The sequence below is a fragment of the Aethina tumida genome, chromosome 6 (assembly GCF_024364675.1).
Source record: "Aethina tumida isolate Nest 87 chromosome 6, icAetTumi1.1, whole genome shotgun sequence".
NCBI lineage: Eukaryota > Metazoa > Arthropoda > Insecta > Coleoptera > Nitidulidae > Aethina > Aethina tumida.
Genome location: NC_065440.1, coordinates 9,758,872 through 9,830,960, shown reverse-complemented (window position 1 = coordinate 9,830,960; position 72,089 = coordinate 9,758,872). Strand labels below are relative to the sequence as shown.

The 72,089-nt window shown below is 28.0% G+C and overlaps 5 protein-coding genes across 35 annotated transcripts; all 5 read left to right on the top strand.

Moving 5' to 3' along the window:
* Positions 1–5,028: 5,028 nt before the first annotated feature.
* LOC109606645 (tyrosine-protein kinase SRK3) lies at positions 5,029–8,811 on the top strand. Of its 2 annotated transcripts, none has more exons than XM_020023177.2 (8): positions 5,029–5,102; positions 6,050–6,102; positions 6,169–6,328; positions 6,377–6,441; positions 6,494–6,795; positions 6,845–7,042; positions 8,299–8,459; positions 8,514–8,811. In XM_020023177.2, the coding sequence occupies exons 1-8, from the start codon at positions 5,086–5,088 to the stop codon at positions 8,638–8,640; spliced, it is 1,083 nt and encodes a 360-aa protein (XP_019878736.2). In that variant the 5' UTR covers positions 5,029–5,085; the 3' UTR covers positions 8,641–8,811. The 2 variants fall into 2 exon arrangements, with proteins under 2 accessions (XP_019878736.2, XP_019878737.2); XM_020023178.2 differs by lacking the exon at positions 5,029–5,102 and adding an exon at positions 5,264–5,300.
* Positions 8,812–11,246: 2,435 nt separating this feature from the next.
* LOC109606646 (uncharacterized) lies at positions 11,247–19,361 on the top strand. Its single transcript, XM_049968678.1, has 6 exons — positions 11,247–11,377; positions 17,841–18,083; positions 18,188–18,223; positions 18,422–18,934; positions 18,988–19,008; positions 19,110–19,361. Exons 2-6 carry the CDS (start codon positions 17,843–17,845, stop codon positions 19,205–19,207), a joined length of 909 nt encoding a protein of 302 aa, XP_049824635.1. The 5' UTR covers positions 11,247–11,377; positions 17,841–17,842; the 3' UTR covers positions 19,208–19,361.
* Positions 19,362–28,791: 9,430 nt separating this feature from the next.
* On the top strand, positions 28,792–38,187 carry LOC109604303 (neuroblast differentiation-associated protein AHNAK). 26 transcript variants are annotated; one of them, XM_049969034.1, is made up of 17 exons: positions 28,792–28,921; positions 29,807–30,010; positions 31,293–31,379; positions 31,870–31,956; positions 33,020–33,106; positions 33,597–33,683; positions 34,161–34,247; positions 34,732–34,818; positions 35,309–35,395; positions 35,882–35,968; positions 36,455–36,541; positions 36,597–36,662; positions 36,778–36,876; positions 37,013–37,126; positions 37,552–37,839; positions 37,892–37,912; positions 37,995–38,187. In XM_049969034.1, exons 1-17 carry the CDS (start codon positions 28,915–28,917, stop codon positions 38,084–38,086), a joined length of 1,674 nt encoding a protein of 557 aa, XP_049824991.1. In that variant the 5' UTR covers positions 28,792–28,914; the 3' UTR covers positions 38,087–38,187. The 26 variants fall into 26 exon arrangements, with proteins under 26 accessions (XP_049824991.1, XP_049824990.1, XP_049824997.1 ...); XM_049969033.1 differs by having other exon boundaries at positions 37,892–37,915; XM_049969040.1 differs by lacking the exon at positions 31,293–31,379 and having other exon boundaries at positions 37,892–37,915.
* Positions 38,188–40,951: 2,764 nt separating this feature from the next.
* Positions 40,952–47,777, top strand: LOC109604301 (uncharacterized). Of its 5 annotated transcripts, none has more exons than XM_049969063.1 (8): positions 40,952–41,183; positions 41,657–41,800; positions 42,018–42,113; positions 42,258–42,368; positions 42,811–42,939; positions 47,031–47,348; positions 47,402–47,422; positions 47,532–47,777. In XM_049969063.1, the coding sequence occupies exons 1-8, from the start codon at positions 41,177–41,179 to the stop codon at positions 47,594–47,596; spliced, it is 891 nt and encodes a 296-aa protein (XP_049825020.1). In that variant the 5' UTR covers positions 40,952–41,176; the 3' UTR covers positions 47,597–47,777. The 5 variants fall into 5 exon arrangements, with proteins under 5 accessions (XP_049825020.1, XP_049825018.1, XP_049825017.1 ...); XM_049969061.1 differs by having other exon boundaries at positions 41,570–41,800; positions 42,814–42,939; XM_049969060.1 differs by having other exon boundaries at positions 41,570–41,800.
* A 3,212-nt stretch (positions 47,778–50,989) lies between these two features.
* Positions 50,990–54,868, top strand: LOC109604300 (uncharacterized). Its single transcript, XM_020020826.2, has 5 exons — positions 50,990–51,051; positions 51,224–51,295; positions 54,119–54,529; positions 54,586–54,606; positions 54,696–54,868. The coding sequence occupies exons 1-5, from the start codon at positions 50,994–50,996 to the stop codon at positions 54,776–54,778; spliced, it is 645 nt and encodes a 214-aa protein (XP_019876385.2). The 5' UTR covers positions 50,990–50,993; the 3' UTR covers positions 54,779–54,868.
* The last annotated feature ends 17,221 nt before the right edge of the window (positions 54,869–72,089 follow it).

The window sequence follows — 72,089 nt, the reverse complement described above, 5'->3', positions numbered from 1 at the left end:
TCGGTATAAAAATTGGAGGAGGAAGAAATATCCTTGTAGAAAAAGTTGAAGAGGGTGGGATGTGGATTGTAGACTTGCTAAGCGAAACAGTCGGTTACGACACTAACCACCAAGTCAATCAGACCGATAGGAGCCTAAAACTTAGCAACTTTGTTGAGAGAACTGAAAAGGCTGATGGGTTTGAGCCATACAGGACAGTAAGGAATGTTGACGTTAATAAGAAAGTAAAGAAAGAACTTTTAGTTGTCAGAATGAATGAACATCGACTGAATTTATTTAAATTTTGCTGTTGTAGACTTAAGAAGATGAATCATTGAAGGATAGTAAAGTAGATTTTTTTTTTAATCTATGGTGAACTCAAATCTCGACGTAAGAAGTATTAAAATATTAAGAAGAGGTATTTCAATAGGGTTAAAAGTTTGAATTCACTTAGGAGGTCATACTATACTAATATCATTTGAAGGGGCTCATCCGTAATCTACAATTTGTAAGACGACTTTCCCTATCTTGTTCAGATTCATTTTCACGTTGCAATCTTTGGCTTTTGGCCTTTCTCATGTTTTTAGAGAAATTTGACTTTCTTTTAGGCATAACTAAATATTAGAAAAAAAAACAACTATCTACGTTACTAACTAAATAAAATAACCTATAAATAATTTATCAATTTCTATGTAAATCTGAATATTGAATACAAATGTAATTATTTATAATTATTACTTTAAGGTGAAAAAGGAAAGCAGTAAAAATGCAACAAAATATTTTGAATTAAGATAAGATAAGAACGGATCGGTGGAATTATAAAAGATACCTATCAATCAAATCAAACTATCGATCAATCGTTGGTGGGAGAAGTGGTGGGAGGCGCCCGACGTGACGGCCCAGTGGTGGCATGCGCGTGAGCTGCGCGTGGTACTGGACAGTACTTAAACATTGCAACATTAATTTATTTGGTAAAGTTGCAGAATCCGTTACTCTAAGGAATATTTTTAGCGCATGCGTCAACTTGATTTGAAATCGTCTGTTTCGGAGATTTTAGACAGCATAGTTGCCAGATTTCATTTTTTACGAAATATGTAGAGAAATGATTTTTAGAAAAATATATATGTAATTTATTGTTTTTCATGTATGTTAGCTTACGTCATCACCTTCACCGATGGACCGATGCGACGTGCTGACATCTATTTAGACTAGTTTTGTTTTATAAGCAAATCTGAAGTATTTGTTTACATTTAATATTCGGGGCAGTTCTTAAGAAAGAACCAGGCAGTCAAGCTTTAGATGTCGAGGGTTAAAGTACGTTTGTTGTAATAAAGCGTATTATTGTGAATTTAGTGTTTTAATCAAACTAAAAAGACAGATTAACAGTCGCTAATCTATCATCAGAAGTGGGATATCTTCTCGTGAATTATTTCCGGATGAAAGGACCTAAAAAAAAGTAAATTTTTTTGTGTGTTTCTTTGTGAACGAAAGACAATAGTGAAAAACGCAAACGCGCAGTGAGTCCGAACGTTGTGAACAGAAAGGCATCTGAGAAAGACATTATTATTCGTTATTATTCAAAATGCAGCAAGAAAGTAACAACAGATTCCAAAAACAAAACATGGAAATTTTATCGACAATGGCCAACTACTTAAGCAATATTGAAGATGGCTGCGCAGAAGGTTTAAGTGTGGCTGCAGCGAAGTTTCGACTTGTAAGATTTAGAAATTGCATTTGAGCAACATGACTTGAATTTGTCAGGAATGGACGAGTGGGTTACGAAAGAAATAAAAGAACAACCGAATGCCGTTTGATCCCATAAACTCTCCATCAGATTATCAGAGCGCCATCGTTAAAGCCCTTGGACCACTTAAAGACGATATTGCGTTTGTTTATGTTGATGATGTTTTGTACCCTTCTCGACCCATTCAAGAATGTCTTAAGAACTTAAGAAAGGACATTGACGCCTTTAAATATACAAAAATGTAACTTTTTCCAAACATCTGTGAAATATTTAGGTGTGATCGAAAAAGGACTGGCTGGATATTTTGGACATCTTGTGAAAAACTTTGCAACTTTAACAGCACCGATATCTGCACTGTTACGTGAGGGAAAATCTTTTGAATGGACATGTAAATGTGAAAATGTACGATTGACTTCTTATCCGATTTTCAACATTTTTGATCTGGAATTGTCAACCGAACTAAATACAGAAGCAAGTTCGTTAGGATTAGATGTCGCTGTTAGCTGTCGAATAGAGGAAAGTTGAAACCAAAGTATCACGGACCCTTTGAGGTAACGCACTGTTTACCTAATGAGAGGTACGCACTCCGAAGGATTGGCAGCCGAGGTAGAACTACAATAGCAGCGCATGAACAGTTACGAACCTGGCCAGATACAGAAATTCTATAAGGTATGATGGATATAGATTTATTTAATAAGATTGATGTGTGAATGTGTGTAAAGGTCCCTGCTTAGTAGGCTGTTTAAGGTCCCTGTGTATCAGGCTATATGTGAAGGTCCCTGCTTAGTAGGCTATGATTAAGGTCCCTGCTCGGCAGGCTATTTTTAAGGTCCCTGCTCTGCAGGCTTAGATTGTTGTGTCCTGGGTCTGTGAGACAAGCGGGTAATAGACCTGGTAGTGGTTGAACCGCCTCTGAGCTCCTGGCTAGAATATGGTATCTTTTGATAGCACTTGAGAGTCATGGGGGTAACAGACCTGTTGATGGTTGAGCCGCCTCTGAGCTTCTAGTGATTGTTAACTGTGCTACATAACAGTCTATTTTGTTAAATGAAATAAGGTTTAGACTTAGTTCTTAGAATATATTTTGAGCTTGTACTGCTGTTATAATGTTTACAGATTACCGGTGTCAGGTGAATCTTTGCAAAACTGCGGAAGGTGCGAGGACGCCCCACATGTCAGGAAGGCCGTGTTAGCTTACGTCATCACCTTCACCGATGGACCGATGCAACGTGCTCACATCTATTTAGACTAGTTTTGTTTTATAAGCAAATCTGAAGTATTTATTTACATTTAATATTCGGGGCAGTTCTTAAGAAAGAACCAGGCAGTCAAGCTTTAGATGTCGAGGGTTAAAGTACGTTTGTTGTAATAAAGCGTATCATTGTGAACTTAGTGTTTTAATCAAACTAAAAAGACAGATTAACAGTCGCTAATCTATCATGTATGACTTATATTATTTATGTGGTTGAATTTAAAAAGAGATAAAATTCGGCAAATCACTTTATTAATTAGTATATTCATTTTTTATTTACTCTATATTTCTTTGGTAGTTTAACTATCTAATTAAAAGTTCTTTATTAAATAATTAGGTAAATTTACAAAGATAAATTAGGTAAATTTACAACATTAATATAAAATTAACAAAAAAGATATATTTATATATTTTATAATAAAAAACAAAATCAATTAAAACAAAAAAATCTATTCCACTGGATATTGCTCCCTAATACAATTTAAAATGCTCATAAATATATTATGATTTTTAAATTTATTTCTCCATATGAATTCGTGGAGGTACGATGGAAACAGATCTTCCGTGGAACAGTCATGGTCTATGTAACTCGAAAAAAATTGTTCAATGCAAATATAGTATAAATTTATTAATGAATTGGAATAAATTAAAAAATAATAAAAATTAAAAACATTTTTAATTAAATACAATACAATTATCTATATAGTAAAATATATTAATTAATTAACGACCCATATCAATAAATTAAGATTGTACAAAAAATAAATAAATGCAGCACACAAATAATCTATAAAGTAAGATAACTTAAAATATGACTGCTAACAAATTAAAAATAATCTTACTAAAGGAATAAAAGTATAATATTTTAAAAATGAGAAAGATCTATAAAGTAAAATATATTAAATGAGCATACCAATAAATTAAGAAAGTAATTAGCAGAAGAATAGGAATAATATATTATTTTTAAAAACGCCATGAGAATATAATCTGTAAAGTATAATATTTTAATAATGAGCAATAATCATCAAGTTAGAAGAAATAATATACTTACCAAAAAAATAAAAAGTATAATACATACACAACAACACAACAATAATTCAACCATAAAAAATGATTCGAATATTTTGACCGTTGCAAACCGACAACACTGCACTTCAAAATGTTCAAGAGGCGCGAAATCAGCGCCTCACGACGCATGCGCTAGATAATGTTCCTTAGAGTAACGGATTCTGCAACTTTACCATTTATTTTCCTAAAATAAAAGAATGTTTCTAAAATAAAAGTAGCCTAAGTTACGCCTTATTACATCAGCTACCTGCCAATAAAAGTCCCGTCAAAATCGGTCCAGCCATTTCAGAGATTAGCCGAAACAAACAGACAGACAGAGAGACAAAAATTGTAAAAAATGTTATTTTGATGTATGTCCGTATTTATATTCATATGCATGTAGTAAAAAACGGTTATTTCACTATTATAAACAGACACGCCAATTTTATTAATATATATATAGATGTGTAGATGTCCAATGATCGAAAACTCGGTACTACAAAACATAAAACTACAATCGATGGTGCTTTTACGCGATACTCATATAAATTTGAATCAAACATTTTCATTCAATTATTTTAGTTACCATAAGCCTATTATATAATTTTTAGAACCAAATGAAATAATTGAAAGTACCTCTTGAAACGCCGATAGATACATAGTTTGTTGATCTAGTAACCGAGGTTACCAGCCAAATAAACAACTTTTTTCTTTTGTCTGAATTTATTAACAAAAGAAGAACCCGGGAAATTTGAATCATCTCGGCAACAGTGTTCCACTCCAGTACTATCAACATCGACTATTCAAAGAAGAGTTATTCCAAACAAATTTAAACTAGGAATAACTCTCTCAGTAATAGTTTTGATTAAAAACTTAAGTCAAATCAACAATAATCAAACCGACTTGATTTAGTTACCACATGAAATCTCCAAGGTAACGCCACTGATCGTGTCTAGTGGGCGGGTCCACTGTGAAATCCCCACCTACTTCACTTGTTTTTTAGGTGGCAGTTGGTAAGGTATATTCGAGAAGTGCGTTAACTGGCGGAACGTTTGGCATCCAAATGAAGCAACAATACATGTAAGTTCATTTTAATTTTAAAATATTAACATTTTCATGGGGTTTCTCTTATTGGGGGAGGCACCATAGCACACGTGTGTTCATGTATTACTTACAATGTATGAAACTTGGCGGTTAACAGGGGACAGTCGTTTTCAGTACTTCAAGATAGATTCAATGATTATCCAACTTGAATTCGTGGATCCAAATGCTGTTGAGGTTACAATTTAAAATACTTTTTGCGGTCTAAGCTATCACGAGGCAGTGAGGCGATAGAGTTTGGTATATTTTTTTGACTATATAATTCCCTCTTAGATTTTTTTGAGCATCCCAATTTATTTTCAGTTGCTTTAATGTTATCCCTTTCAGAATCCTTTTTTCGAGTAGAAAAACAGACAAATTGTCAATTCTCTTATTAATATACATATATACGAGGTAAAGTATGGAAGCATCTCCATTAATGAATCTTCTCCCACAGTGATACAGAAGTGTTGAATCTGAGGATTGTCCTCAACCTTTTTGTTTCGTCACTGAATATGTTTTAAAACCATTAAGCCTTCCATAATCTTTCGACAAAAAATATATTTCTTTGTTTAATTTTAATTATTCCAACAGTTTTTGAGATATTTCAGTTTTAATGTTTGAAGAAAGTCCGTGATTCCCAATACAAAATCAAGTAGGTAAAAAAAATAATAAAAAAATTAAATTGTCAGGGAAATTCGAAGCACCTCGGCAACAGTGTTTTACTCCAGTAATACCAACATCGATTATTACAAGAAAAATTATTCCAAATAAATTAGACTAGAAATAATTCTCAGTAATAGTTTTGATTAAAAACATACGTGAACATAATCATCGAACTGAAATCCCCCTCCCAAGGGACGCCACTGATCGTGTCTGGTGCACTGGTCCACTGTGAAATCCCCACTTCACATATTTTTCGAGTGACAGTTGGTATTGTGTTTCAGAAAAGTTCACTTGCTGGCGGAAGATTTGACGTTCACGTTAAACAGCGATACATGTAAGTACATTTTAATTTTAAAACATGTTTTCATATGTTGGGAGAGTACTTGTATCTCTTTTTTAGTGGATACTGAAACCATGGAACCACGTCGTTGCTATTGTGTAATGAAGAAGCTCCTGCGTCTCATGAATGAAGACCCGGAGTTATGTCACAAGATATATCCCAAACAGGGTAGTGGTGGTTCAGAGGAACAATCCGGGTCAACTGACGCCAACACTCAGACGTACGTTAATTATTATTGTCACTATTTTTTTTAACTAAATTTTTTTAGTGACATGGGTAATATGTGCATCTACACGAAATTACATCAGGAATTATTAAAGGATTATAATGAAAGTAAGCATTAGATAACTTATTTAGATATATAACTTATATTATATACTTTTAGGGGCTTATCCTCAATGTTCCCACGAAGGACAGTTCGACATGGACCAATTAGAGATTACCGACAAATTTTTGAGTACAAGCGTCGAAAATGTTGTTGTTTACGGTGCCCTCATGGACGAGGGCCGAACAATTGAGGTGGCCGTTAAAATGAAGTTAACACAATTTGACGACGTCGTGGAAGAAATTTCCGGCATGCGAAAACTAATACACCCAAACATTGTACACATTGTTGGCTTCAATTTGGAACATGGCATCATCCTCACTGAATACATGAAAAATGGCAACTTACACAGTGCCTGCACTGTGAGTATGTTACGTTACATGTTAAATATTTTTAATGGTGATTTTGTAGGAAGCGCATGACACAAGTCAACTGTTCAAATATATTTTCCAAGTGATTAATGGAGTTACTTTTATCCATGGGGAAAGATACATTCACAGAGATTTGGAGACTTCAAATGTATTTATTGATGGTGATGGCGTCTGTAAGATTGGAGACTTGGAAAATGCTGTTTTCATGGGAGATCGTTTAGAATATATTGAAAAAGTGGTATGTTCATCATTATTATTATTAATTTTCGAATATATTCACTGCTAAAAGAAATTAACGTACCACACCAATATTTGCTGAAAATGGGGAAAAAAAACCCATATACTCTTTGTATATTTATTTAAAAATAGGTTTAGATTTATTTTTTCTAAAATAAATTTAAAATGAACAAAATTAAATGTTTATAAAAATAAAAATTTGAACTTAATATGGGATCTGGATTCCAATTTCACTTTGGTCCAAATTCTTCCAAAATTCTTTAAGTTATTTAGATGGTTGGGATGGTCCCTTAAACGTCTCCCAAGAATATCCCAGATATGTTCTATTGAATTAAGATCTATAGCATTAATCCCAACGTCCGAAAGATAATTTGGGACAACACCAAAAGTGGTGGAGGGTGTTTCAAAGTTTAGTACAATGTTACTCATAGAGAAAAATTTAATTACAAGATTATAGATGGTGCGTTAACTTCTTGGAGGTGGTGTATTTGAATATTTGCTCTTAGTTTATTTTATTCTTTATACAGGGGGTTTCATAATTATTGTGACTAAGTGGTGGGGGCTGTAGAGGGTATCAAAGAAGTCATTTGTCTTACCTTATCCGAAAATGAATCGTTATAGCACCAAGAAAAAGACATATCGACTTTTACAACATTAATAATTCAGTAATTTTATAATTTAATTGTAATTTAATACACAGTTGGGCATGATTGTTCATTTATCTGGACTTTACAGAATATCCCAGTATGTTTTGGATGTCTGCGCATGCGCCCATCACTTCCCAGTGGATTTTGTTTGGGAGCATCATCCCAATTTGTAATTTGTTGTAGAACCCTAACGACTTAATTCCGAATAGAACTTTATAGTATAGATACAAAAATAAGCAACATGCCATTTCTTATAAAATTTTCAGATTTTGTACGGTTCATTTTTAATTTATCTGTTGTAGCACCATAAAATGCCTCAAAGAAGACTTTCTTCAGAAGTTTTAACCTGATATAATTGGTATTTTAAAACATGTTAATCTAAATCAACATGTGGCCCAAAAGTATAATGACTCCCTAAATGTAATATTATTTCGTGGTGCAATGAGGGGACCGTCCAAGTACTGATTGTAAAAATATAGTGGTTAATATTCTATTTAATTTTACTTTTAATTAATTACCAAGAATGTTGGTGTATTATTTTTATTACTAGTTTATTTTTAAATATTGTATTATCACTAAAGTTGAATTATTAATACTACATCTATTTCAGAAACCTCTACACTACCATCATTATCCAAAGGAAGCATATGAGCAGCAAAAATTTTCGTATTGCAGCGACATTTACAGTTTGGCATATTTGGTGATGGAGGTTTTGCTGTCTCCCAATGTCAAAGCTCCTGCAGATAAATCATATATGATGTCTGAGTTTGAGTAAATATAAAAGTACGTGTCAATATACACTAAATTAATCCAATTTATTTGTAGGAAGATTGCTAATTCAGAAAGATGCTCAGACAGTGTATATCAGATGGTTATGAAAACATTATTATCTGATCCAGAAGAGAGGCCAACCATTGAAGATTTTTATAACCTCTTTGTAACATATATTTGATTAATTACTTTTTTCTTTAATATTATAATGTTTTAGTAAGTCATAATTATGTACTTCAAACATTATAAGAAGAAAGTCTAAAAGTAATTCATTTCAAGTATATTATTTTCACGTACCATATTAGATGTCTTCCTTTACAGATAGTTTAAAATAAATTTATGTGTAATAAAAGTTTTGTATTAATACAATAACAAATAGTGAGACGACTGTTTGGAAATAATACAGGGCCACACAAGCTGACAATTATTTATTACATGAAAAAATTTCTTGTCCTGCTTGTATTCCTTCTGGAGGAGTGGTGGTACTCATCGTACCCTTTTTTAGTTGTTTCTGTAGGCTTACAGATCAAACCCTCTGTGAGAGACAAACCACTTTGTTCATGCGATTATCTAATTTAGTACCATTATAAATTCTGTAATATATTTTAATATTAATATTTGGAGTAATTAATTTAAATTCAGGATTATGAAAATACAGTTTTTCAAAAATGTACATTTCTAGATTTGAATCTAAATTTAGATTTAATAAGTTTTAATATATTGATTAGTAAATAAAAACATAATGAATTAAGTAAACAATTAGTATAATATTTTAATATTTAAATCAATAAATTTAATTCCGGGATTCTGAAAACATATTTTTTTAAAAATATAGTTTCTAGAGTTGATATCTTTTAATATATTCATTACTTAATGATAAATAAACAATAAATTAATTAAATTATAAATATAAAATTTTAATATTAAAACTAATAAATTTAATTTGTGTTCAATTTAATTATTTGATGTAATTTGTCTAATTTCAGAAATTGTTTATTAAGAAGTCTAAAATAAAGAAGTTATATGTAAAAATTATGTAATTACATAAATTACATATACTTTTTTTAAATATAGTTTCTAGAGTTGATATCTTTTAATATATTCATTACTTAATGATAAATAATAATAAATTAATTAAATTATTGATTAATAAAATTTTAATATTAAAACTAATAAATTTAATTTGTGTTCAATTTAATTATTTGATGTATTTGTCTAATTTCAGAAATTGTTTATTAAGAAGTCTAAAATAAAGAAGTTATATGTAAAAATTATGTATTTACGTAATTTACATATTTTTTTAAATATATAGTTTCTAGATTTGATATATTTTAATATATTCATTGATTAATGACAAATAAACAATAAATTAATTAAATTATTAATAAATATAAAATTTTAATATTAAAACTAATCAATATAATTTGTGTTCAATTTAATTATTTGATGTATTTGTTTAATTTCAGAAATTGTTTATTAAAAAGTTTGAAATAAAGAAGTTATATGTAAAAATTAAGTAGTTACATAAATTATACATTTTTTTAAAAATATATTTTCTAGATTTGATATATTTTAATACATTCATTAATAAATGATAAATAAGCAATAAATTAATTAAATTATTAATGAATATAAAAATTGAATATTAAAACTAATAAATTTAATTTGTGTTCAATTTAATTATTTGATGTATTTGTCTAATTTCAGAAATTGTTTATTAAGAAGTCTAAAATAAAGAAGTTATATGAAGAAATTCTGTATAATCTAATACAAAAATTATTTTTTAATATAATAATTAATAATAAATTAATTAAATAGCATATAATATTTTAATAGTTAAACTAATAAATTGAATTTCGGGATTCTGAAAATTCAATTTTTTAAAATTAAATGGTTATTTATTCAGGGTCGCAGATGTAGACGTCCGTTCTATCCCTTAGAAAAATACCACACCATACCATTATGGACTCTTTTTACAGTACGTAACTTAGAGTAATCAATTTATTTATTACTGTCCATATATGTAAGTACGATCGGGATAAATCCACACTTACATCTTAAAGACTAGAATCGCTTGAACTCTATTAAAGTGCTTAACAAAAGTGGGGCGGTGATCTGGAAGTGGTGGTGTATGAGGAAGAGAGAGGGAACTATTCTTTAACAGAGAGAGTACTACTAAGTGTATATAGTCTTTGGTACTACCCAGCACTGCAACCTACAGAACTTGTGTCGGTATTTTTCGATGTTCTGTGATGGCCACAATATTTTCGACATGAGCAAGGATTATCTAGAGTTTTTAGGTTAGAGACGAAAAAAGATGGTATTGTGACGTTTTTATTTTATAAAAGATTCATTTGTATTAATTCATGCTTCCTGCTAAGTTATTGTTTTTGCCAAAATTCAATTATAATTTAGTTATAATACAATTTATATTAATAATTACATTATCATTTATATGCAGTATGTATTTTAAATTTTTTTGTTTTTACCATGGACATACAATAAAATTTATGCAAAATATTTAATTGTTTTATTTTTTTATACTATCAGAAAAACCTATCCTATAGACATCTGATATAAATTTTAAATATAAGGTCTCCCGCCTTTTATAAAGCAACAGATGGACAAAAATGTACGTGTAATCTAGAAGATAATGCAACACCGCATTCAACATGGCAACATGGTCGCATCTCGAAATTGCACCACCCATTTCTCTATTATAACATTAGGTTCGTACTTTTTAGGTTTACTATGGTTATCAGGGGGAGCCACTGCAGTGACAACTAGGTTCATTTGTGGGGCGATAAAAGAAAGAAAAAAGTCGTTCAGTGTTCAGCTTTGAAAGCCTGTGAAACTTAATTTAATCGCTACACATTTTAAACAAAAAAGTGCATTGATTGGATAATCGGACTTGGATGGTAAGTATAACTTTTATTTATCTACGATTGAACAAAGGGAGGTTGACAATGTAAGTTAAAATATTTGACATATGGCTGCTTCTTATAAAGGAGTACAACAGAACATTTTAATTTTCGTACTATTATTATTTATTATGTTTAGCGTGTAAAGTAGCCACAAGTGAAATTTTTGACTTATATAAGCTTTGTGTGTTGGTCAAAATGTTCAAAAAGATTTTGCAAATAGGGCCGTTTTAAAAAAATCGGAACCGCCAAACGACACATGGCGTAGGAAAATGAAAATTAACTTTAAATATGTAGAAAAATGAATAATAACATGTATATACTTCACAATAGGTATTTAATATATCGACTGAAAACCGTTAGAAACATATAATTATAAATGTAAATATGCACACTTACTTAATGTGAGGAAATATTAAATATTGGCATATAAAAATTAATGACGAATTACAAGGTTTGTTTATTGAGGTACGAGTATTCTTCAGATTGGATACTTTCAATCTAGTTCTAAAAGTTAACTAAACTGCACTCGGCAGTACTACAGTCTCAAGCTTTACCTGGAGGGTTCATGCTTAACAAAATATAAAGTACAAAATATACTTAATAATACAAAGGAGTTATTTTTGGGAGATTTTGTAACAGGCGAAATTAAGATTCACTAGTGTGTACTCTCTTAAAGCTTACAAAAGTACTTTTTATTAAAAAGCACTATATTATTATAAAGAAAAAAAGTTTTATTCTGGGTTATTCGTTACACAATTGTTTCATTCATTTCAGTGACTGGTTTAGGTACTACAGATCCTTCATCAGTCGAGGACTGTCACGTATCCAGATAGTACCTTTGTGAGTAACAAGTGTAAGACAACATGAAGTATGTGTAAAAATTTGAAATATGCACACTTACTTTATGTGAGGAAATATAAAATATTGGCATATAAAAATTAATGACGAATTACAAGGCTTAGGTTTATTAAGGTAGTAGTACTCTTCAGATTGGATATTTGCAATCTAGTTCTAAAAGTTAACTAAACTGCACTCGACAGTACTACAGTCTCACGCTTTACCTGGAAGTTTCAGGCAAGCTTAACAAAATATAAAGTACAAAATATATTTAAATAATACAAAGAAATTATTTTTTGGAGATTTTGTAATTGACGAAATTAAGACTCACTAGTTTGTACTCTCTTAAAGCTTACAAAAGTACTTTCTATTAAAAAGCATTACATTATTATAAAGAAAAAAGTTATATTCTGGGTTCTTCGTTACACAACCGTTTCATTCAAGTCCGTGACTGGGTTTGGTACTACAGTTCCTTCATCAGTCGAGGACTGTCACGTATTCAGCTAGTACCTTTGTGAGTAACAAGTGTAAGACAACATGAAGTATGTAAAAAATTTGAAATATGCACACTTACTTAATGTGGGGAAATATTAAATATTGGCATATAAAAATTAATGACGAATTACAAGGCTTAGGTTTATTGAGGTAGTAGTACTCTTCAGATTGGATATTTGCAATCTAGTTCTAAAAGTTAACTAAACTGCACTCGGCAGTTCTACAATCCCACGCTTTACCTGGAAGGTTCATGCAAGCTTAACAAAATATAAAGTACAAAATATACTTAATAATACAAAGGAGTTATTTTTGGGAGATTTTGTAACAGGCGAAATTAAGATTCACTAGTGTGTACTCTCTTAAAGCTTACAAAAGTACTTTTTATTAAAAAGTATTAAATTATTATAAAGAAAAAAAGTTATATTCTGGGTTATTCGTTACACAATTGTTTCATTCATGTCAGTGACTGGTTTTGGTACTACAGTTCCTTCATCAGTCGAGGACTCTCACGTATCCAGATAGTACCTTTGTGAGTAACAAGTGTAAGACAACATGAAGTATGTGTAAAAATTTGAAATATGCACACTTACTTTATGTGAGGAAATATAAAATATTGGCATATAAAAATTAATGACGAATTACAAGGCTTAGGTTTATTGAGGTAGTAGTACTCTTCAGATTGGATATTTGCAATCTAGTTCTAAAAGTTAACTAAACTGCACTCGACAGTACTACAGTCTCACGCTTTACCTGGAAGGTTCAGGCAAGCTTAACAAAATATAAAGTACAAAATATATTTAAATAATACAAAGAAATTATTTGTTGGAGATTTTGTAATTGACGAAATTAAGACTCACTAGTTTGTACTCTCTTAAAGCTTACAAAAGTACTTTCTATTAAAAAGCATTACATTATTATAAAGAAAAAAGTTATATTCTGGGTTCTTCGTTACACAACCGTTTCATTCAAGTCCGTGACTGGGTTTGGTACTACAGTTCCTTCATCAGTCGAGGACTGTCACGTATTCAGCTAGTACCTTTGTGAGTAACAAGTGTAAGACAACTTGAAGTATGTGTAAAAATTTGAAATATGCACACTTACCTAATGTGAGGAAATAAAAAATATTGGCATATAAAAATTAATGACGAATTACAAGGCTTAGGTTTATTGAGGTACGAGTACTCTTCAGATTGGATACTTTCAGTCTAGTTCTAAAAGCTAACTAAACTGCACTCGGCAGTACTACAATCCCACGCTTTACCTGGAAGGTTCATGCAAGCTTAACAAAATATAAAGTACAAAATTTACTTAATAATACAAAGGCGTTATTTTTGGGAGATTTTGTAACAGGCGAAATTAAGATTCACTAGTGTGTACTCTCTTAAAGCTTACAAAAGTACTTTTTATTAAAAAGCATTACATTATTATAAAGAAAAAAAGTTATATTCTGGGTTATTCGTTACACAATTGATTCATTCATGTCAGTGACTGGTTTTGGTACTACAGTTCCTTCATCAGTCGAGGACTGTCACGTATCCAGATAGTACCCTTGTGAGTAACAAGTGTAAGACAACATGAAGTATGTGTAAAAATTTGAAATATGCACACTAACTTTATGTGAGGAAATATAAAATATTGGCATATAAAAATGAATGACGAATTACAAGGTTTAGGTTTATTGAGATACGAGTACTCTTCAGATTGGATACTTTCAATCTAGTTCTAAAAGCTAACTAAACTGCACTCGGCAGTACTACAATCCCACGCTTTACCTGGAAGGTTCATGCAAGCTTAACAAAATATAAAGTACAAAATTTACTTAATAATACAAAGGCGTTATTTTTGGGAGATTTTGTAACAGGCGAAATTAAGATTCACTAGTGTGTACTCTCTTAAAGCTTACAAAAGTACTTTTTATTAAAAAGCATTACATTATTATAAAGAAAAAAAGTTACATTCTGGGTTATTCGTTACACAATTGTTTCATTCATGTCAGTGACTGGTTTTGGTACTACAGTTCCTTCATCAGTCGAGGACTGTCACGTATCCAGATAGTACCCTTGTGAGTAACAAGTGTAAGACAACATGAAGTATGCGTAAAAATTTGAAATATGCACACTTACTTTATGTGAGGAAATATAAAATATTGGCATATAAAAATTAATGACGAATTACAAGGCTTAGGTTTATTGAGGTAGTAGTACTCTTCAGATTGGATATTTGCAATCTAGTTCTAAAAGTTAACTAAACTGCACTCGGCAGTACTACAATCCCACGCTTTACCTGGAAGGTTCATGCAAGCTTAACAAAATATAAAGTACAAAATATACTTAATAATACAAAGCAGTTATTTTTGGGAGATTTTGTAACAGGCGAAATTAAGATTCACTAGTGTGTACTCTCTTAAAGCTTACAAAAGTACTTTCTATTAAAAAGTATTACATTATTATAAAGAAAAAAAGTTATATTCTGGGTTATTCGTTATACAATTGTTTCATTCATTTCAGTGACTGGTTTAGGTACTACAGTTCCTTCATCAGTCGAGGACTGTCACGTATCCAGATAGTACCCTTGTGAGTAACAAGTGTAAGACAACTTGAAGTATGTGTAAAAATTTGAAATATGCACACTTACCTAATGTGAGGAAATAAAAAATATTGGCATATAAAAATTAATGACGAATTACAAGGTTTAGATTTATTGAGATACGAGTACTCTTCAGATTGGATACTTTCAATCTAGTTCTAAAAGCTAACTAAACTGCACTCGGCAGTACTACAGTCTCACGCTTTACCTGGAAGGTTCAGGCAAGCTTAACAAAATATAAAGTACAAAATATATTTAAATAATACAAAGAAATTATTTGTTGGAGATTTTGTAATTGACGAAATTAAGATTCACTAGTGTGTACTCTCTTAAAGCTTACAAAAGTACTTTCTATTAAAAAGTATTACATTATTATAAAGAAAAAAAGTTATATTCTGGGTTATTCGTTACACAATTGTTTCATTCATTTCAATGACTGGTTTTGGTACTACAATTCCTTCATCAGTCGAGGACTGTCACTAAATAGATAGTACCCTTGTGATGACAAGTGTAAGACAACATGAAGTATGTGTAAAAATTTGAAATATGCACACTTACTTTATGTGAGGAAATATAAAATATTGGCATATAAAAATTAATGACGAATTACAAGGCTTAGGTTTATTGAGGTAGTAGTACTCTTCAGATTGGATATTTGCAATCTAGTTCTAAAAGTTAACTAAACTGCACTCGACAGTACTACAGTCTCACGCTTTACCTGGAAGGTTCAGGCAAGCTTAACAAAATATAAAGTACAAAATATATTTAAATAATACAAAGAAATTATTTGTTGGAGATTTTGTAATTGACGAAATTAAGATTCACTAGTGTGTACTCTCTTAAAGCTTACAAAAGTACTTTTTATTAAAAAGCATTACATTATTATAAAGAAAAAAAGTTATATTCTGGGTTATTCGTTACACAATTGCTTCATTCATGTCAGTGACTGGTTTTGGTACTACAGTTCCTTCATCAGTCGAGGACTGTCACTATATAGGTAGTACCTTTGTGATGACAAGTGTAAGACAACATGAAGTATGTGTAAAAATTTGAAATATGCACACTTACTTTATGTGAGGAAATATAAAATATTGGCATATAAAAATTAATGACGAATTACAAGGCTTAGGTTTATTGAGGTACGAGTACTATTCAGATTGGATACTTCAGTCTAGTTCTAAAAGCTAACTAAACTGCACTCGGCAGTACTACAGTCTCACGCTTTACCTGGAAGGTTCAGGCAAGCTTAACAAAATATAAAGTACAAAATATATTTAAATAATACTAAGAAATTATTTTTTGGAGATTTTGTAATTGACGAAATTAAGACTCACTAGTTTGTACTGTCTTAAAGCTTACAAAAGTACTTTTTATTAAAAAGTATTACATAATTATAAAGAAAAAAAGTTATATTCTGGGTTCTTCGTTACACAATTGTTTCATTCATTTCAATGACTGGTTTTGGTACTACAATTCCTTCATCAGTCGAGGACTGTCACTAAATAGATAGTACCCTTGTGATGACAAGTGTAAGACAACATGAAGTATGTGTAAAAATTTGAAATATGCACACTTACTTTATGTGAGGAAATATAAAATATTGGCATATAAAAATTAATGACGAATTACAAGGCTTAGGTTTATTGAGGTAGTAGTACTCTTCAGATTGGATATTTGCAATCTAGTTCTAAAAGTTAACTAAACTGCACTCGACAGTACTACAGTCTCACGCTTTACCTGGAAGGTTCAGGCAAGCTTAACAAAATATAAAGTACAAAATATATTTAAATAATACAAAGAAATTATTTTTTGGAGATTTTGTAATTGACGAAATTAAGACTCACTAGTTTGTACTCTCTTAAAGCTTACAAAAGTACTTTCTATTAAAAAGCATTACATTATTATAAAGAAAAAAGTTATATTCTAGGTTCTTCGTTACACAACCGTTTCATTCAAGTCCGTGACTGGGTTTGGTACTACAGTTCCTTCATCAGTCGAGGACTGTCACGTATCCAGCTAGTACCTTTGTGAGTAACAAGTGTAAGACAACATGAAGTATGTAAAAAATTTGAAATATGCACACTTACTTAATGTGGTGAAATATTAAATATTGGCATATAAAAATTAATGACGAATTACAAGGCTTAGGTTTATTGAGGTAGTAGTACTCTTCAGATTGGATATTTGCAATCTAGTTCTAAAAGGTAACTAAACTGCATTCGGCAGTACTACAGTCCCACGCTTTACCTGGAAGGTTCATTCAAGCTTAACAAAATATAAAGTGCAAAATATATTTAATAATACAAAGGAGATTTTGTAGTTGACGAAATTAAGACTCACTAGTTTGTACTCTCTTAAAGCTTACAAAAGTACTCTTTATTAAAAAGCATTATATTATTATAAAGAAAAAAGTTATATATTCTGGGTTCTTCGTTACACAATTATTTCATTCATGCCTGGGACCTGTTTTGGTACTATGAACCGTCTTAGTTGTCTAGTTACCTGAATAATGATTAATATTGAATATTGTTTGTTGCAGCCATGGAGAAAAAAATGCATGAATTGTTGGATTCTTCTGATGATGAAATCGAAATGTTGCAAAATTTATTCAACCACAGTTATGATGAATTGGATTCTTCTTTCGACGATGATTTTGATTTATTGCATGATTGTTTTCATCGTCGCTACAATTTAGATTCTTCATTTGATGATGTTGATGATGATGATGATGAGTTACTTTCTATTCCCGACGTTGATAATGATTTGCGGGATCCCTCAGCAGGTAACACAAATTCATAACTTATAATAAAAATAAGGTAAAAATTGTGTACAAATTGAACTTCGCATCTCCGTAATGTTATTCACAGTGTTAATGTTTTGTTGCAGCTTTGGACCGTCTATTCAAACTAAATGCCATTAGAGGTAATATACGATCTTATTTATTAGTAACGAATATATTAATTTTTAAGTTACAAAGTTTATGATCCCTCAAACCCCTCAGGTACTGAGTTCTGTTTTGTAAGGTTCTATAATTAGCATGACCAAATACATACATTTCAAGAGTTTAATATTTAATAACCATTTATTTTATTTCCTATGTAAGTGTAAGTTCTGTCGTAGCCATGGGTGGTGGTGAATCGTGTTTTTATTCTGGCTATGATGATGAATCAATAAGAAGTAGCAGAAGTACTAGTTGGGAATTAGAAGAAAGTGACGGAAAAGGAAGTCCGGAATTAGCAAGAGGAGGCGTAACAGTGAATCAGGAATTAGAAAACGGAGACAGAAGAGGGAGTCCAGAATTAGCAAGAGGAGGCGTAATAGTGAATCAGAAATTAGAAAACGGAGACAGAAGAGGGAGTCCGGAATTAGCAAGAGGAGGCGTATTAGCGAATCAGCAATTAGAAAACGGAGATAGAAAAGTGAGTCCGGAATTAGCCGGAGGAAGCGGAATAAAGAATCAGGAATTAAAAAAGGGAGGCAGAAGGGGTAGTCCGGAATTGGCAAGAAGGGGCGAAATAGCGAATCAAGAATTAGGAAGCGGAGGCAGAAGGAGACGGAAAGTGTTAAGAAGAAAATGGCGGGGATTAACTTGGAGAGGCGGCCCTGGAATAGCAAAAAGTGGAAGGAGAATCTGTAAAACTTATTACTTTGTTTGTGTATCATTATTTAATTTAATTATATTTTAGGGCAAAGGCAGAGGAGAGCAGGTAGTGTTTTTACAGTACTTTCTCATTTTTATAAACAAATTAATAACAAATTTCAATTATATATTTTTCTTTATTTAATTATTAATATGTTTTGTTTACAGATAAGATTAAGGTGTTAAAAACCCTGAACCGTCGACTTATCCGGAACTGGAGACAATGTAATGAAATTTTCAGGAACATGATATGGAATGACATCTAAAAACTACGAGAAACAGACTAAAATGTAGTGACAGCAACTGCAATTACTTTTTATATTAGAAGTTAAAGTTAGAGTATATTCTAATAATGATGGGATAAGAGTTAGAACTTTTCACTAGTAGTTTATTTTGTCGAAAGTAAATACTAAAAACGTCGTTCAATTTTTCAATAATTTACATTTCTAGATTTAAACAATTGATGTATTTTAATATTTAAACTAATACATTTAATTTTGGAATTCTAATTTTTTAATTTTATTTTTATAATATATATATATATTTAGATTTTATTATATAATTTGGTTTAACATTTTTTAATTAATATATTAATTAATTAATAAAAAATAATTAATTAATTAAATTATTAATGAATATAACCATTTATTTAAATTAATAAATTGTCATAATGTACTCAATTAAAATATTTCATGCATTTATCTAATGTCTGAAATAAAAAAAAGAAATTAAATAGAATTTTATTATTATTTTTTTTTACTTATTTTTCATTTCTAGATTTTAATTTGAAAATAATTTAATAACTTTTAGTGTAATGATTAATTAATAGTGATTAATAATTAATTAATCAATTAAAATAGTATTGTAATATTTAAGCTAATAAATTTATTTCAATATTCTGAAAAGTTATTTTTTTTAGATTTGAATCAAAAATTTAACTTGGTAAATTACGTTCAATTAAAATATTATATATTTTAATGTTTTAAAATGTTATAATATTCATCTAATTTCAGAAATTTTGTTTTAAGAAGTCTAAAAGTAATTAAATAAATTAAATAGAACCTAAATTGAAAAAAAATCTCAAGCTTTTTAAAATTCGATAATAAATAAATAAAAAATTAATTAAATAACTGATGTAATATTTTAACTGATATAATATTTTATTATTAATTTAATAATAAGTCAGTATGCCATTGAGGTCTATTATTTGACTTGCCAACCAAATTCAATATCCTTTATTAAACATGTCAAAAATATATGTTGTTTCTTAAAAAATTCACCATTATGTTTAAATTTATACATTCTAGTCAGTTTTTTATTTGAAAAATTGTCAGATATTCAAATATAAATCAATATACCCTCGAAGTCTATCAAATTCAATATCCTTTGTGAGAGTTTTCTTAAAAAATTCACCATTTTTTTTTAAATTTATACATTTTACTCAATATTTTATTTGAAAAATTGTCTAATATCCAAATATAAGTCAATATACCATCGAGGTCAAGTATTTGACTTACCTATCAAATTCAATATCCTTTGTTAAACATGTTAAAAATATATATTATTCTGTGAATTACTAAACAAAAAGTGTTTTAGTATAAAAACGTGTTTTACAAAACTTTTGTCTAAAGTTCTCTTAAAAAATTCGCCATTTTTTTTTAAATTTATACATTTTCGTCAGTTTTTTTATTTGACAAATTATCAAATATCAAAGTATAAATCAATGTACCATTGAGTTCTACTCATTTGACTTGCCTACCAAATTCAATATCCTTTATTAAACACGTAAAAGATATGTTGTTTATTGAATTACTAAACAAAAAGCATTTTAATATAAAAACGTGTTTTAGAAGGCCTTTGACGATACTTCTTTCTAAAGTTTTCTTAAAAAATTCGCCATTATTTTTAAATTTATACATTCTAGTCAGTTTTTTATTTGAAAAATTGTGAGATATCCAAATATAAATCAATATGCCGTCGAGGTCTATCAAGTTCAATATCCTTTGTGAGACATGTTAAAAATATATATATTGTTCATTGAACAGTTCAATGTACCATTGAGGTCTACTAATTTGACTTGCCTACCAAATTCAATATCCTTTATCAAACATGTAAAAGATATATGTTGTTCATTGAATTACTAAACAAAAAGTGTTTTAATTTAAAAACGTGTTTTAGAAGGTTTTTGACGATACATTTTTATAAAGTTTTCTTAAAGAATTTATCATTATTTTTAAATTTATACATCCTAGTCAGTTTTTTATTTGAAAAATTGTCAGATATCCAAATACAAATCAATATACCATCGAGGTCTATCAAATTCAATATCCTTTGTGAGACACGGTAAAAATATATATATTGTCCAATGATTTACTAAACAAAAAGTGTTTCAGTATAAAAACGTGTTTTAGACAGTTTTTGACAATACTCTTTTCCCAAGTTTTCTTACAAAAATCGCCATTTTTTTTTTTAAATTTATACTATTTCTTCAGTTTTTTATTTGAATAATTATCAAATATCAAAGTATAAATCAATGTACCATTGAGTTCTACTCATTTGACTTGCCTACCAAATTCAATATCCTTTATTAAACACGTAAAAGATATGTTGTTTATTGAATTACTAAACAAAAAGCATTTTAATATAAAAACGTGTTTTAGAAGGCCTTTGACGATACTTCTTTCTAAAGTTTTCTTAAAAAATTCGCCATTATTTTTAAATTTATACATTCTAGTCAGTTTTTTATTTGAAAAATTGTGAGATATCCAAATATAAATCAATATGCCGTCGAGGTCTATCAAGTTCAATATCCTTTGTGAGACATGTTAAAAATATATATATTGTTCATTGAACAGTTCAATGTACCATTGAGGTCTACTAATTTGACTTGCCTACCAAATTCAATATCCTTTATCAAACATGTAAAAGATATATGTTGTTCATTGAATTACTAAACAAAAAGTGTTTTAATTTAAAAACGTGTTTTAGAAGGTTTTTGACGATACATTTTTATAAAGTTTTCTTAAAGAATTTATCATTATTTTTAAATTTATACATCCTAGTCAGCTTTTTATTTGAAAAATTGTCAGATATCCAAATACAAATCAATATACCATCGAGGTCTATCAAATTCAATATCCTTTGTGAGACACGGTAAAAATATATATATTGTCCAATGATTTACTAAACAAAAAGTGTTTCAGTATAAAAACGTGTTTTAGACAGTTTTTGACAATACTCTTTTCCCAAGTTTTCTTACAAAAATCGCCATTTTTTTTTTTAAATTTATACTATTTCTTCAGTTTTTTATTTGAATAATTATCAAATATCAAAGTATAAATCAATGTACCATTGAGTTCTACTCATTTGACTTGCCTACCAAATTCAATATCCTTTATTAAACACATAAAATATATGTTGTTTATTGAATTACTAAACAAAAAGCATTTTAATATAAAAACGTGTTTTAGAAGACCTTTGACGATACTTCTTTCTAAAGTTTTCTTAAAAAATTCACCATTATTTTTAAATTTATACATTCTAGTCAGTTTTTTATTTGAAAAATTGTGAGATATCCAAATATAAATCAATATGCCGTCGAGGTATATCAAGTTCAATATCCTTTGTGAGACATGTTAAAAATATATATATTGTTCATTGAACAGTTCAATGTACCATTGAGGTCTACTAATTTGACTTGCCTACCAAATTCAATATCCTTTATCAAACATGTAAAAGATATATGTTGTTCATTGAATTACTAAACAAAGAGTGTTTTAATTTAAAAACGTGTTTTAGAAGGTTTTTGACGATACATTTTTATAAAGTTTTCTTAAAGAATTTATCATTATTTTTAAATTTATACATCCTAGTCAGTTTTTTATTTGAAAAATTGTCAGATATCCAAATACAAATCAATATACCATCGAGGTCTATCAAATTCAATATCCTTTGTGAGACACGGTAAAAATATATATATTGTCCAATGATTTACTAAACAAAAAGTGTTTCAGTATAAAAACGTGTTTTAGACAGTTTTTGACAATACTCTTTTCCCAAGTTTTCTTAAAAAAATCGCCATTCTTTTTTAAATTTATACTATTTATTCAGTTTTTTATTTGAATAATTATCAAATATCAAAGTATAAATCAATGTACCATTGAGTTCTACTCATTTGACTTGCTTACCAAATTCAATATCCTTTATTAAACACGTAAAAGATATGTTGTTTATTGAATTACTAAACAAAAAGCATTTTAATATAAAAACGTGTTTTAGAAGGCCTTTGACGATACTTCTTTCTAAAGTTTTCTTAAAAAATTCACCATTATTTTTAAATTTATACATTCTAGTCAGTTTTTTATTTGAAAAATTGTGAGATATCCAAATATAAATCAATATGCCGTCGAGGTCTATCAAGTTCAATATCCTTTGTGAGACATGTTAAAAATATATATATTGTTCATTGAACAGTTCAATGTACCATTGAGGTCTACTAATTTGACTTGCCTACCAAATTCAATATCCTTTATCAAACATGTAAAAGATATATGTTGTTCATTGAATTACTAAACAAAAAGTGTTTTAATTTAAAAACGTGTTTTAGAAGGTTTTTGACGATACATTTTTGTAAAGTTTTCTTAAAGAATTTACCATTATTTTTAAATTTGTACATCCTAGTCAGTTTTTTATTTGAAAAATTGTCAGATATCCAAATATAAATCAATATACCATCGAGGTCTATCAAATTCAATATCCTTTGTGAGACACGGTAAAAATATATATATATTGTCCAATGATTTACTAAACAAAAAGTGTTTTAGTATAAAAACGTGTTTTAGAAACCTTTTGACGATACTTTTGTCTTAAGTTTTCTTAAAAAAATCGCCATTTTTTTTAAACTTATACTATTTAGTCAGTTTTTTATTTGAATAATTATCAAATATCAAAGTATAAATCAATGTACCATTGAGATCACTTGCCTACCAAATTCATTATCCTTTATTAAACATTTAAAAGATATACGCTCTTCATTGAATTATTTAACAAAAAGTGTTTTAATATAAAAAAGTGTTTTAGAAGGCTTTTGACGATACTTTTTTCTAAAGTTTTCTTAAAAAAGTCACCATTATTTTTAAATTTATACATTCTAGTCAGTTTTTTATTTGAAAAATTGTCAGATATCCAAATATAAATCAATATACCATCGAGGTCTATCAAATTCAATATCCTTTGTGAGACATGCTAAAAATATATATTTTGTCCATTGAATTACTAAGCAAAAAGTGTTTTACTATAAGAAAGTGTTTTAGAAAGCTTTTGACGAACCTTTGTTTTAAGTTTACTTAAAAAAATCGCCATTTTTTTAAATTTATACTATTTAGTCAGTTTCTTATGTGAATAATAATAAATCAAAGTAACATTGAGGTCTACTAATTTCACTTATCTACCAAATTCATTATCCTTTATTAAACATTTAAAAGATATACGCTGTTCATTGAATTATTTAACTAAAAGTGTTTTAATATAAAAAAGTGTTTTAGAAGGCTTTTGACGACACTTTTTTCTTAAGTTTTCTCAAAAAATTCACCATTATTTTTAAATTTATATATTCTAGTCAGTTTTTTATTTGAAAAATTGTCAGATATCCAAATATAAATCAATATACCATAGAGGTCTATCAAATTCAATATTCTTTGTGAGACATGTTAAAAATATATATTTTGTCCATTGAATTACTAAACAAAAAGTGTTTTAGAATAAAAACGTGTTTTATAAAGATTTTGACGATACTCTTGGCTTAAGTTTTCTTAAAAAATCGCCATTTTTTTTTTAAATTTATACTATTTAGTTTATCAAACATGTATAAGATATATGTTGTTCATTGAATTACTAAACAAAAAGTGTTTTAATATAAAAACGTGTTTTAGAAGGCTTTTGTCGATACTTTTTTCTAAAGTTTTCTTAAAAAATTCACCATTATTTTTAAATTTGTACATTCTAGTCAGTTTTTTATTTGTAAAATTGTCAGATATCCAAATATAAATCAATATACCATCGAGGTCTATCAAATTTAATATCCTTTGTGAGACACGGTAAAAATATATACATTGTCCATTGATTTACTAAACAAAAAGTGTTTTAATACAAAAACTTGTTCTAGAAACCTTTTGACGATACTTTTGTCTTAAGTTTTCTTAAAAAAATCGCCATTTTTTTTTAAACTTATACTATTTAGTCAGTTTTTTATTTGAATAATTATCAAATATCAAAGTATAAATCAATGTACCATTGAGGTCTACTAATTTGACTTGCCTACCAAATTCAGTATCCTTTATCAGACATATAAAAGATATATGTTTTTCATTGAGTTACTAAACAAAAAGTGTTTTAATATATAAACGTGTTTTAGAAGGCTTTCGACGATACTTTTTTGTAAAGTTTTCTTAAAAAATTCACCATTATTTTTAAATTTATACATTCTAGTCAGTTTTTTATTTGTAAAATTGTCAGATATCCAAATATAAATCAATATACCATCGAGGTCTATCAAATTCAATATCCTTTGTGAGACACGGTAAAAATATATACATTGTCCATTGATTTACTAAACAAAAAGTGTTTTAATACAAAAACGTGTTTTAGAAACCTTTTGACGATACTTTTGTCTTAAGTTTTCTTAAAAAAATCGCCATTTTTTTTAAACTTATACTATTTAGTCAGTTTTTTATTTGAATAATTATCAAATATCAAAGTATAAATCAATGTACCATTGAGGTCTACTAATTTGACTTGCCTACCAAATTCGGTATCCTTTATCAGACATATAAAAGATATATGTTTTTCATTGAGTTACTAAACAAAAAGTGTTTTAATATATAAACGTGTTTTAGAAGGCTTTCGACGATACTTTTTTTGTAAAGTTTTCTTAAAAAATTCACCATTATTTTTAAATTTATACATTCTAGTCAGTTTTTTATTTGTAAAATTGTCAGATATCCAAATATAAATCAATATACCATCGAGGTCTATCAAATTCTATATCCTTTGTGAGACATGCTAAAAATATATATTTTGTCCATTGAATTACTAAACAAAAAGTGTTTTAGAGAGCTTTTAACGATACTTTTGTTTTAAATTTTCTTAAAAAAATCGCCATTTTTTTTTAAACTTATACTATTTAGTCAGTTTTTTTAATTGAATAATTATCGAATATCAAAGTATAAATCAATGGTCCATTGAGGTCTACTAATTTGACTTGCCTACCAAATTCAATATCCTTTATTAAACATGTAAAAGATATGTTATTCATTGAATAACTAATCAAAAAGTATTTTAATATAAAAATGTTTTAGAAGGCTTTCGACGATACTTTTTTCTAAAGTTTTCTTAAAAAAGTCACCATTATTTTTAAATTTATACATTCGACTCAGTTTTTTATTTGAAAAATTGTCAGATATCCAAATATAAATCAATATACCATCGAGGTCTATCAAAATCAATATCCTTTGTGAGAAATGCTAAAAATATATATTTTGTCCATTGAATTACTAAACAAAAAGTGTTTTACTATAAGAAAGTGTTTTAGAAAGTTTTTGACGATACTTTTGGCTTAAGTTTTCTTAAAAAATCGCCATTTTTTTTAAAATTTATACTACTTAGTCAGTTTTTTATTTGAATAATTATCAAATATCATTGTAAAAATCAATGTACCATTGAGGTCTACTAATTTGACTTGCCTACCAAATTCAATATCCTTTATCAAACATGTAAAAGATATATGTTGTTCATTGAATTACTAAACAAAAAGTGTTTTAATATAAAAACGTGTTTTAGAAGGCTTTTGACGATACTTTTTTCTAAAGGTTTCTTAAAAAAATCACCATTATTTTTAAATTTATACATTCTAGTCAGTTTTTTATTTGAAAAATTGTCAGATATCCAAATATAAATCAATATACCATCGAGGTCTATCAAATTCAATATCCTTTGTGAGACATGCAAAAAATATATATTTTGTCCATTGAATTACTAAACAAAGTCTACTGTTTGACTTGCCTATCAAATTCAATATCCTTTATTAAACATGTAAAAGATATATGTTGTTCACTGAATTACTAAACAAAAAATGTTTTAATATAAAAAAGTGTTTTAGAAGGCTTTTGACGACACTTTTTTCTAAAGTTTTCTTAAAAAATTCACCATTATTTTTAAATTTATATATTCTAGTCAGTTTTTTATTTGAAAAATTGTCAGATATCCAAATATAAATCAATATACCATCGAGGTCTATCAAATTCAATATCCTTTGTGAGACACGGTAAAAATATATACATTGTCCATTGATTTACTAAACAAAAAGTGTTTTAATACAAAAACGTGTTTTAGAAACCTTTTGACGATACTTTTGTCTTAAGTTTTCTTAAAAAAATCACCATTTTTTTTTAAACTTATACTATTTAGTCAGTTTTTTATTTGAATAATTATCAAATATCAAAGTATAAATCAATGTACCATTGAGGTCTACTAATTTGACTTGCCTACCAAATTCAGTATCCTTTATCAGACATATAAAAGATATATGTTTTTCATTGAGTTACTAAACAAAAAGTGTTTTAATATATAAACGTGTTTTAGAAGGCTTTCGACGATACTTTTTTGTAAAGTTTTCTTAAAAAATTCACCATTATTTTTAAATTTATACATTCTAGTCAGTTTTTTATTTGTAAAATTGTCAGATATCCAAATATAAATCAATATACCATCGAGGTCTATCAAATTCAATATCCTTTGTGAGACATGCTAAAAATATATATTTCGCCCAGTGAATTACTAAACAAAAAGTGTTTTAGTATAAAAAGTGTTTTAGAAAGCTTTTGACGAACTTTTGTCTAAGTTTTCTTAAAAAATCGCCATTTTTTTAAATTTATACTATTATATTTAGTCAGTTTTTTATTTGAGGTCTACTAATTTGAAGTGCTTACCAAATTCAATATCCTTTATTAAATATGTAAAAGATATATGTTGTTCATTGAATTACTAAACAAAAAGTGTTGTAATATACAAACGTGTTTTAGAAGGCATTTGACGATACTTTTTTCTAAAGTTTTCTTAAAAAATTCACCATTATTTTTAAATTTATACATTCTAGTCAGTTTTTTATTTGAAAAATTGTCAAATATCCAAATATAAATCAATATACCATCGAGGTCTATCAAATTCAATATCTGTGAGGCAATATTTGTGAGGCAAGTTAAAAATATATATTTTGTCCATTGAATTACTATACAAAAAGTGTTCTAGAAACCTTTTAACGATACTTTTGTCTTAAGTTTTCTTAAAAAATCGCCATTTTTTTTTAAATTTAAACTATTTAGTCAGTTTTTTATTTGAATAATTATCAAATATCAAAGTATAAATCAATGTACCATTGAGGTCTAGTAACTTGACACAAAGAGTATTTTATAATAGTATAAAAACTGTTTTAGAAAGCTTTCGACGATCTTTTTGGATAAAGTTTTCTTAAAAAATTCACAATTTTTTCTAAATTTATTCATTTTAGACAGTTTTTAGTTTAAAAAACCGTTTAAAATAAGGAAACGTTGTCACCTCCGACACATATTTTTTGAATACTGGGGTAAGTTTGGTGGTTTTTCACATAGATGGGAAGGTATTACTTTTCAGGGACAAATTGAAAATAATTTTTAATGGTTTCATAAATATAAATTTATATTTATATTTGCTTGGTGGAAGACTGTTAACAGCTGAATCGATTTTAAAAAATTTTGTATGTAGCATAGTTAGCTGTGAGTTGTCAAAAAACAATGGAGTTACGTTGTCAGAGGGCGCCACTCTATTGACAAGTAAGCGTAGTCACTACCACAGGTCGTTCAGTGCTCAGCTTCATTTCGTTTAAATTTAATCGCTACATATTTTGGAGTTAACGTTGCATATTGTGAACAATAAACAGGACATGGATGGTAAGCATAACTTTCATTCATCTAACCTAAAGCTAAGGGCTAACGGATGCCAGTCAAAATATTTGGCATGTATGTACAGTCAGCGACAGATCTGCCATTACACTTCGAATTGCTCCCCCTCCATTTTACTTCAGTGTTTCCGCATTTCTGTCGGGGACTTCAACGAGGAAACATTTAGCAGAGCCCCGCTCTATACCACCGTCCTGGAACCCGACGTCCCATATGACACTTTTGGTAGTAAAACTTAGACTCACAGAATTTTAGGCTCTTGGATATCATCGTTCCAGCCACTTTATGAAAAAGAATTAGTACATAGAATATACCTAACCTAACCTAATTTTTTTCAGAAAGTTCATCAAAAATAAAAATTTTCTAACGTAATTTTTCAATTTTTTGAGATTTTTTGGAAATTATGTAATTATTATTAAATATTGACAATTTTTTTTGAAAATTATTTTTGATGAACTGAAGAAAAAAATAGGTTAGGTTAGGTTAGGTTTGATTTCTTAGAAAAAAATTAATTTTAAATTTGGAAAAATGTCGATTTTTGCTGTTTTTGCTTGAAATCTTTAGTTCATCAAAAATAGAATATTAAAAAAAATGTTCAGTAACGTAATTTTATAATTTTTTGTGAATTTTTGAATTAGATTAGGTTAGGTTAGGTTAGATTAGGTTTATATTTATTATTTTTTTAATATTCTACTTTTGATAAACTTTCTGAGAAAATAGGTATACAATTTAAAAAAATTCATAAAATTTCAAGGATAAATCTCAAAAATCAGTATTGTTTCAATTTAAAATTAAATTTTTACAATATTATTAAAAATTTCCAGGATGTATTAAGATGATAATATTAAATAGTTTTAAGAGTTAATTTTGTTGTAGCCATGTACAATGATTTGATTGAATCTTCTGATGATGATTTTGGACTGTTGGATTCGCTTTTTGACGAAGAAGGCGATGAATTTAATACTTTCGTCGCTGATTTAGAAATGTTGGATTGTTCTCCTGTTCATGAGGATGATGAATTGGACTCTTCTTTTGATCGCATTTTTGATGATGATTATGATTTGCTCCGTCCCTTGTCAGGTAAAATAAATTAATAGCAAATCACGAGTAAATAAATGTGTATGAATTGAATTTAGGGATTTTTACTTTTAAATTGGAACTCACGTATCAAAATACATTTAAAAACTTCCCTATTCAACTCCTTTGAAGTACCAGTCATCTTTTTATAAATTCTCGAGTACTCAGATATTATTTTTTTGGCTCTATAATTAACGTGAACAAATTTATATACATATACATTTATTACTTTTGTAGTTTGAATGTGTTTATATACAGTGGTTGAAAAAAGTGTGGAATATTTATTTAATTGTTACAAATGTTACTTAATGTTTTACATAATCTGTTTCAAATCTGAACCAGACTAATTTACTGAAAGATAGGATCATTAATCACAACAATCATCATATTTATCATTTTTTTTATAAAATTTGGTGTATTTAGTACTCACTATTGTACTGCATAATGATTCATCAATTAGACGATTCAAATAATAATCAAACAAAAACACTATTTCAACAATGCACAGTATATACACATTGAACTTTTCCCTAAATCCATTCAGTTTCACTTATAGATATACACAGCACTATACGTCAGCTGTATAGCTACAAATATACTGCTATAAACATGTCGGTGACGCAAACTCCTAAGATTTTTCACCGCTGTATATTTTATATTTTGACTGTGTTAAGTTTTACTGCAACCTACGATGAATTGAATTATTTTTTAGACGTTAGTGTTAAATTGGAGTCTTCTGACACTGATGAATTGCTTTCTAATCCTGATGTTGATATCGATTTGCCCCGCCCCTTGGCAGGTAACATAAATTAAAAAATCATCTCCGCTTTGTTTATAACGAGTGTTGATGTTTTGTTACAATTACGATCATTATATTTGTCAGTTTTTTTAATAAAATTTGGTTTATTTAGTACTCACTATTGTACTGTACAATGATTCATCAATTAAACGATTCAATTAATAATAAAACAAAAACACTATTTCAACAATCCACAGTATAGACACATTGAATTTTTCACTAAATCCATTCAGTTTCACTTATAAGATATACACAGCACTATACGTCAGCTATATAGCTACAGATATACTGCTATAAGCATGTCGGTGATGCGAACGTACGAGATTTCACCTAACCAAAAAGTGTCTAAGGTACACAGTCACTGCGCGTGCGCCAATCATGAGCATGTCGGTGACGCGAACCCCTAAGATTTTCCACTGCTGTATATTTTATATTTGACTGTATTTAGTTTTATTGCAGCCTACGGTGAATTGAATTATTTTTTAGACGTAGGTGTTAAAATGGAGTCCTCTGACTCTGATGAATTGCGTTCTAATCCTGATGTTGATGTCGATTTGCTCCGCCCCTTGGCAGGTAACATAAATTAAAAAATCATCTCCGCTTTGTTTATAACGAGTGTTGATGTTTTGTTTCAATTACGATCATTATATTTATCAGTTTTTTTAATAAAATTTGATTTATTTAGTACTCACTATTGTACTGCACAATGATTCATCAATTAAACGACTGAAATAATAATAAAACAAAAACACTATTACAACAATGCACATTATATACACATTGAACTTTTCACTAAATCCATTCATTTTCACTTATAAGATATACATACACAGTACTATACATCAGCTGTATACCTACAGATATACTGCTATAAGCATGTCGATGACGCGAACGCACGAGATTTCACCCAACCAAAAAGTGTCTAACGTACACAGCCACTGTGCGTGCGCCAGTTATGAGCATGTCGGTGACACGATCCCCTAAGATTTTCCATCGCTGTTTATTTTATATTTGACTGTATTTAGTTTTATTGCAGCCTAAGGTGAATTGAATTATTTTTTAGACGTTGGTGTTAAAATGGAGTCTTCTGACACTGATGAATTGATTTCCAATCCTGATGTTGATGTCGATTTGCCCCGCCCCTTGGCAGGTAACATAAATTAAAAAATCATCTCCGTTTTGTTTATAACGAGTGTTGATATTTTGTTACAATTACGATCATTATATTTATCAGGTTTTTTTTTTAATAAAATTTGGTTTATTTAGTACTCACTATTGTACTGTACAATGATTAAACAATTAAACGATTCAATTAATAATAAAACAAAAACACTATTTCAACAAAGCACAGTATAGACACATTGATTTTTTCACTAAATCCATTCAGTTTCACTTATAAGATATACACAGCACTATACGTCAGCTATATAGCTACAGATATACTGCTATAAGAATGTCGGTGATGCGAACGTACGAGATTTCACCTAACCAAAAAGTGTCTAAGGTACACAGTCACTGCGCGTGCGCCAATCATGAGCATGTCGGTGACGCGAACCCCTAAGATTTTCCACTGCTGTATATTTTATATTTGACTGTATTTAGTTTTATTGCAGCCTACGGTGAATTGAATTATTTTTTAGACGTAGGTGTTAAAATGGAGTCCTCTGACTCTGATGAATTGCGTTCTAATCCTGATGTTGATGTCAATTTGCTCCGCCCCTTGACAGGTAACATAAATTAAAAAATCATCTCCGCTTTGTTTATAACGAGTGTTGATGTTTTGTTTCAATTACGATCATTATATTTATCAGTTTTTTTAATAAAATTTGATTTATTTAGTACTCACTATTGTACTGTACAATGATTCATCAATTAAACGATTCAATTAATAATAAAACAAAAACACTATTTCAACAAAGCACAGTATAGACACATTGATTTTTTCACTAAATCCATTCAGTTTCACTTATAAGATATACACAGCACTATACGTCAGCTATATAGCTACAGATATACTGCTATAAGCATGTCGGTGATGCGAACGTACGAGATTTCACCTAACCAAAAAGTGTCTAAGGTACACAGTCACTGCGCGTGCGCCAATCATGAGCATGTCGGTGACGCGAACCCCTAAGATTTTCCACTGCTGTATATTTTATATTTGACTGTATTTAGTTTTATTGCAGCCTACGGTGAATTGAATTATTTTTTAGACGTTGGTGTTAAAATGGAGTCCTCTGACTCTGATGAATTGCGTTCTAATCCTGATGTTGATGTCGATTTGCTCCGCCCCTTGACAGGTAACATAAATTAAAAAATCATCTCCGCTTTGTTTATAACGAGTGTTGATGTTTTGTTTCAATTACGATCATTATATTTATCAGTTTTTTTAATAAAATTTGATTTATTTAGTACTCACTATTGTACTGCACAATGATTCATCAATTAAACGACTGAAATAATAATAAAACAAAAACACTATTACAACAATGCACATTATATACACATTGAACTTTTCACTAAATCCATTCATTTTCACTTATAAGATATACATACACAGTACTATACATCAGCTGTATACCTACAGATATACTGCTATAAGCATGTCGATGACGCGAACGCACGAGATTTCACCCAACCAAAAAGTGTCTAACGTACACAACCACTGTGCGTGCGCCAGTTATGAACATGTCGGTGACACGATCCCCTAAGATTTTCCATCGCTGTTTATTTTATATTTGACTGTATTTAGTTTTATTGCAGCCTAAGGTGAATTGAATTATTTTTTAGACGTTGGTGTTAAAATGGAGTCTTCTGACACTGATGAATTGATTTCCAATCCTGATGTTGATGTCGATTTGCCCCGCCCCTTGGCAGGTAACATAAATTAAAAAATCATCTTCACTTTGTTTATAACGAGTGTTGATGTTTTGTTACAGTTACGATTATTATATTTATCTTTTTTTTTAATAAAATTTGGTTTATTTAGTACTCACTATTGTACTGCACAATGATTCATCAATTAAACGACTCAAATAATAATCAAATAAAAACACTATTACACAATGCACATTATATACACATTGAACCTTTCACTAAATCCATTCATTTTCACTTACACAGCACTATACATCGGCTGTATAGCTACAGATATACTGCTATAAGCATGTCTGTGATGCGAACGTACGAGATTTCGCCTAACCAAAAAGTATCTAAGGTACACAGCCACTGTGCATGCGCCAGTCATGAGCATGACGGTGACACGAACCCCTAAAATTTTCCATCGCTGTTTATTTTATATTTTGACTGTATTAAGTTCTATTGCAGCCTACGATGAATTGAATTATTTTTTAGACGTTGGTGTTAAAATGGAGTCCTCTGACTCTGATGAATTGCGTTCTAATCCTGATGTTGATGTCGATTTGCTCCGCCCCTTGGCAGGTAACATAAATTAAAAAATCATCTCCGCTTTGTTTATAACGAGTGTTGATGTTTTGTTTCAATTACGATCATTATATTTATCAGTTTTTTAAATAAAATTTGGTTTATTTAGTACTCACTATTGTACTGCACAATGATTCATCAATTAAACGACTCAAATAATAATCAAACAAAAACACTATTACAACAATGCACATTATATACACATTGAACTTTTCACTAAATTCATTCATTTTCACTTATAAGATATACATACACAGCACTGTATACCTACAGATATACTGCTATAAGCATGTCGGTGACGCGAACGTACGAGATTTCACCCAACCAAAATGTGTCTAAGGTACACAGCCAGCCACTGTGCGTGCGCCAGTCATGAGCATGTCGGTGACACGAACCCCTAAGATTTTCCATCGCTGTTTATTTTATATTTTGACTGTATTAAGTTCTATTGCAGCCTACGATGAATTGAATTATTTTTTAGACGTTGGTGTTAAAATGGAGTCTTCTGACACTGATGAATTGCTTTCCAATCCTGATGTTGATTTCGATTTGCCCCGCCCCTTGGCAGGTAACATAAATTATAAAGTCATCTCCGTTTTGTTTATAACGAGTGTTGATGTTTTGTTACAATTACGATCATTATATTTATCAGTTTTTTTTTTTAATAAAATTTGGTTTATTTAGTACTCACTATTGTACTGCACAATGATTCATCATTTAGACAATTCAAATAATAATCAAACAAAAACACTATTTCAACAATGCACAGTATATACACATTGAACTTTTCACTAAATCCATTCAGTTTCACTTATAAGATATACACAGCACTATACGTCAGCTGTATAGATACAGATATACTGCTATAAGCATGTCTGTGATGCGAACGTACGAGATTTCACCTAACCAAAAAGTGTCTAAGGTACACAGCCACTGCGCGTGCGCCAATCATGAGCATGTCGGTGACGCGAACCCTTAAGATTTCCATCGCTGTTTATTTTATATTTTGACTGTATTAAGTTCTATTGCAGCCTATGATGAATTGAATTATTTTTTAGACGTTGGTGTTAAAATGGAGTCTTCTGACACTGATGAATTGCTTTCCAATCCTGATGTTGATGTCGATTTGCCCCGCCCCTTGGCAGGTAACATAAATTAAAAAATCATCTCCACTTTGTTTATAACGAGTGTTGGTGTTTTGTAACAATTACGATCATTATGTTTATCAGTTTTTTTAATAAAATTTGATTTATTTAGTACTCACTATTGTACTGCATAATGATTCATCAATTAGACGATTCAAATAATAATCAAACAAAAACACTATTTCAACAATGCACAGTATATACACTTTGAACTTATTACTAAATCCATTCACTTTCACTTATAAGATATACACAGCACTATACGTCAGCTGTATAGATACAGATATACTGCTATAAGCATGTCGGTGACGCGAACGTACGAGATTTCACCTAACCAAAAAGTGTTTAATGTACACAGCCACTGCGCGTGCGCCAATCATGAGCATGTTGGTGACGCGAACCCCTAAGATTTTCCACCGCTGTATATTTTATATTTGACTGTATATAGTTTTATTGCAGCCTACGGTGAATTGAATTATTTTTTAGACGTTGGTGTTAAAATGGAGTCCTCTGACTCTGATGAATTGCATTCTAATCCTGATGTTGATGTCGATTTGCCCCGCCCCTTGGCAGGTAACATAAATTAAAAAATCGTCTCCGCTTTGTTTATAACGAGTGTTGGTGTTTTGTTACAATTACGATCATTATGTTTATCAGTTTTTTTAATAAAATTTGGTTTATTTAGTACTCACTATTGTACTGCATAATGATTCATCAATTAGACGATTCAAATAATAATCAAACAAAAACACTATTTCAACAATGCACAGTATATACACTTTGAACTTTTCACTAAATCCATTCAGTTTCACTTATAAGATATACTCAGCACTATACGTCAGCTGTATAGCTACAGATATACTGCTATAAGCATGTCGGTGACGCGAACGTACGAGATTTCACCTAAACAAAAAGTGTCTAAGGTACACAGCCACTGCGCGTGCGCCAATCATGAGCATGTCGGTGACGCAAACCCCTAAGATTTTCCACCGCTGTATATTTTATATTTGACTGTATTTAGTTTTATTGCAGCTTACGGTAAATTGAATTATTTTTTAGACGTTGCTGTTAAAATGGAGTCCTCCGACACTCATGAATTGCGTTCTAATCCTGATGTTGATGTCGATTTGCCCCGCCCCTTGGCAGGTAACATAAATTAAAAAATCATCTCCGCATCGTTTATATATTGTTACAATTTTAGAACGCCCAACGAATGCCCTTGTTGCCGCACCATTTGCATTACCCCGTGAACCTAATGGAGCCAGAAGTAATGTTTAATTAATTTACTTTTAATCCCCCAACACTGTTGAAGTACCAGACACCCTTTTACAAATCACCAGGTACCTAGTTTTGATTTTTGACTATATTAAGTTTTGTTGCAGCCATGGATGATGACATGAATTCTTTTCACAATTATATTGAATTTAATTCTTCTTCTGACGATGATGACGATGATGATGATGTGCTCAGTCTTTTGCAAGGTAACATTCACAACAAATCATGAGTAAAATGTGAACAAAGATACTCTTTAAATCGTTCAGAATTCTCTAATCTATTAAAATATCTCATATATTTAGTTTTATTTATTTAGACTAGGTCTTTTAATTTATTTTTAAGGCATGCTGGAACTGCATCAACGCATCATACGTTTTCTGTTCCCAAGACGGCGAAGGGAAAGGCAAAACTTTTTCATCCATGACAATCCATTAGAGAATTATGGAGGGGCAACAGGTAAGGCCAATAATATAACAATTTCGATTTAGGCTTTGGAAGTCCAGTATTGATATTGAGCATTAAAAAATATCCAGTTAGATAACTAAATTTGATTATTATACATAAATAGTTCAGTTCTTGATCATTTTGACAGTAGAAATCTTCATCATTTAAATCTTAATCACTTAAATTAAGCTTATTTTTGAAATTTCTCAGTTACCATTACCAATTTGACAAAAACTGTTTGCTTAGAAATGCCTTCAAATGGATTTTAGGTACTACCGTATATTTCAGTAACCACAATTATTTGATAGTACCTTCTTATATCACATCAAACATAAAACTGATCTAAGATCTGTTATACATCCTGATAATCTTATTCATGTTGCATTAATTTAATTGACAAAATGCAATACCTATTTTACTCACTCACTTTATTACAGGAGAAGGACTTCCTATAGTAATAAGATGTAGCCAGGAATTAATAAGAATGTGCAGAAGGGAATTAGTAGTGAGATACGGGAATAGAGAATTAGTAAGAAGGGGCATAAGATTTAATCGCGATTTAATAAGAAGAGGCAGAAGGAGTTTTGAATTAGTAAGAACGGGTAGAAGAGGGAGTCAGGAATTAGAAAACAGAGGCAGAAGGAGTCAAGGAATAGTAAGAAGAGAGTGGCGGGGATTAATAAGAAGAGGCGGTCCAGGATTAGCGAGAAGAGGAAGAAGACTCTGTAAAAACTTTTTCTCTTGTACGTGTGTCATTATTTATTTTAGTTATTTTAGGGCAGAGACATAGGCGTGCAGGTAGTGTTAGCTTATTGTTGAATAGCAAAAAACAAATATCAATTATATTTTTGTGTATTTAAATGTTTTTTTTTTTCCGCAGCATTTATTAAGGCATTAAGAGACTTCAATCGTCAGCTTATCCGTAAATGGAGGGAGATTGGAAGAAAGGTTACAAACAGGAGGAACATCTGAAAGCTATATACATTGGACGAGCAACACAGGAAAATTTGATGAAAACAATTCTAAATTTTTTGTATATTAAAAGTTTAATAAAATATATTTTTATATTTCAATATTCTTCTATCAATTAAACAAATTTCTTGTATTCAGTCAAAGATTAACAGTAGTTCCATTCTGAGATGGATTATTTGGACAACATCTTTTAGCTTAGATTTTCATTCTGTAAACCATACTTTTGCTTCTATTATTAACTGCTTTAGCATTTTATCCTTTTTCTTGGTATTTCCTGAGATTATTTGTACAAAGCTGTGGGAACTGGCTTCTGGAGTCTGAAAGTTCACGGTTCATGACTGACTTTCTCTACTTAACAATGGTCTGACACTGTTCCACTTAGGAAACTATAGTGAGAGCATCTGCAATGAAGAGTTAAAAGTAGTTTTCTTTCCAAAATGCTAAAAAGTATGTACAGACTAACTACTCAGCGGATTGGGACCCAAACAACAATATATTAGTCAATACAATATATGTATAATATGAGTTAATATAATATTTAATAATTTAAAATATATTTGAAAAGTTTTTTTCTAAATATTTTAAAAGGCACCATTATTTTATTTTGATATTCAAATTTACTAAGTGTTAAGAAATCATCAGATATATAAAAATGCGATTTATGGTAAGAGTAAAAAATTGGACTCTGGTCGCTTCAGTAAACATTTCTTTATCTGGTCTGGAAATGCATGTAACATCCAAAATCAAGCAACCCTGCACATTTAACCTCAAATTGGTTGACACCCAATTTGAACACCAAATATCAACTGTTGTCATTACCAGATGGCGCCACAGCGGTGATAAGCATTAGGGGGGGTCAAGTGAACCGAATGGAAACAGCCGAATGTTCCCGAAGTTACACTCATTTTCTAAAATTGATATGTTATTTATAATGTTGTATAATGTATTTCTTAATAAATAAAATCAAACTTGGATAGTATGCTTTGTAATTCAATAATTTAGTACTTAAGATGTTTATTTTACTTTACAATCATATTAGAAATAAAATAATCTCAAATTTGAATAAGATGTTTTATATATTAATATACTTTGTCTTATCTGTTGAATAAATGAATATTATTTTATAGGTTAAATAGTCTGCCAAACCATTGATAATCTTATTATATATATTATTAAAAGTGGGTATTCTAGGTTCCAACTAGATTGGGAAGGTTTGATCAATGGGAATTAGTTTTATTAAAATATAGAATTTTTTTCTGTGATTTTATTTTATAATTTTATAAAATTCAGCCATGATCTCTCAGCCTCAATCTCTGTCTGGTTACTGTGTCAAAATGTGTTTCAATATATATTATATTATGTTTCAATACATATTATAGTGTTGTTCATAATCCTAATTTTAAAAATAAATCATTTTTTAAGCCACCTTCCGATTCTAAATTAAATTTATGGCTTTCAATTTGTCAATTTGTAATATTAATCCTTCTATCAAAACATGTCATGTCTGTGAAGACCATTTCTCCATCAGATTTCACTATAACAAGAAAAATTCGTCGCTTTTAAACCTAAAACAGTTCCTTTGTCACCATTACTTTTTCATTCTCATATTCCTTCCACTTCCAGGGATCTTAATTTTGATGTTTTTGAAAATTCATTGTCTAATTTGAATTCTAGTCAATCTATTTCTTCCATTGTTGAAGAAATTTATTGTGTTGTATTTGTATTTATTTATTTATTTTTATTATATATAATATGTAGTATACAGAAGACTGATGTATTTTTTATAATGTACAATAAATAATTTGTAATAAAAATGTTTTAATTCCATAGCTTGTTTTGTTTCTCAGAATTGACCCTATTATATACCAATTTATTTAAATTTGAAACTATTCCCGCCAATTTTGTTAAATGTCAAATACAGAAAACTATAAAGGCGACATCTATTGAATAATTGAAACACTACAGATCAATTTATCGTCCAGTGTTGTTTCACATTTTTAGTAAGAGGTTGGTACTTCTTGGGTGTTCTATGGTGAGAAGTAAGTTCATTAGATGAGAAAATATCATTTCGTGATCAGCTTCGAGTATTGTTGAACCATAGAACACAAGTTTGAATTTAAAAGACACAGATTGAAGATAATACTGCTATATTGGATAATTAAAAATTGGAGGTAAGTGCAATATTGTGACAAATATCTATGTATATTTATATGATGATCATTAGTTCACGTGTATGATAACATAAAAATTAGTGTCTTTAAAGACATTTTAGTTAGACCATCAATTTATCAAAAGTTTTGAGAAAAATTATTAATAAACAACCTTTTTTATCACTTCTGAGAACAGAGGGGATGTGAGTAGGTGGTAACTTAAGGTACTGTACGATGGTACTTAGAAATTACTTGTTCTAACTATCATATATCTTTTTTGGTTCTAAACTACATTGTTGCCAAATTTATAAACAAATGTATAATACAAATAATCTTATAACAACAATTTTCAATACAATAAAAAACCATAGTAGTCACAAAATAATTTGTTAAACAACTTAAAATCAATTCATCAACTTATTTGGACAAAGTTATTAAGGTTAAAACCCAAAGTAACTTTTTCTTTTTCCATAAACAATTAGTTCCTTGAATACACAATGTGAAAACATTTTTGAAATTAATTGAATGTTTATTGTATCAATTAAGTAAATATGTAACCAACCCTTTTGCTTTGACCAATAAGAAACGTGTTATTAATTAACTGAATTTATTTGCCACTTCGTAACTAGTTTGAATGGAGTATAGTTCAAATCAAGTTACAACTGTTATACAAAATTTCATCTTGTAAATGTATATTTGTATGTTCGATAGTAGGCCATAAATGGACAACTGAATCTATTTGGAAATACGAGTTGGGTGTATCTAGGTAACAGCTCTCAAAAAATAATAGAGCTACGTGTCTATCATCAGTGAAGTAAAGGTCATTGGTGAAGTGTAGTGAAGATAAGTCAGCTTCAGTGCCGAACAGCCACAAACCTCAAGCTTAATTTTCATCGATACATATTTTGAAGATATTGTTGGGCACATCTGATAATCTGATATGGATGGTAAGTACAATTTTTATCAAATCAAAGGGCGGGTTGTCGAACGCAAAGTTGTCTTGTTATTTTTCGCCATTTTTTATTGATTCGGGTTACCAACATAAACTAAAACATTGACTAAGTTGATACTACCAACTATAAGCATGTCGGTGACGCGAAACCATGAGTTTATTTCCCTACCTAAAAGTGCCCAACGCGGCTAAAGAAGTTTTCACAGTCTTTGATATTTTCCCACGTGTAAAATGAAAGAAATATTATATTGAAAATCTACTGAAATCAGTAAAAAAAATGTTTATTAAAAGTAATAGATACTGAAAAACTAAATAAAGGAAGGTTAAATGTACTGTATATTTTTTTAGTCTCAGTTTTAATTGTGTTAATTTTTGTTGCAGCCATGGACATTGAACCTCCTTCAGACCCCATTTTTAAAATGCATGATTCTTCTGAAAATTTGGAAACGTTATATTCTTTGTTTGAAGGTGTTGACGATGACATGGATTCCTCTGTAAATGATGTTTTTCGAGTGTTGGATTCTTTTCCCGATAGTGATCATGATGATTCGGATTCTTCCGAAGAAAATGACTTGATTTATATATCTGATGTAGATGCTGCCTTCATGCTAGGTAAGTTAAATTCACAACAAATCGTGAGTACAACTATAACTTTGAATCGTTCACAACACTGTTTGTTCATAATGTTATTCATAACGTCCAATGAATATGTACCTTTTATCATTCAGTCCCGAAAATATGCTCTCAGAAGTACCTTGATTTGTTAGTCGTGAACAAAAAGAGTTTAATATAATTATAATAAGTTTATTTTTTACTGTATTGATTGCAGCCATCAGGAGACTACGTTCCAATTCATCTTTTAACAATAATGATGCGTTGGATTCTTCTTTTGACGATGATGATTTGCCTCCTACTCCCATGACAGGTAACAAAATCTAACAAATCATTATTAAAAAAATGTGCATGTGGATTGTATAAATTCTAGAGTACCAAATTGTGATTTTTGTGACTTTAGAATTAACGTGTTGTTACAATTTTTATTATTTGACTGTATCAATTTTTGTTGCAGCCCACGATGAAATGAATAATTCTTCTGACAATGATGATGAATTGGCTTCTTCTTTTAACAACTCTGTTAAATTGGATTCTGCTAGTACCCCTCCATTTGGTACTACTGGAGGTATAACATATGCTTAATTTTTAATCGTCGCCCTCCAACTCCATTTTTTAAAATTATTGGGTACCTAATTGTGATTTATTAAGCTCTATGATTAATGATTTGACTGTATTAGATTGTATTTCTGACATGATAATGTTTTAGCTACTCCTGGTGTTGAAGCCGACTCATTCCAACCTTTGTAAAGTAGCATTCAAATCATGAATCATCTTCCAAAGAAATAGTAATGATATAATAATTGTCTGGCTAGTTAAGTTTAAATAATACAATTTTGATTCAAGATACAGAGATCACTTCAACTCCTTTTCAGTATATTACTAATTTTGTTAGGTTAGTCTTACATTTTCAGGGTTTAATATTTAATTGTCATTTATTTAGTTTCATTTATTAGACTTATACATATTATTTTAGTTGAATTACTCTTAGTAAACTTTTAATTTTATAGCAGAACAATATTTGGAAGGCATGATGAAAGTATATCACTATGCGAAGTCTATGCCGAAGAAACTGCGATTGGAAAAGAAATTCACTTCGATGTATGAACAAGAATTGCAGCGTTTTATAAAGTTAACAGGTAATTATTAAATATGTTAAGTATATCTGGAACCAATAGTACAGCACATTTGATTTTAAGCTTTCAAATTTTCAATTGTTGTCTCTTGAATCTAAAGAATCTAAAGAGCCTAAAGAATCTAAAGAATCTAAAGAATCTAAAGAATCTAAAGAATATAAAGAATATAAAGAATATAAAGAATATAAAGAATATAAAGAATATAAAGAATATAACGAATATAAAGAATATAAAGAATATAAAGAATATAAAGAATATAACGAATATAAAGAATATAAAGAATATAAAGAATATAAAGAATATAAAGAATATAAAGAATATAAAGAATATAAAGAATATAAAGAATATAAAGAATATAAAGAATATAAAGAATATAAAGAATATAAAGAATATAAAGAATATAAAGAATATAAAGAATATAAAGAATATAAAGAATATAAAGAATATAAAGAATAGACTCTAAAGAATATAAAGACTCTAAAGAATATAAAGAATATAAAGAATAGGCTCTAAAGAATATAAAGACTCTAAAGAATATAAAGAATATAAAGAATATAAAGAATATAAAGAATATAAAGAATATAAAGAATATAAAGAATATAAAGAATATAAAGAATATAAAGAATATAAAGAATATAAAGAATATAAAGAATATAAAGAATATAAAGAATATAAAGAATATAAAGAATATAAAGAATATAAAGAATATAAAGAATATAAAGAATATAAAGAATATAAAGAATATAAAGAATATAAAGAATATAAAGAATATAAAGAATATAAAGAATATAAAGAATATAAAGAATATAAAGAATATAAAGAATATAAAGACTCTAAAGAATATAAAGACTCTAAAGAATATAAAGACTCTAAAGAATATAAAGACTCTAAAGAATATAAAGACTCTAAAGAATAAAAAGACTCTAAAGAATAAAAAGACTCTAAAGAATAAAAAGACTCTAAAGAATAAAAAGACTCTAAAGAATAAAAAGAATATAAAGAATAAAAAGAATATAAAGAATAAAAAGACTCTAAAGAATAAAAAGACTCTAAAGAATAAAAAGAATATAAAGAATATAAAGAATATAACGAATATAACGAATATAAAGAATATAACGAATATAACGAATATAACGAATATAACGAATATAACGAATATAACGAATATAACGAATATAACGAATATAACGAATATAACGAATATAACGAATATAAAGAATATAAAGAATATAAAGAATATAAAGAATATAAAGAATATAAAGAATATAAAGAATATAAAGAATATAAAGAATATAAAGAATATAAAGAATATAAAGAATGTAAAGAATGTAAAGAATGTAAAGAATGTAAAGAATATAAAGAATATAAAGAATATAAAGAATATAAAGAATATAAAGAATATAACGAATATAAAGAATATAAAGAATATAAAGAATATAAAGAATATAAAGAATATAACGAATATAAAGAATATAAAGAATATAAAGAATATAAAGAATATAAAGAATATAAAGAATATAAAGAATATAAAGAATATAAAGAATATAAAGAATATAAAGAATATAAAGAATATAAAGAATATAAAGAATATAAAGAATATAAAGAATATAAAGAATATAAAGAATATAAAGAATATAAAGAATAGACTCTAAAGAATATAAAGACTCTAAAGAATATAAAGACTCTAAAGAATATAAAGACTCTAAAGAATAAAAAGACTCTAAAGAATAAAAAGACTCTAAAGAATAAAAAGAATATAAAGAATAAAAAGAATATAAAGAATAAAAAGAATATAAAGAATAAAAAGACTCTAAAGAATAAAAAGACTCTAAAGAATAAAAAGAATATAAAGAATATAAAGAATATAACGAATATAACGAATATAAAGAATATAACGAATATAACGAATATAACGAATATAACGAATATAACGAATATAACGAATATAACGAATATAACGAATATAACGAATATAACGAATATAACGAATATAACGAATATAACGAATATAACGAATATAACGAATATAACGAATATAACGAATATAACGAATATAACGAATATAACGAATATAACGAATATAACGAATATAACGAATATAACGAATATAACGAATATAAAGAATATAACGAATATAAAGAATATAAAGAATATAAAGAATATAAAGAATATAAAGAATATAAAGAATATAAAGAATATAAAGAATATAAAGAATGTAAAGAATGTAAAGAATGTAAAGAATGTAAAGAATGTAAAGAATGTAAAGAATGTAAAGAATGTAAAGAATGTAAAGAATGTAAAGAATGTAAAGAATGTAAAGAATGTAAAGAATGTAAAGAATGTAAAGAATGTAAAGAATGTAAAGAATGTAAAGAATGTAAAGAATGTAAAGAATGTAAACAATGTGAAGAATATAAAAAATATAAAGAATATAAAGAATATAAAGAATATAAAGAATATAACGAATATAAAGAATGTAAAGAATGTAAAGAATGTAAAGAATGTAAAGAATGTGAAGAATGTAAAGAATGTAAAGAATCTAATGAACCTAAAGAATCTAAAGAATCTAAAGACTCTAAAGAATATAAAGACTCTAAACAATATAAAGAATATAAAGAATATAAAGACTCTAAAGAATAAAAAGAATATAAAGAATAAAAAGAATAAAAAGAATAAAAAGAATAAAAAGAATATAAAGAATATAAAGAATATAAAGAATATAAAGAATATAAAGAATATAAAGAATATAAAGGATATAAAGGATATAAAGAATGTAAAGAATCTAATGAACCTAAAGAATCTAAAGAAAAGTATCTAAAGTATCTAAAGAAAAGAATCTAAAGAATCTAAAAAATATAAAGAATATAAAGAATTTAAAAAATATAAAGAATATAAAGAATATAAAGAATATAAAGAATATAAAGAATATAAAGAATATAAAGAATATAAAGAATATAAAGAATATAAAGAATATAAAGAATATAACGAATATAACGAATATAACGAATATAAAGAATATAAATAATATAAAGAATATAAAGAATATAAAGAATATAAAGAATATAAAGAATATAAAGAATATAAAGAATATAAAGGATATAAAGGATATAAAGGATATAAAGGATATAAAGGATATAAAGGATATAAAGGATATAAAGGATATAAAGAATGTAAAGAATCTAATGAACCTAAAGAATCTAAAGAAAAGTATCTAAAGTATCTAAAGAAAAGAATCTAAAGAATCTAAAAAATATAAAGAATATAAAGAATTTAAAAAATATAAAGAATATAAAGAATATAAAGAATATAAAGAATATAAAGAATATAAAGGAATATAAAGAATCTAAAGAATCTAAAGAATATAAAGAATATAAAGAATATAAAGAATATAAAGAATATAACGAATATAACGAATATAACGAATATATAGAATATATAGAATATATAGAATGAATATATAGAATGAATATATAGAATATATAGAATATATAGAATATATAGAATATATAGAATATATAGAATATATAGAATATATAGAATATATAGAATATATAGAATATATAGAATATATAGAATATATAGAATATATAGAATATATAGAATATATAGAATATATAGAATATATAGAATATATAGAATATATAGAATATATAGAATATATAGAATATATAGAATATATAGAATATATAGAATATATAGAATATATAGAATATATAGAATATATAGAATATATAGAATATATAGAATATATAGAATATAAAGAATATAAAGAATATAAAGAATATAAAGAATATATAGAATATATAGAATATATAGAATATATAGAATATATAGAATATATAGAATATAAAGAATATAAAGAATATATAGAATTTCTGAAATGAGCTCTTAGATAAAAATTGTTCAACTCATCAGTTAAATATTTGCTCACCTTAGAAAAATATCTAATGTTCTAATCCATGATTGAACCCTCTTCAGACACATCAGACATAAAACTAATCTAAGACCAACATGCATACTTTCTGATAATCTTATTCATGTTGTATCTTGTAAAAATCCAACACCACCAATTCAACTCACTCATTCCACTTCAGGGAACGGAAGAATCAGAATGAAGGCTCACGAATTGGAAAGAAGAGTCGCGAGAGATAGCCGAGAATTGGTAAGAGGCTTGAGAAGAGAGAGCCAGAAGTTAGCAAGAAGGGACAAGCGAGAAAACAGTGGCGAAATGAGTCGAGACTTGAAAAGAGGCAGAAGCGAGAGTCTACTCAATTTAGAAAGTCCAGAATTAGTGAAAAGAAGCAGAAGAGAAAGTCCGGGTTTAGGAAGCGAAGGAAGAAGTATGGAATTAGATAGCAGTGCGCTGGGATCAATAAGAGATGGCTCACTTGCAGGAGGAAGGATGGCAGAAAGTTAAATTTTTTTGTGCATCAATATTTAGTTTTAATATTAACTAATATTCTAGGTAAGAGACTGGAGAGAGGAGGTAGTATTATTATTATCATTTAATAGTACTTCTATTCTTTGAAGTTAATAAGAAATTTCAATGATATACATATATATTTTTATACGAGTATTGAAATATTTTGTTACAGATTTCACTAACACTTTAAGACTGATGAGGAGTCGAAATGACGAAGATCAGAGAAATGCTATATGAACTGACAGAAAGAAACAAGAGGGGGACTAACATCTAAAATCTATATACTTTAGACAAAAAATTTAAGGATAATTTGAGTGAAACTTTTGCGATCACAAATTTTAATTTTTAATTTGGTGATGTCAATTATGAAATTTATTTTTCTTACTGTATGTTAAATCTTTAATAAATTATTTCGAAAGTACAATATTTTTCTGCTAAATCGACATTTGAAATTCTTGTTGTTCAATTAAATTAATATAAAATGAAATAAAGTACACATATATGATCTAAAATTAAAAATCCAGGAAAATCTACTTAAAAAAAGAAATTCTATGAAAACCTCTAAAATAAATCTATATACGAAGCTGGATGAAATTTGAAATAAATATTGAAGACTATATTTTTACTATCCATTATTTTATTTATTGATATTTATTTATATTTAAAGAATTCATTAAAAAAAAGTAAAAAAATTAAAAATTGCCGAAGATATAGGCTGGCGAAGTGGGGGGTACTAAGTAAAAATATGTCGAGAAATTGTGACTGGCTGAAAAAATATTAAATTTTTGTAAAGTTTTTTTACTTTTTCATTTTTGTTTAAATAGCACTAATTGGAAATTGGTGTTAAACATGAGTTAATTCTATAGAGAAATGTATAAAGAAGACTCGTATCAAATTTCAAGTAAGTTTGAATTTTGAAAAATCATCTTGAGAACATATTCTTAAATAGTTAATCTTTGATAATATGAAAAGAAAATGATTCTTTCAAATTTCTAGACCTTAAACTGATTATTTATAACATTTAATCCATTAAAACAAACAATAAATTATAGTTTGTATGATATTTGTGTTAGGTAACATTAATCACACTTTAAAAAGTCTGTTACTCAAGACATCAGTATAAACATGGGGAGTAATCATTTGAGGTTAAACCAAATGTAGTGAGTGATAGTATGTGTTGGACCTAGATTTCTAGTAATTTTGATAATCATTTTGTATGTAATTTGAAGTTGTCTTTGGTTTTATTCCCTATTGATATTTATTTCTCTTATTACAATACATTTAACTTTTAATAAATAATAATTTAGTATAATATCAAACACTTGTCAGGAGGCAACATAACCATAGGTAGACGAGGACGATCCCTAACGCCTGAATAATTGTTTGGATGTCGCGTCACTAAAATAGCTTTACCTCCGAAAATAATTTGAATTTTGAAAAATCATCTTGAGGACATATTCTTAATTATGAATAATATGAAAAGAAAATAATTCTTTCAAATTTCTAGACCTTTAAACTGCTTATTTCTAACATTTTATCCATGAAAACAAACAATAAATTATAGTTTGTATGATATTTGTGGTAGGTAACATTAATCACACTTTAAAAAGTCTGTTACTCAAGTCTGTTATCAGTATAAACATGAGGAATAATCATTTGTCTTTGGTTTAATTCCTTATTGATATTTATTTCTTTTATTACAATTCTATTATACATTTAACTTTTAATAAATAATCTATACATATAAATAAAATTGGAGTATCTGTTTATAATATTGAAATAACTTCTCCCACCAACGATTGATTGATAGTTTGATTTGATTGATAGGTATTTTTTATAATTCTACCGATCCGTTCTTCTTATCTTATCTTATCTTAATTCAAAATATTTTGTTACGTTTTTACTGCTTTCCTTTTTTACCTTTAAGTTGTAATAAGAGCAAGAAAACCGTTAATAAATGACTTCGTGGGAGAATTCTCACGAATTTTTTCATATTTTTATGGGTTTTCTTAAAATTAATCTTACATTTGGTAATCGTAAAATAGTCGTAAAATACAAAATTTATTTTAAAAATTACTTATCTTAATCTAAACGTTCGTTGATTTTTTTTAATTTATTCAGTAATTAAATTAAATTAATTATAGGAAAATGTAATAATCTACCCCAACATGAGAATTGTAACTTTGTTCTTTTATTTTTGTCTTATTTAAGTTAATGAATTGATTTTTAAAAAGATTGAAAATGTTTGTAAGTACAATGGTTTTTCCTTATGCAAATAACATCAGAATTGTAATATTATTGAAACAATGAATTGTATTGTATTTTGAATTGCATTAAGGTTTTTTAGACCAAGTACATTATTATTATATAGATTAGGGTTTCATATAGAAAAACTCTTAAATTAGTTTGGCAACAATGTTGAGAAAAGGAACATTTGTTTAGTTCATCTGATTGCTTGAAGTAGGATCGTTGTTGGAGACATTCAGATTCTTAAGGGTCTTAAGTCACCACCTACTTCACCCCTTCCTAGAATCCGAGTTTATAAAACTCTGGGATTCATTTATTTCGGTAGATTTTACCCGAATTTTTCAAGTGTCGAGATCGAAGTTCTTTTAGTTGTTTTTACTTACTGTTTGTCAAAGTTCAACCTTTTTGCCAAGAATTTAAGTAAATTTAAATCATACAATTTTTTCTATTTATATTTATTTGTTATTGTTTTTCTTATATTTATTTTGTTAATATAGTTAGGTTGATTAAAATTTAGTTTTAATTAATTCCGAACTAGAGATTAAAGAACAATAAAACAGTGAGTAGAAATTATCTAATATTTCGGTTTGGTGAAAGGTGTGAGTATTGAGTGTAATACATCACCTTAGTTGAAGAAGATCTGTTCAACAAAAAACAAAGGTTAGTGATATTGAAATTAATTATAGAGTAAGAATTGTATAGTCTAACCTCATCAATATTTTGTGTAAAATTAAATCGCTCCCTTTAACCTGTTGTAACGAGCCTTTCAAAAAGACTTTGGTTATACCGATTGAATTATCATCGGTAACCCGTTACAAAGTAATAATTATAAATAATTATAAATTTAGTACATTTATGTTCAATATTCAGTTTTACATTGAAATTGATAAATTATTTATAGGTTATTTTATTTAGTTAGTAACGTAGATAGTCGTTTTTTTCTAATATTTAGTTATGCTTAAAAGTAAGTCAAATCTCTCTAAAAACATAAGAAAGGCCAAAAGCCAAAGATTGCGACGTGAAAATGAATCTGAACAAGATAGGGAAAGTCGTCTTACAAATTGTAGATTACGGATGTCCATGTCTAGGTCGAATGAGAGTAGTTCTGAGAGAAATGAACGATTACAATTAGATAGAACGCGTCATTCATTGTTAAAGGCTCAAGAATCTTTGAAATCTCGAGATCACCGTCTAGAAAACGATCGTATTCAACACGTTCAACACATTTGTTAATTTTAAATCAAGCTACAGTATGGTGCATGACCTTTGTAACTGAGTGTAGTCACAGAACACCCAAGAAGTACCAACCTCTTACTAAAAATGAGTGTAGTTACCTTTGTTATGTGTTGCCAGGACAACTGTCAGTATTTTGAAAATGTGTTCAGTTATGGAAAGTGACCGAGCTCCAGGTCCGGAAATTTTCCAGCAAATTGTTTTAATGGAAGGTAATATAAGTTCTTAAACTTAAATCAAGAGACAAACCCAAAGGAAGGAATGATTCAAACTCTCCGATACTTTAATAATAAAATGACTCACTTTGTTATTATAATGATCATTCATTGTACATTGCTTTTGGTTAAGATAACACTTTTTAACAAAACTGTTGATTTGTTACAGCCATCGAGCGTCGATTGAATGCTCGTATTGACAATTTTCATCTGCAGCTTAATGAAGGAAGATCCGTAGTAGGTAATATAATCATAAATAACTTAACTCTATAAATATTATAATTATTTAGTGGAACCAATTTCAATAAGGATCCTGAGACATGTATATATTTATTTCAAAAAGCCAATTTTTAATTAAGTCGTTCATTTAATAGTTACCAACCCGGAATCTCGGGTATGTAACTGATGATATCTTTGAGTATTTTATGGATATGTATGCACTTAATTAGATTTTCGGAGTAAATAGACTAATTTGTAAGTGAAATTCTTCATACCAGAGGAATTTAAGGTTATATTAATATTGAGTGACATGAATAAAATATGGAAGTGAAATAGAGCCAATAGAAATATCATTATATATAAAATGAAATGAAATGTCAGCCTTCTTACATTAAATTCAAACGAATACATTTTTAATTAAGTTTATTTTTAATTAGTAATGTAAAAATTAATTAGTTGGAGATGACATTTTGGACATTTGGATTTTTGTACTATTTATGTAGCGACCAATTTATATTTTACACTTATTTGTCACATTTGCTTTGATAACAAATCAATTGAATGTATGTAATTAATTACTATTAAACAAATTCTAAGAATAAGTTGATTATAATAAGAGTAATTTATTTTAACCATTGTTAGATCCATTTTTAACAGGCACTATTTAAATATTTTTAATTAATCAGTAAAGTAACCTTTAACATACTATAAAATATATGATTTTGAGGTTTAATAAATGTTTAAACATCGTGAATGCGCAAACAAATTGTATAATTACAACTACATCCAAAAGGGAATTAATTTTATGTTTTCAAATATCTTATCCTAATTCATTCGAATATTTTAATTAAGTTTTTTGTTTCGCATCCACCATTTTTGCACCTGTTGTTAAAAATGACGAATGCGTAACCACTTCAATAATTAGTTACTATTAAACAAATTTTAAAAATAAGTTGATTATATTAAAAGTAATTTATTTTGTCCGCAGTTAGATCCATTTTTAACAGGTACTATCTAAATATTTATAATTAATCAGTAAAGTAACCGCTAAAATACCATAAAAAATATGATTTTGATATTTAATATATGTTTAGACATCGTGAATGCGCAAACAAATTATATAATTAGAACTACATCCAAAAGGGAATTAATTTTATGTCTTCAAATATCTTATCCTGATTCATTTGAATATTTTAATTAAGTTTTTTGTTTCGCATCCACCATTTTTGCGACTGTTGTTAAAAATGGCGAATGCGCCACCAATCCAATAATTAGTTACTATTAAACAAATTCTAAGAAAAAGTCGATTATATTAAAACTAATTTATTTTATCCATTATTACATCCATTTTGAACATTTATTTAAATTATTTTATCAGTAAATTAACCTTTAAAACACCATAAAAAATATGATTTTTATGTTTAATAAATGTTTAAACATCGTGAATGCGCAAACAAATTGTATAATTATAACTACATCCAAAAGGGAATTAATTTTATGTTTTCAAATATCTTATCCTAATTCATTTGAATATTTTAATTAAGTTTTTTGTGTCGCATCCACCATTTTTGCAACTATTGTTAAAAATGGCGAATGCGCAACCAATCCAATAATTAGTTACTATTAAACAAATTCTATGAATAAGTCGATTATATTAAAATTAATTTATTTTATCCATTGTCAGATCCATTTTGAACAGGTACTATTTAAATTTTTTTAATTAATCAGTAAAGTAACCTTTAAAATACAATAAAAAATATGATTTTGATATTTAATAAATGTTTAAACATCGTGAATGCGCAAACAAATTGTATAATTACAACTACACCTAAAGGGGAATTAATTTTATGTTTTCAAATATCTTATCCTAAGTCATTTGAATATTTTAATTAAGTTTTTTGTTTCGCATTCACCATTTTTGCAACTGTTGTTAAAAATGGCGAATGCGCAACAAATCCAATAATTAGATACCATTAAACAGATTCTAAGAATAAGTTGATTATATTAAAAGTAATTTATTTTATCCATTGTTAGATCCATTTTTAATAAGTACTTTTTAATTTTTTTTAATTAATCAGTAAAGTAACTTTTAAAATACCATAAAAAATATAGTTTAATAATAAATGTTTAAACATCGTGAATGCGCAAACTAATCGTATAATTACAACTACACCTAAAGGGGAATTAATTTTATGTTTTCAAATATCTTATCCTAAGTCATTTGAATATTTTAATTAAGCTTTTTGTTTCGCATCCACCATTTTTGCAACTGTTGTTAAAAATGGCGAATGCGCAACCAATCTAATAATTAATTACTACTAAACAAATTCTAAGAATAAGTCGATTATATTAAAATTAATTTATTTTATCCATTGTCAGATCCATTTTGAACAGGTACTATTTAAATTTTTTTAATTAATCAGTAAAGTAACCTTTAAAATACCATAAAAAAAATGATTTTGATATTTTAATAAATGTTTAAACAACGTGAATGCGCAAACAAATTGTATAATTACAACTACACCTAAATGGGAATTAATTTTATGTTTTCAAATATCTTATCCTAAGTCATTTGAATATTTTAATTAAGCTTTTTGTTTCGCATTCACCATTCACCATAAGTTGATTATATTAAAACTAATTTATTTTATCCATTGTTAGATCCATTTTTAACAAGTACTTTTTAATTTTTTTTAATTAATCTGTAAAGTAACTTTTAAAATACCATAAAAAATATAATTTTGATGTTTAATAAATGTTTAAAATAATTTATTGGATTTGCACTAATTAAATTTTAGACTAAGCCCAATGTTACTTACTAATCACTAATTAACATTAATTGTAGAGAACTTGAGAGCCATAAGATGGACTAGGGAATTAGTACGAAGAGGTAGAAGAGGGTGTTTTATCTTAGTAAGAAGAGGCGGAAGACGTAGTCGAAAGTTAGCAAGAAGAGGTAGAAGAGCCAGTCGGGTAACTGGCGGAAGATGCAGAATTGGGGGTTGGGCTTTAGTAAGAGGTGGCGGGATTGGTAGTTTAGAATTAGTAAGAATAGACAGAAGAGAACATCAAGAATTGCATAGGGCAAACAGAGAGGGGAGTATGGCGCTTGTAAGAAGGAGAAGTCGGGAATTAGAGAGAGTAGTCAGAAGGGAGAGACGAGAATTAGAAAGGATAGATAGAAGAGTGCTTTTGGATATATTAAGGATGGATGAGCCACGACAAACGGAAAGAGATGAAGAGGAATTAGAAAGCGGTAGGACGATCTATAAAAGTTGTTATTGTTTGTGCATCACTTTAATTATTTTTTAGGCCAGAGATGGACAAAATCAGGTAATGTAGCTTACCGTTTAACATTTTTTTTTTTTATTTTTTTACTGCTATTTTTATTATTATTAAAAAATTTGTTATCTTTTCAACAGCATGTTACAAAAGAATAAAGAAACTTCTGCTTAAATGGAAGAGGGGAGGAAGATTTAATGCTGTCAGGAGACGGAATAATTAAATACCCTTAAATTTTCTTATTATATTTGAGTTCCAAATTTAAAGTATACTGCTTTATTTCATTTTCTTTAAAAAATTAATTAAACACAAGAAAAACAATTTGGTTTTGATTTTTCAACCATGTTGACGCGATAACACGATTTCTCATATAAAATGCCAAATTAACATTAAACACTAACAACAAATCTTCGAAAACATTGGCATTTGTACTTTCATCACAGTTACATAGTTACCATAAAGGAATAAACAGACTTCTCCTTGAATGGAAGAGGGGAGGAAGATTTATTGGAGTCTGCAGACGGAATAATTAAATGCACTTACATTCTCTTATTATATTTATGTTCCAAATTTAAAGTATACTGCTTTATTTCATTTTCTTTAAAAAATTAATAAAACACAAGAAAAACAATTTGGTTTTGATTTTTCAACCCTGTTGACGCGATAACACGATTTCTCATATAAAATGTCAAATTAACATTAAACAGTAGTAACAAATCTTCGAAAACATTAGAATTTGTACTTTCATCACAGTTACATAGTTGCCATAAAAGAATGAACAGACTTCTCCTTGAATGGAAGAGGAGAGGAAGATTTATTGAAGTCAGCAGACGGAATAATTAAATACCCTTAAATTCTCTTATTATATTTATGTTCCAAATTTAAAGTATACTGCTTTATTTCATTTTCTTTAAAAAATTAATAAAACACAAGAAAAACAATTTGGTTTTGATTTTTCAACCCTGTTGACGCGATAACACGATTTCTCATATAAAATGGCAAATTAACATTAAACAGTAGTAACAAATCTTCGAAAACATTAGAATTTGTACTTTCATCACAGTTACATAGTTGCCATAAAAGAATAAACAGACTTCTCCTTAAATGGAAGAGGGGAGGAAGATTTATTGGAGTCAGCAGACAGAATAATTAAATACCCTTAAATTCTCTTATTATATTTATGTTCCAAATTTAAAGTATACTGCTTTATTTCATTTTCTTTAAAAAATTAATAAAACACAAGAAAAACAATTTGGTTTTGATTTTTCAACCCTGTTGACGCGATAACACGATTTCTCATATAAAATGGCAAATTAACATTAAACAGTAGTAACAAATCTTCGAAAACATTAGAATTTGTACTTTCATCACAGTTACATAGTTGCCATAAAAAAATAAACAGACTTCTCCTTAAATGGAAGAGGGGAGGAAGGTTTATTGGAGTCAGCAGACGGAATAATTAAATACCCTTAAATTCTCTTATTATATTTATGTTCCAAATTTAAAGTATACTGCTTTATTTCATTTTCTTTAAAAAATTAATAAAACACAAGAAAAACAATTTGGTTTTGATTTTTCAACCCTGTTGACGCGATAACACGATTTCTCATATAAAATGGCAAATTAACATTAAACAGTAGTAACAAATCTTCGAAAACATTAGAATTTGTACTTTCATCACAGTTACATAGTTGCCATAAAAGAATAAACAGACTTCTCCTTAAATGGAAGAGGGGAGGAAGATTTATTGGAGTCAGCAGACGGAATAATTAAATACCCTTAAATTCTCTTATTATATTTATGTTCCAAATTTAAAGTATACTGCTTTATTTCATTTTCTTTAAATAATTAATTAAACACAAGAAAAACAATTTGGTTTTGATTTTTCAACCTTGTTGACGCGATAACACGATTTCTGATTTAAAATGTCAAATTAACATTAAACAGTAGTAACAAATCTTCGAAAACATTGGCATTTGTACTTTGATCACAGTTACATAGTTGCTATAAAAGAATAAACAGATTTCTCCTTGAATGGAAGAGGGGAGAAAGATTTAATGGAGTCAGGAGACGGAATAATTAAATACCCTTAAATTCTCTTATTTTATTTATGTTCCAAATTTAAAGTATACGGATTTATTTCATTTTCTTTAAAAAATTAATTAAGCACAAGAAAAACAATTTGGTTTTGATTTTTCAACCCTGTTGACGCGATAACACTATTTCTCATATAAAATGTCAAATTAACATTAAACAGTAGTAACAAATCTTCGAAAACATTAGAATTTGTACTTTCATCACAGTTATATGGTTGCCATAAAAGAATGAACAGACTTCTCCTTGAATGGAAGAGGGGAGGAAGATTTATTGGAGTCAGCAGACGAAATAATTAAATACCCTTAAATTCTCTTATTATGTTTATGTTCCAAATTTAAAGATATACTGCTTTATTTCATTTTCTTTAAAAAATTAATAAAACACAAGAAAAACAATTTGGTTTTAATTTTTCAACCCTGTTGACGCGATAACACGATTTCTGATTTAAAATGTCAAATTAACATTAAACAGTAGTAACAAATCTTCGAAAACATTAGAATTTGTACTATCATCACAGTTACATAGTTGCCATAAAAGAATAAACAGACTTCTCCTTAAATGGAAGAGGGGAGGAAGATTTATTGGAGTCAGCAGACGGAATAATTAAATACCCTTAAATTCTCTTATTATATTTATGTTCCAAATTTAAAGTATACTGCTTTATTTCATTTTCTATAAATAATAATTTGGTTTTGATTTTTCAACCCTGTTGACGCGATAACACGATTTCTGATTTAAAATGTCAAATTGACATTAAACAGTAGTAACAAATCTTCGAAAACATTAGAATTTGTACTTTCATCACAGTTATATGGTTGCCATAAAAGAATGAACAGACTTCTCCTTGAATGGAAGAGGGGAGGAAGATTTATTGGAGTCAGCAGACGGAATAATTAAATACCCTTAAATTCTCTTATTTTATTTATGTTCCAAATTTAAAGTATACGGATTTATTTCATTTTCTTTAAAAAATTAATTAAGCACAATAAAAACAATTTGGTTTTGATTTTTCAACCCTGTTGACGCGATAACACGATTTCTCATATAAAATGTCAAATTAACATTAAACAGTAGTAACAAATCTTCGAAAACATTGGCTTTTGTACTTTCATCACAGTTACATAGTTGCTATAAAAGAATAAACAGACTTCTCGTTGAATGAAAGAGGGGAGGAAGATTTATTGGAGTCAGCAGACGGAATAATTAAATACCCTTAAATTCTCTTATTATATTGATGTTTCAAATTTAAAGTATACTACTTTATTTCATTTTCTTTATAAATTTAGTTAAGCATACGAAGTACAATTTGGTTTTGATTTTTCAACCCTGTTGACGCGATAACACGATTTCTGATATAAAATGTCAAATTAACATTAAACAGTAGTAACAAATCTTCGAAAACATTAGAATTTGTACTTTCATCACAGTTACATAGTTGCCATAAAAGAATAAACAGATTTTTCCTTGAATGGAAGAGGGGAGAAAGATTTAATGGAGTCAGGAGACGGAATAATTAAATACCCTTAAATTCTCTTATTTTATTTATGTTCCAAATTTAAAGTATACGGATTTATTTCATTTTCTTTAAAAAATTAATTAAGCACAAGAAAAACAATTTGGTTTTGATTTTTCAACCCTGTTGACGCGATAACACTATTTCTCATATAAAATGTCAAATTAACATTAAACAGTAGTAACAAATCTTCGAAAACATTAGAATTTGTACTTTCATCACAGTTATATGGTTGCCATAAAAGAATGAACAGACTTCTCCTTGAATGGAAGAGGGGAGGAAGATTTATTGGAGTCAGCAGACGAAATAATTAAATACCCTTAAATTCTCTTATTATGTTTATGTTCCAAATTTAAAGATATACTGCTTTATTTCATTTTCTTTAAAAAATTAATAAAACACAAGAAAAACAATTTGGTTTTAATTTTTCAACCCTGTTGACGCGATAACACGATTTCTGATTTAAAATGTCAAATTAACATTAAACAGTAGTAACAAATCTTCGAAAACATTAGAATTTGTACTATCATCACAGTTACATAGTTGCCATAAAAGAATAAACAGACTTCTCCTTAAATGGAAGAGGGGAGGAAGATTTATTGGAGTCAGCAGACGGAATAATTAAATACCCTTAAATTCTCTTATTATATTTATGTTCCAAATTTAAAGTATACTGCTTTATTTCATTTTCTATAAATAATAATTTGGTTTTGATTTTTCAACCCTGTTGACGCGATAACACGATTTCTGATTTAAAATGTCAAATTGACATTAAACAGTAGTAACAAATCTTCGAAAACATTAGAATTTGTACTTTCATCACAGTTATATGGTTGCCATAAAAGAATGAACAGACTTCTCCTTGAATGGAAGAGGGGAGGAAGATTTATTGGAGTCAGCAGACGGAATAATTAAATACCCTTAAATTCTCTTATTATATTTATGTTCCAAATTTAAAGTATACTGCTTTATTTCATTTTCTATAAATAATAATTTGGTTTTGATTTTTCAACCCTGTTGACGCGATAACACGATTTCTGATTTAAAATGTCAAATTGACATTAAACAGTAGTAACAAATCTTCGAAAACATTAGAATTTGTACTTTCATCACAGTTATATGGTTGCCATAAAAGAATGAACAGACTTCTCCTTGAATGGAAGAGGGGAGGAAGATTTATTGGAGTCAGCAGACGGAATAATTAAATACCCTTAAATTCTCTTATTTTATTTATGTTCCAAATTTAAAGTATACGGATTTATTTCATTTTCTTTAAAAAATTAATTAAGCACAATAAAAACAATTTGGTTTTGATTTTTCAACCCTGTTGACGCGATAACACGATTTCTCATATAAAATGTCAAATTAACATTAAACAGTAGTAACAAATCTTCGAAAACATTGGCTTTTGTACTTTCATCACAGTTACATAGTTGCTATAAAAGAATAAACAGACTTCTCGTTGAATGAAAGAGGGGAGGAAGATTTATTGGAGTCAGCAGACGGAATAATTAAATACCCTTAAATTCTCTTATTATATTGATGTTTCAAATTTAAAGTATACTACTTTATTTCATTTTCTTTATAAATTTAGTTAAGCATACGAAGTACAATTTGGTTTTGATTTTTCAACCCTGTTGACGCGATAACACGATTTCTGATATAAAATGTCAAATTAACATTAAACAGTAGTAACAAATCTTCGAAAACATTAGAATTTGTACTTTCATCACAGTTACATAGTTGCCATAAAAGAATAAACAGATTTTTCCTTGAATGGAAGAGGGGAGAAAGATTTAATGGAGTCAGGAGACGGAATAATTAAATACCCTTAAATTCTCTTATTTTATTTATGTTCCAAATTTAAAGTATACGGATTTATTTCATTTTCTATAAATAATAATTTGGTTTTGATTTTTCAACCCTGTTGACGCGATAACACGATTTCTGATTTAAAATGTCAAATTGACATTAAACAGTAGTAACAAATCTTCGAAAACATTAGAATTTGTACTTTCATCACAGTTATATGGTTGCCATAAAAGAATGAACAGACTTCTCCTTGAATGGAAGAGGGGAGGAAGATTTATTGGAGTCAGCAGACGGAATAATTAAATACCCTTAAATTCTCTTATTATATTTATGTTCCAAATTTAAAGTATACTGCTTTATTTCATTTTCTATAAATAATAATTTGGTTTTGATTTTTCAACCCTGTTGACGCGATAACACGATTTCTGATTTAAAATGTCAAATTGACATTAAACAGTAGTAACAAATCTTCGAAAACATTAGAATTTGTACTTTCATCACAGTTATATGGTTGCCATAAAAGAATGAACAGACTTCTCCTTGAATGGAAGAGGGGAGGAAGATTTATTGGAGTCAGCAGACGGAATAATTAAATACCCTTAAATTCTCTTATTTTATTTATGTTCCAAATTTAAAGTATACGGATTTATTTCATTTTCTTTAAAAAATTAATTAAGCACAATAAAAACAATTTGGTTTTGATTTTTCAACCCTGTTGACGCGATAACACGATTTCTCATATAAAATGTCAAATTAACATTAAACAGTAGTAACAAATCTTCGAAAACATTGGCTTTTGTACTTTCATCACAGTTACATAGTTGCTATAAAAGAATAAACAGACTTCTCGTTGAATGAAAGAGGGGAGGAAGATTTATTGGAGTCAGCAGACGGAATAATTAAATACCCTTAAATTCTCTTATTATATTGATGTTTCAAATTTAAAGTATACTACTTTATTTCATTTTCTTTATAAATTTAGTTAAGCATACGAAGTACAATTTGGTTTTGATTTTTCAACCCTGTTGACGCGATAACACGATTTCTGATATAAAATGTCAAATTAACATTAAACAGTAGTAACAAATCTTCGAAAACATTAGAATTTGTACTTTCATCACAGTTACATAGTTGCCATAAAAGAATAAACAGATTTTTCCTTGAATGGAAGAGGGGAGAAAGATTTAATGGAGTCAGGAGACGGAATAATTAAATACCCTTAAATTCTCTTATTTTATTTATGTTCCAAATTTAAAGTATACGGATTTATTTCATTTTCTTTAAAAAATTAATTAAGCACAAGAAAAACAATTTGGTTTTGATTTTTCAACCCTGTTGACGCGATAACACTATTTCTCATATAAAATGTCAAATTAACATTAAACAGTAGTAACAAATCTTCGAAAACATTAGAATTTGTACTTTCATCACAGTTATATGGTTGCCATAAAAGAATGAACAGACTTCTCCTTGAATGGAAGAGGGGAGGAAGATTTATTGGAGTCAGCAGACGAAATAATTAAATACCCTTAAATTCTCTTATTATGTTTATGTTCCAAATTTAAAGATATACTGCTTTATTTCATTTTCTTTAAAAAATTAATAAAACACAAGAAAAACAATTTGGTTTTAATTTTTCAACCCTGTTGACGCGATAACACGATTTCTGATTTAAAATGTCAAATTAACATTAAACAGTAGTAACAAATCTTCGAAAACATTAGAATTTGTACTATCATCACAGTTACATAGTTGCCATAAAAGAATAAACAGACTTCTCCTTAAATGGAAGAGGGGAGGAAGATTTATTGGAGTCAGCAGACGGAATAATTAAATACCCTTAAATTCTCTTATTATATTTATGTTCCAAATTTAAAGTATACTGCTTTATTTCATTTTCTATAAATAATAATTTGGTTTTGATTTTTCAACCCTGTTGACGCGATAACACGATTTCTGATTTAAAATGTCAAATTGACATTAAACAGTAGTAACAAATCTTCGAAAACATTAGAATTTGTACTTTCATCACAGTTATATGGTTGCCATAAAAGAATGAACAGACTTCTCCTTGAATGGAAGAGGGGAGGAAGATTTATTGGAGTCAGCAGACGGAATAATTAAATACCCTTAAATTCTCTTATTTTATTTATGTTCCAAATTTAAAGTATACGGATTTATTTCATTTTCTTTAAAAAATTAATTAAGCACAATAAAAACAATTTGGTTTTGATTTTTCAACCCTGTTGACGCGATAACACGATTTCTCATATAAAATGTCAAATTAACATTAAACAGTAGTAACAAATCTTCGAAAACATTGGCTTTTGTACTTTCATCACAGTTACATAGTTGCTATAAAAGAATAAACAGACTTCTCGTTGAATGAAAGAGGGGAGGAAGATTTATTGGAGTCAGCAGACGGAATAATTAAATACCCTTAAATTCTCTTATTATATTGATGTTTCAAATTTAAAGTATACTACTTTATTTCATTTTCTTTATAAATTTAGTTAAGCATACGAAGTACAATTTGGTTTTGATTTTTCAACCCTGTTGACGCGATAACACGATTTCTGATATAAAATGTCAAATTAACATTAAACAGTAGTAACAAATCTTCGAAAACATTAGAATTTGTACTTTCATCACAGTTACATAGTTGCCATAAAAGAATAAACAGATTTTTCCTTGAATGGAAGAGGGGAGAAAGATTTAATGGAGTCAGGAGACGGAATAATTAAATACCCTTAAATTCTCTTATTTTATTTATGTTCCAAATTTAAAGTATACGGATTTATTTCATTTTCTTTAAAAAATTAATTAAACACAATAAAAACAATTTGGTTTTGATTTTTCAACCCTGTTGACGCGATAACACGATTTCTCATATAAAATGTCAAATTAACATTAAACAGTAGTAACAAATCTTCGAAAACATTAGAATTTGTACTTTCATCACAGTTATATGGTTGCCATAAAAGAATGAACAGACTTCTCCTTGAATGGAAGAGGGGAGGAAGATTTATTGGAGTCAGCAGACGAAATAATTAAATACCCTTAAATTCTCTTATTATGTTTATGTTCCAAATTTAAAGTATACTGCTTTATTTCATTTTCTTTAAAAAATTAATAAAACACAAGAAAAACAATTTGGTTTTAATTTTTCAACCCTGTCGACACGATAACACGATTTCTCATATAAAATGCCAATTTAACATTAAACGGTAGTAATAAATCTTCGAAAACATTGGCATTTGTACTTTCATCACAGTTACATAGTTGTCATAAAAGAATGAACAGACTTCTCCTTGAATGGAAGAGGGGAGGAAGATTTATTGAAGTCAGCAGACGGAATAATTAAATACCCTTAAATTCTCTTATTATATTTATGTTTCAAATTTAAAGTATACTGCTTTATTTCATTTTCTTTAAAAATTTAATTAAACAGAAGGAAGACCATATTAAACATAAAATTTGCACCTTTTTCCAAAATTTATTTGCCATACCAAATTGATATTTTTCTTCTTAATAAATTATAATGCAATAAGTATTTTGATTTTTGTGTTTTTCATTGTTTTCATTAATTGTTTGTAAACTAAGTATATAGTATTAAATTAAAAAAAAAATAAACATATATTAGAGTAAATAAAATCTTAAGTTTTTAACGATGTCAGCAATATTTAGACGCTGATGTTAAATATTAATTATTATTTTCCACTTCTCTGGAGTACCACGTGTCTTTCTTTTCACTGGAAGTGAATTTATTCAAAAAAATAATATAAATCCCACGAATCCTAAAAATAAACTCTTAATATTAAGAGGACTGAAAATAGTATATAAAATTCGTATTGTCATTACTTTATCTTTTTGCCGACTTTCAAAATATGCGAATAATATTTAGGTAAAGAATACGTAATAAAATTTAATCCGCTTTATCGATTTAGAATTTCATTTGTGAAGATTTTAACCCACATTTAACTCAATTTAGGATTTAACATAAAAAGGATAAGATAATATTGTTAACATCATAAAGAAAACTACAGGAATTTCCGGAATTATTGTACTGAATCGACATTAACAGAATTATTGTCAGATAAATGCAAAATGACGATGAATTTAGTATAAAACATGACATCTTTCAGCCTTATCTCAGTTCGACTCCGATTTAGACGCCTGAACAACCAGCGATAATGTCAGCGAGATATTCAATTGACGACGAAGACCTGTTTCTCGAGTGTGAGTTGGCGGAGGAAAGGAGCGAATTGATGACGGAGGAACAACTCGAAGAGAAACGTAAGACACTTCGGGAAATATATAGAACTCGAATAAACGCGGCAAAGTTGAGACGGGAAGAGGCCAAGATCAGGTTGGAGGAAGCTTAAACTCTTCACAAACTATCGTTAGAGGAGGCAAGAATAAATAGGGAAACAACAAACGAAGTTGAGAATGGAGGAGGCGAAGTTGAGAATGGAGGAGACAAAAGTAAGAATTGAGGAGGCGAAGTCAAGTGGAACCGAAAAAGAATAGTGTGTTAAAAAATAAATGACATATAAATAAATAAATATATAATAATAAAATTTATTTTATTTTCTCCAAAATTACATATGATAATAATTTATATATTTATATATAATATTTATATTATTGTATACAAATGGAAGGTCATAATCTTTGGAATGTGCAGAGCTTCTGTGAGGCTGTCATGTTACGATAAATTATTCTGTAGTGTTTAAATTGTTCAATAGATGTCAACTTGAGACGAAATTGTTAAGACCGGTGCTTCCCTGTGTTAAATACCTTATACAAACGCCATCGACGACTTGGAACAAAACTCAAAAACTGCGCAATCAATCTATTTCAAATTTTCGGTGTGGATTAATAAATGTTTGATTTTTGACGTGACAAAGTCTTGAAGTTGTTACTCTTAAATAACTAAATTAATTGTCAAAATTGTGTCATTTTTTACCATGTTTGTACAGCAATTCGTATAAAATTTGTTTATTCAGTTTTAAAGGTAATGAATGATTTTATTTAAGAAAATGTCATATATTTAAGCTCAACTTAAATATTCAATATACTTTCAATTCACCTATTAGGAAAAATTATGTATCTTACATAAAAAATTAAACAACAATTATAAATAAAATTTCAAGTCAAATTGTATTAAGTATCTAAGTATATATTTAAATAGAAATCTTAGACTTACTAAAGCCATAAATAAAATGTTCATGATGATCCTTATTGCACTATTATCATCTGTCTCAGATAAATAAATAATATATTAATTATTCAAATAATACTTGAGACACAACATTAACGTATCAAACATTATTGTAAATTTATGGATATCTTTTAATTCATATAATATTGAATTAAATATTACTTTGAAAATAAATTTTTTATCAATATAGTGTAGTTATAGTTTTTTATGTAATTGTATTTAGATTGTTTAGATAAATTTTACAAGATATTGTAAAAATTATTCATAATTCAAATTCAATTATGTTAGTTAAGCTGTTTAGTACGAATTTATAATAGCAATAATATTATCTTTAAAATATCTATTAAGAATACTAAAAAGGATTTGTCTAAATTCAAAAAGCATATAAAATATGTTCTTTTATTCAAATTTAAAAATAATGAATGAATTTATTTAAGAAAACATCATATATTTAAATACAACTTAAATATTCAATATACTTTCAATACACCTATTTGGAAAAAAATAGTATCTTACTTAAAAAATGTTTGAATAAAAAATTCAATATTATTTCTCAAATAGAAATAATAAATATAATAAGAACTCAAAAGAGTTGTTATTAAAATATTATAACATGCCATTTTCAAAATCAAATTAATAAATAAGATAAAGCTAGATATAAATAAATAAACAAGATAGTTTGGATAAAAAATTAAAGAAAATAGAAAGAATTACACATAAAATTTGAAATTAAACTGTATTATGAATCTAGGTATATATCTAAATAGAAATTTTAGACTTACTGGAGCTATATAAAGATAAATAAATAATATATTACATGATCAAATCATATTTTAGACACAACATTAACGTATCAAACATTATTGTGAATTTATGATATTAATAATATTATATTACTATATTATCTTTAAATTAACGTTAAAAATTATTTATCTAATTGATGGCTTTTTATAAAGTTACAAATAAATTTATTAAAAAATTATATATAATAAAAATTAGGATATATTTTGTATATTTCTAGAGAATTTGATAAAAATTAGATTAAAAAATTATGCATGAAAATATTTTCTTTTTTTTTTCAGAAAATTTAAAATTGTCATTGACGCACTATTATTATTGAAACAAGTTTTAATAAACTGTAGATTATAGATCCAAAAACTTTAAATATAATTTTTAAATATTCAATATAATTTCAATTCAAGAGTTTTACACAAACATTAAATTATAAATTATTTAATAAAAAATTCAGTTAACATTGAATCAAATAGAAACATTCAAATAATAAAAAGTTTGAGATAACTTGTGGGGTACCACAAAAATTTATATATTATTTATATAATTTTTGGGACAATATTTTGAGAGTGAATGAAAAAACTCACAACAAATTATTATAACTTCATACAGTACTGGAATATACATTTAATTATTTAATTTTGGTGATTTCATCAGTTCCTCCAAGACTTCGTCTGTATAAATACTTATTACAGCTTCTTGATGTATTAAAGAACTCTGTAGTTCAACTGTAGTGAAGGTAACCTAACTGGCGAGCTGTTCTTCTTCGCTCTTCAATCACCTGTCATCTGTCAATCATCTCAGTAGTAGTCAGTCTCTGAGCAGCAGTATAAGGTCTCGTTTGACTGATACCATAATTCAACTCAATTTAGAATTTAAGATAAAAGGACAAGATAATTTTGTTAACACCATAAAGAAAATTATACGAGTTTCCGAAATCATTGTATTGAATCGACATTCACTGAATTATTGACAGGTATTATATGTAAGGCAAAATGTCGACGAGTTTAGTATAAAACTGGTCATCTTCCAGCACTATCTCAGATCGACTCCAATTTAGACGCACGAGCATCTAGCCAAAATGCCAGCGAGATATTTAATTGGCAACGAAAATCGGATTGTCGAGTATGAGTTGGTGAAGGTAAAGAGAGAATTGACGGTGGAGGAACGACTCGAACAGGAACGTGAGACACTTCGGGAAATAAATAGAGCTCAAATAAACGAGGCAAGGTTGAAAGAGGAAGAGACCAAGCTCAGGTTGAAGGCAACTAAAAATTTCCACAAACTATTGTTTGAGATGGCAAGAAGAAAAGTTGTGACAACAAGGTTGAGAATGGAGGAGGCGAGGTTAAGAATGAAGACAGCGAGGGCAAGAATGGAGGAGGCGAGGGTAAGGATAGAGGGGGCGAGATTAAGGATGGAGGAGGCGTAGTTAAGAATGGTGGAGGCAAGAAAATAATAGTTTTTTTTTTTTTTTTAATAATAAATAAATATAATATAATAATATAATTTATCTTATTTTCACAAAAATGTATGTAATATACATGTAATATTATAGTAATATAATTATTTATATATTATTATCTATAAATGGAAGGTTAATCTTTGGAATGAACAGAGTTTCTATGTGGTTGTCATGTTACGATAAATCGTTTTGTAGTGAATAAATTATTCAATTATGTCAACTTTTATGGCATTTTATTTCAAATTCAAATAAATTTGTATATAATTACTGGGCTGTTACTGTATTGTGTATTATCAAAAATAAAACAAGCCATGGTATTAAAACATGTTTTCAATATTTGTAGAAAAACTAAAATAATAGAAATTTATCGTAAAATATTTAAGATTGCACAGTTATAATAATAGTAAAATTTAGACTTAGTATTCTTAGTACGATTTATATTATTTTATTGAATATATTCACCTTCAGTGAGAAGAAACACATATTGTACTCCAAAGAAGAAGATCAAGGTCTAATATTGCTGACATCGTTAAAAACTTAAGATATTGTGGGTACCAAAAAAATTTGTGTAATAATTTTCGAGACAATATTTTGAGCCTGAATCAAAAGACTCACTAATAAATTATTATAACTTCATACAGTACAGGAATAAACATTTAATTTTTTAATTTCGGTGATTTCATCAGTTTCTCCATGTCTTCGTCTGAATAAATAGTTATTACAGCTTCTTGAAGTATTGAAGAAGTCTGTAGTTCAACTGTAGTGAAGGTTTCCTAACTGGTGAGCTGTTTTTGTTCGCTCTTGAAGTGACATCTGAACCAAATGTCAATCATCTCAGTAATAGTCAGTCTCTGACGCAGTATAAGGTCTCGTTTGACTGATACCATAATTCAACTTTATTTAGGATTTAAGATAAAAGGACAAGATAATCTTCTTAACACCATAAAGAAAATTATACGAATATCCGGAATCACTGTATTGAATCGACATTCACTGAATTATTGACAGGTGTCATGTAAGGCAAAATGTCGACGAGTTTAGTATAAAACTGGTCGTTTTTCAGCACTATCTCAGTTCGACTTTAGACGCACGAACAGCCAGCCGAAATGCCAGCGAGAAATATAATTGGCAACGAAAATCGGATTGTCGAGTATGAGTTGGTGAGGGTAAAGAGAGAATTGACGGTGGAGGAACGACTCGAACAGGAACGTGAAACACTTCGGGAAATAAATAGAGCTCGAATAAACGAGGCAAGGTTGAAAGAGGAAGAGACCAAGCTCAGGTTGAAGGCAACTAAAAATTTCCACAAACTATTGTTTGAGGTGGCAAGAAGAAACGTGGTGACAACAAGGTTGAGAATGGAGGAGGCGAGGTTAAGAATGAAGACGGCGAGGGCAAGGATGGAGGAGGCGAGGTTAAGAATGGAGGAGTCGAGGTTAAGGATGGAGCAGGCAGAACAAAAATAATGTGTTAAAAAAATAATAAATGTAATATAATAATAAAATTTATATTATTTTCTCCAAAATTATATATACATGTAATATTATAGTAATATAATTATTTATATAATATTATTTATAAATGGAAAGATATTATTTGAAATGTGCAGAGCTTCTCTGTGGCAGTCGTGTTGCGATAAATTGTTTTGTAGTATTTATATTATTCCTTATGTCAACTTTACAGTTTTCAAAATTTGACATTTTATTTCAATTTCTGTGTATTACCAAAAATAAAACAAGCCAAGCGGATATTAAATTTATTAAAAATATTTTTAATATCCGTAAAAAAACTAAAATAATAGAAATTTATCGTAAAATAGAATAGACTCGTTTAATTCGCGAATATTTAAGTTAAACTTAAATATATGATATTTTCTTAAATAAGATCATTCATTATCTTTAAAACTGAATAAACATATTTTATACGATTTCTTGAGTTGCTGTACAAACATGGTAAAAAATGACACAATTTTCACAATTAATTTAGTCATTTAGGAGTAACGACTTCAAAATTATGTCATGTCAATGATCAACCATTTATTAATCCACACCCAAAATTTCAAATAGACTGATTGCGCAGTTTTTGAGTTTTGTTCCAAGTCGGTGACGGCGTTTGTTAAGATACTTAATTATTAATTTAAATTAAAATGACTTGTACCTTTAATAAAATTATTATATATATTAATAAGTCTCTAACTATGTGACAAACTATTAATGCCACTGTACATGCCTTGAAAAAAGCACTTAAGGGACTCCAGCTAAAGGCACTGTATCTTCAGTATTCCTAGTCCGATTGACTTGAAATTTTCAGACAATATTTCTGAAATATCTTACTTTCATGTCACAAATTTTGAAAAAATCGAAAAAAACGTTCAAACCCTTAAAATCGATATAACTGGTAAATTATTGTTGACAGATGGTTTCCCTGTATTTCTCTCGATTTCTCGATTTACATTTTGTTGTACCGTGCCAAGAAAAGGATCCCCAAACCAAGACTTTTCCTCTATTGTGGAAAACTTTAAAGTTTTAGTGGTGTATCTGGGATGACGATGAATGTATTTTTTACCATCTTATTTTATTCTATTGAACATGGATTCATCGCCCTAAACTTCCTTTCGACGTCTGACTGTTTTACTAGAGAAACTGAAAATTGTACAACTCCATTAATTCATTTTATTTTTGCCTAGAAGACAAAAAAGATGTCGTTTTCTGGTTTTTCCAAATTGTCATATGACACAAGGATTTTTTTGTTATGACATTTTCTTATTGTATTCAATTCAATTGGGTGTGTTGTATTATATTTGTTAATAAGCATCGTAAACAATTTTTTGAAAGTATCTTAAGTTTTTAGCGATGTCAACAATATTAGACCTTGATGTTTAGTATTAATTATTAATTTCTTCTCGGGAGTTAGGAAACCTTCACTACAGTTGAACTACAGAGTTTTTTAATACTTCAAAAAGCTGTAATAAATGTTCATACAGACGAAGACGTGGAGAAACTGATAAAATCACCGAAATTAAAAAATTAAATGTTTATTCCTGTACTGTATGAAGTTATAATAATTTATTAGTGAGTCTTTTGATTCACTCTCAAAATATTGTCTCAAAAAATATTATATAAATTTTTGTGGTACTCCACAAATTATTTCAAACTTTTTATTATTTGAACAAATAATGTTTCTATTTGGTTCAATATTAACTGAATTTTTTATTAAATAATTTATAATTTCATGTTTGTGTAAAACTCTTGAATTGAAATTATATTGAACATTTAAAACATATATATATATAAAATTTTTGAATCTATATTCTACAATTTATTAAAACTTGTTTCAATAATAATAGTGTTTCAATGACAATTTTAAATTTTCTGAAAAAAAAGGAAATATTTTCATGGATAATTTTTATTCAATTCTCTAGAACTACATAAAATAAATCCTAATTTTTATTATATATAATTTTTTAATAAATTTATTTGTAACTATTTAAAAAGCCATTAATTAGATAAATCATTTTTAACGTCAATTTAAAGGTAATATAATAATATAATATTATTAATATCATAAATTCACAATAATGTTTGATAAGTTAATGTTGTGTCTAAAATATGACTGATCCTTTAATATATTATTTAGTTATCTTTATATAGCTCTAGTAAGTCTAAAATTTCTATTTAGATATATACCTAGATTCATAATATAATTTATCTTGAAATTTTATCTGTACTTGTTTCTATTTTCTTCTTCTAGTTTTACCTTATTTAATAATTTAATTTTGAAAATGACATGTTATAATATTTTAATAACAATTCTTTTGAGTTTTTATTATTTTTATTGTTTCTATTTCAGAAATAATATTGAATATTTTATTCAAAATTTTTTTATGTAAGATACTCCTTTTTTCCAAATAGGTGTATTGAAAGTATATTTAATATTTAAGTTGTATTTAAATATATGATGTTTTCTTAAACAAATTTACTCATTCTTTTTAAATTTGAATAAATGAACATATTTTATATGCTTTCTGAATTTAGACAAATCCTTTTTAGTATCTAAATACGAATACATAAAAGCTATAACTATATTATATTGATAAAAAATTTATTTCCAAAATAATATTTAATTCAATATTATATGAATTAATAGATATATTAAAGATAATATTATTGCTACTATAAATTCGTACTAAACAGCTTAACTAACTTAATTGAATTTGAATTATGAATAATTTTTACAATATCTTGTAAAATTTATATAAAAAATCTAAATACGAATATATAAAAACTATAACTGCACTATATTGATAAAAATTTTATTTTCAAAATAATATTTAATTTTTAATTTAATAGATAGTCTATTAAGTCTTGACGGTGGTTGTATAGGAAATTTCACACAGAAAGACGTCGCTCTTAACACCTTCATCTCAATTGAGATGTATGCTTTGTACAATAGGTCTTCCAACAGCATAGGACAAGACATAGCACGGTGAAGGCGACCGTCAAACAATTTTATTCACCAATTAAACTAGTCTATTCTAAAGCATTTTACGATTCTCCTGAATACGTCCAATCAATAGGCCGTCTATGAATAATGAGTGAAACACATGACATACCCCCTTCCTATGCCACAAT

Bases quoted from the DNA above. Each gene is read 5' to 3' on its own strand.
- LOC109606645 (XM_020023177.2), top strand. The intron at 6,442-6,493 runs GTAAGCATTAGA...ATATACTTTTAG, and splicing joins ATTAAAGGATTATAATGAAA to GGGCTTATCCTCAATGTTCC. The intron at 7,043-8,298 runs GTATGTTCATCA...CATCTATTTCAG, and splicing joins TAGAATATATTGAAAAAGTG to AAACCTCTACACTACCATCA.
- LOC109606646 (XM_049968678.1), top strand. From the start codon at position 17,843: ATGGAGAAAAAAATGCATGAATTGTTGGATTCTTCTGATGATGAAATC. The intron at 18,084-18,187 runs GTAACACAAATT...GTTTTGTTGCAG, and splicing joins TTTGCGGGATCCCTCAGCAG to CTTTGGACCGTCTATTCAAA. The intron at 19,009-19,109 runs GTAGTGTTTTTA...TTTTGTTTACAG, and splicing joins GCAAAGGCAGAGGAGAGCAG to ATAAGATTAAGGTGTTAAAA.
- LOC109604303 (XM_049969033.1), top strand. The intron at 33,684-34,160 runs GTAACATAAATT...ATTATTTTTTAG, and splicing joins TTTGCCCCGCCCCTTGGCAG to ACGTTGGTGTTAAAATGGAG. The intron at 37,127-37,551 runs GTAAGGCCAATA...ACTTTATTACAG, and splicing joins GAATTATGGAGGGGCAACAG to GAGAAGGACTTCCTATAGTA.
- LOC109604301 (XM_049969060.1), top strand. The intron at 42,940-47,030 runs GTAATTATTAAA...ATTCCACTTCAG, and splicing joins GCGTTTTATAAAGTTAACAG to GGAACGGAAGAATCAGAATG. The intron at 47,349-47,401 runs GTTAAATTTTTT...CTAATATTCTAG, and splicing joins AGGAGGAAGGATGGCAGAAA to GTAAGAGACTGGAGAGAGGA.
- LOC109604300 (XM_020020826.2), top strand. From the start codon at position 50,994: ATGGAAAGTGACCGAGCTCCAGGTCCGGAAATTTTCCAGCAAATTGTT. The intron at 51,296-54,118 runs GTAATATAATCA...CATTAATTGTAG, and splicing joins TGAAGGAAGATCCGTAGTAG to AGAACTTGAGAGCCATAAGA. The intron at 54,530-54,585 runs GTAGGACGATCT...ATTATTTTTTAG, and splicing joins TGAAGAGGAATTAGAAAGCG to GCCAGAGATGGACAAAATCA.